The sequence below is a fragment of the Dipodomys merriami genome, unplaced genomic scaffold (assembly GCF_024711535.1).
Source record: "Dipodomys merriami isolate MVZ:Mamm:240054 unplaced genomic scaffold, mDipMer1.0.p SCAF_287, whole genome shotgun sequence".
Classification (NCBI taxonomy): domain Eukaryota; kingdom Metazoa; phylum Chordata; class Mammalia; order Rodentia; family Heteromyidae; genus Dipodomys; species Dipodomys merriami.
Window position 1 is genome coordinate 802,591 of NW_027204348.1, and position 72,089 is coordinate 874,679.

The following is a 72,089-nucleotide window of genomic DNA, read 5'->3' on the forward strand; positions in this document are numbered from 1 at the left end:
ACATTGATGCAAAACTTCTCAACAAAATTTTGGCCAATCAACACAACGATAAAACAGGATTCATTTCAGGGATGCATAGCTGTTTCAATATACGCAAATCAATTAATATTATTCATCACATCAACAGGAGCAAAGATAAGAACCACATGGTTATCTCAATAGATGCAGAAAAAGTATTCGACAACATCCAACGCCCCTTTATGACGAAGGTTTTGGAAAAATTAGGAATCCATGGAACATTCCTCAATACAATAATGGCTGAATATGACAAACCTACAGCCAACATTATATTTAATGATGAAAAACTGAAGCCATTTCCTGTTAACTCAGGAACAAGACAAGGATGTCCATTCTTTACACTTCTCTTCAATCTAGTAAAAGAATGCATAGCTACGGCAATAAGACAAGATGCAAACATAAAGGGGATCCAAATAGGGAAAGAAGAAATAAACTCTCCCTGTTTGCAGATGACATGATCTTGTATTTAAAGAATCCCATAGACTCCACTCCCAAATTACTCAAGCTGATTCAAAACTTTGGCAGAGTAGCAGGTTATAAAATTAACCCCCAAAAATCAATGGCTTTTCTATATGCCAACAATGAGAAAAGTGTGTCTGAAATTAGGAAAGCAACTCCATTTGTAATAGCCCCACAAAAAATAAAATACCTAGGAATTAACTTAACCAAAGAAGTGAAGGACCTCTATGATGAAAACTTTAAAATCTTGAAAAAGGAAATCAACACAGAACTTAAAAAATGGCAAAACCTCCCATGCTCCTGGATTGGCAAGATTAACATTGTGAAAATGGCAATACTTCCCAAGGCTATCTACAAATTCAATGAGATACCTATCAAAATTCCAACGTCATTCTTCAAGGAAATAGAAGAGGCAACCCAAAAATTCATATGGAACAATAAAAGACCCCGAATAGCAAAAACGCTCATCAACAGAAAGAACGCTGCTGGAGGAATATCAATACCAAATTGGAGACTCTACTATAAAGCCATAGTAAACAAAACAGCTTGGTACTGGCACAAGAACAGACCTCAGGACCAATGGAATAGAATTGAAAACCCAGAAATGAACCTAGAGACCTATAGCCATCTAATCTTTGATAAGGGATGTAAAAAAATAGAATGGAAGAAAGGCAGCCTCTTCAGTAAATGGTGCTGGAAAAAGTGGTTAACTACTTGTAGAAATCTAAAGCTAGACCCTTATATATCACCCTGCACCAGAATCAACACCAAATGGATCAAAGACCTCGGAGTCAAAGTACACACTCTGAAAACATTACAGGATGGAATAGGAGAAAACCTAGATCTCCTTGGCCCAGGCCCAAATTTTCTTAATAGAGTCATGGATACACAACAAATCAAAGAAAGGTTGGACAAATAGGATTGCATGAACTTGCAGAGCTTCTGCATGGCAAAGGTCATAGCTAGCTAGATCAATATAAAGTCCACGGATTGGGAGAAGATCTACACTAGCCATAAAACGGAAAAGGGTCTCATATCTAAAATATACTTAGAACTCAAAAAATTAAATCTGCCAACAACAAATCCTCAAAGAAACAACTACCCTATAAATAAGTGGGCTAATGACTTAAAGAGAAACTTCTCTGAAGAAAAAGAAGGATGGCCAATAGACACATGAAGAAATGCTCAACCTCCCTAGCCATAAAAGAAATGCAAATCAAAACAATATTAAGATACTACTTCACCCCAGTTAGAATGGCAAAAATCAAGAACTATAATAACAACAGATGCTGGAGGAGATGTGGACAGATGGGAACCGTACTTCATTGTTGCTGGGAGTGTAAACTTGTTCAACCACTTTGGAAAGTAGTATGGAGGTTCCTCAAAAGACTCCACATAAAGCTCCCCTATGACCTAGCAATCCCACTTTTGGACATGTACCCAAATGTTTACAAACAAGACCACACTAAAGCTACTAGCACAACTATGTTTATTGCAGCATTATTTACCATAGCTAAGATATGGAACCAACCCAGATGCCCCTAAGTAGATGAATGGATCAAGAAAATGTGGTATATGTGGAATTCTATGCCTCCATCAGAAAGAATGACATTGCCCCATTTGTTAGGAAATGGAAAGACTTGGAAACAATTGTATTAAGTGAAAAAAGCCAAGCTCAAAGAAACATAGGTCCGATGGTTTCCCTTATTTCCAATATCTAGTATATGTATGAGTCAAGCAGAACAGGTCAGATAAGGTGATGTTAGGAAAATGAACCCTAAGATATGTATTTAAAAGTTTTTTTTTCTTTCATGCATTTGTTCCTAACGCATTTGTAAGATTATTTCTCTGTTGCTTTTTATGTTCCTCCCCCACATTATAAATCCTACTTTCACTGTATTTGATGTCGGTATAAATTGTGGAGGGGAAAGGGAAAAAATAGTCCTTTAAATAAAGATACAGAAGATGGTAGAGGAGAAGATGGAATCTGAACAAGCTCTCAAATAGAAAGCAGTTTTAGAGTTCCAGTGAACAGTCCGAAGCCAGAGAATCACACCAAGTGTGTGCCATTACAGGACAGAGAGTTAGACAAGAGAGGGGAAGCCAAGACAAGGAGACACATCTGAGCGCCTGCCAGTAGCCACCGCGGCGGTGGCAGGGTCGCCACGGCGACTGCGGCCATACCTGAGCCCTCACACCGAGAGTTCGGGACGAAGGAGCTAGACACAGCGGGCGAGCGGATTCTACTCAACACCAGCAAGAACCGACAAGGAGCAGACATCTTCATCCTGCAGTTTGAAGACCAGAGACGACCCAGGATCCAAGACTCGGCCTGAGTACAAGCCCGACATCCTCACTCCTTCTCAGCGAGCAGAGGAGGGAATGCCACCCCTCCCCCCCCTAGCACCGGTGATCTCCAATACCGACAAAGCTCGGAGGAGCTGCCAGCTCCAACTCAGGCCTTGGAATAAAACGAGTCATTTAGCAGGTCACAAGAACTTAACGTGAAGTGACCTGCCAGACTCAACTCCACCCAGGGAAAAGTCACCCAGCTTAGGCACCAGCCATTGGAGTGTCTTTCCTCACTGAGTAATCAGAGACAGAGGCTGCCCCTCCCTCTAGCAGCCTCCACAATCAATTGAAAAACAGAAACCCTGAGAATGGCTCCAGGCTGGGCTCTGTGAGTTTTTCACAAAATAGCCCCAGGGAAAAGCTACTGTTTGTTGAAAGGCCTCAACTCTACCAGAACCTAGCCTCATCACACCTCTTTTGTGATTCTCAAAGCAGATCACCCTCCCATTAAACTAACCTGGGAGGGGGATCTCAAAATCTTGGGTAAAGCAGAGCATTTTTCTGAATGTTTGAACAAACTGATTTAAGAAACCAATCAAGCCACAGGACTTCAAGCTGACCAGAGACTCCAACAAGAGGCTGGTTACAGACAAAAGGGAGATACAGGATTCTTCCCATCCTTCCCAAAAAAATCAAAAAAAAAATCAATGAACTTTTTTTTTCTTCTTCTTCTTTTCTTTTTTTTTTTTTTTTTTTTTTTGGTACCATATATATATATATATATATATATATAAAATGTTTTTCCTTTTCTAAAACTTTCATTAATCTTTAATTTTTGCCTTTTTTGAAAAAATAATTGTTTTCCAGCAATTTTTTCCCTCTTATAATTTTTTAGGAATACGTGAATGTGCGTTTTCCTTTCTTTTCTTGTCTTCTTTCTCTTTTTATTTCTTTCTTAATTAACTTTTTGTTTTTTGTCTAGCTCTAATGAACTTCTGATCTTTTTTTTTCTCCCTTTCTTATCTTTTTCACCTTTTCCTCTCTTTTGTTCTTCTGTATGTGACTTAACTCTTGTCCTGCACATCCTCAGATAAACCCTTAGTTAATTAGTAGACCCTATCCCTAATTGTGTACACACTTAATCCACAAATTTATTACTCAATCCAAAACCTCTGAGACTTAAATTCCCTAATAGCAGTACTACCTATTTTTACCTATATAATATTTTAAGCATTTTTTTAAGTTTTTCACATCTCCTCTATCTCCCTCCTGTTTTCTCAATATATTCACATTCCTCTCTAAATAGATGGTCTTTCAATCTCCATAACTATATTAATTTTTACATTTCTAATTTTTTTCTGGTCTCTTTTCATTTCCCTTTCCCTTCCTTCTTTTTCTCTCTCTCTCTACTTGCATCCAACCCACCTATGTCCTGCATTGAGATTAGGATATAGTTAACTCTCCCTGTGCCTCCCCACACCAATCTATTCCTATTTTTTACCCACATCTCTCCCTAACCATAATAATTTCTGGTTTTCCAAATTCTTCTCTGCGGTTCGAAGCCAATTAACATATATTTGTTTGATGTTGAAAAGATGTATCGGTTGAACGAGATTGTATCTGTAAACTATTGACTGTATAAATGCAAACGTTGGTCGATGGTTGCCTTAAGATACTGTTCTAGCACAAAACTGGTGCTATTTTCATCTCAAATGGGCAGAGTATGCCGGAAAAACACAAGAAAAATGGCAAATCCGGGTATCTCAATTCCCAATCTTGATAATCAGGGGTCAAATCAGATAATGAACAATCCAGAGGAGAGTTCCCAAATAGCTCTACAAACACTGGTGGCAAACATGATAAATGAGAAGTTTGACAACTTACACAGGACTCTGTAAGAGCGTGATAGGGAGAGAGAGGAGGCATCCCAAAAGTTTATACAGGAATATCATAAGCGTGAAGAAGCCAGTCAAAAACTGATACAGGATTTGCGAGAACAACTTGAGAATACTCAAAGAGAAAGGGAGGAATGGCGTGAGCAGGCTGAGAACACTCAAAGAGAACTGCAGGAATCCCACAAACGGGAGGAAATAGAACGGCAGGAATCCCACAAACTTGAGAAAGCTAATCAAAGAGTAATTCAGGAATTCAGAGACCAGGTAGAAAATACACAAAGATCACTAAAGGCATTCATGGAATCCATTAACAAAGAGCTGAAGGAAGTCAGGGATGCCACAAAGGGAATGCTGAATGGAACCCAACAGAAGGAATGGGAGTCCAAAGAAACCATAACCAATCAACTAAGTGATTTGAGAACAAACACTGAACACCAAATTAAGGAAGTAAAGAAATTCATACAAGACCTAAAACAGAGCTTCAACAAAGAACTTGAAGCCATCAAAGCTGATCAATTAGAAAGAAAAGAGATAAAAAACAAAGTAGAGAGTCTTGACAGCAGGTTAAACCATGCAGAAGATCGAACCTCAGGGATTGAAGACAGCCTAGATATTATAGAGAAAGAACATACAACCATCCAAGACAAGTCCAAGAAATATGATAAATCTATCCAACACCTGGAAGACACCATCAGAAGGCCCAATCTAAGGATAATGGGTGTAGAGGAGCACCTAGAAACAGAAGTTAATGGTCTAGGAAATTGTTTAACTGGATCCTAGCAGAGAACTTCCCAAACATACAAAAAGATAGGCCTATTCAGATACAAGAAGCTTTTAGAACCCCAAATAGACCAGACCAGAATAGGACATCCCACCATCACATTATAATCCACACAGGATCAACCCAGACCAAGGAAAAGATCCTTAAAGCTGTCAGGGAGAAAAGGGTAATCACCTACAAAGGGAAACCAATTAGAATTACCTCAGATTTCTCAGCAGAGACAATCAAAGCAAGAAGAGCCTGGAATGACGTATGCCATGCCCTAAAAACAAACAATTATCAACCAAGAATACTGTACCCAGCTAAACTCTCCTTCATAACTGAAGGCAAAACAAAAACCTTCCATAACAAAGAAAAATTGAAACAATACATCTCCACCAAACCAGCCCTACAAAAGATTCTTAAAGATGTCCTACACATAGAAAACCAACAAGACCGCAACAAAGGCCAAGAAACTGCACGCAAACTGAGAATCCAAGAACCTTAGGAAGAACCCAGGTTTCGCAGCCCCCAAGAAGGTGGATAACATGGCAGGAACTCCCAAATACCTCTCAGTCCTATCTCTTAACGTTAACGGACTGAACTCTCCAATTAAACGACATAGACTGTCTACTTGGATTAAAAAACAAGACCCTTCTATATGCTGCCTGCAGGAGTCACATCTTGCCCGTAAAAACAAACACTTTTTCAATGTTAAAGGCTGGAACAAAATCTACCCAGCAAACGGCCCTCATAAACAGGCGGGAGTTGCAATCCTAATATCAGATAAAATAGACTTCAAACTAAAATTCGTGAGAAGAGATAAAGAAGGTCGCTACATACTAATTAAAGGATCTCTCCTTCAGGAGGATATTACAATTCTAAATATCTATTCGCCAAACAATGGAGCACCCAAATTTATCAAAGAAACACTACGTTCCCTCAAATCCCATATAGATCCAAAGACATTAATTGTTGGGGATTTTAACACACCACTCTCCCCACTAGATAGATCAACTCGGCAAAAACTCAACAGAGAAACCGCAGATCTAAACAGCTGCATAGATCAACTAGACTTAACAGACTTTTACCGAACATTTCACCCAGCAGCATCAGAATACACGTTTTTCTCAGCAGCACATGGAACGTTTTCTAAAATAGACCACATTTTAGGCCACAAAGCAAACTTTTCTAAATTCAGAAACATTGAAGAAGTTATACCTTGCATTCTCTCGGATCACAAGGGAATAAAATTAGAAATCAACACCAAAAGCCACCAAAGAAAGTCCGGTATCACATGGAGGCTGAACAACACACTGCTGAATCATGAGTGGGTCATGGAAGAGATTAGAAAGGAAATTCAAATGTTCATGCTATTCAACAAATATGAACACACAAATTACCAGCTCCTCTGGGACACAGCAAAGGCAGTACTCAGAGGCAAGTTTATAGCTCTGAGCTCCTACATCAACAAATTGGAGAGATCTGAAACCAACAATCTAATGACACATCTAAACCTCCTAGAAAAAGAGCAGCAAGATAAACACCAATCCAGTAGATGGAAAGAAATAATCAAAATTATATCAGAATTAAAGGAATTACAATCCAAAAAAACTATAGAAAGAATCAACAAAACAAAGAGTTGGTTCTTCGAAAAAATTAACAAAATTGACAGACCCTTAGCAAATCTTATCAGAAAAAGAAGAGAACACATCCAAATAAATAAACTCAGAGACGAGAATGGAAACATCACCACGGAAATAACCAAGATTCAAAACATTATAAGGGAATACTTCTAAAAACTTTATGCTAATAAGTTTGAGAACTTGACAGAAATGGACCTTTTCCTAGCAAATATTGACATGCCAAAACTAAACCAAGATGAGTTAAACCAGGTTAACAGGCCCATATCAAGCATTGAAATAGAAACAGCAATAAGAGACCTCCCAGCTAAGAAAAGTCCAGGACCAGATGGTTTTACATCGGAATTTTACAAGGCCTTCAAAGCAGAGCTCACACCAATACACCTCCAACTCTTCAATGAAATTGAAAGAGAAAGCTCACTACCGAACACATTCTATGAAGCCGTCATAACCCTCATCCCAAAAGAGGCAGGGACTCATCAAAGAAAGAGAACTATAGACCCATTTCTTTTATGAACATTGATGCAAAACTTCTCAACAAAATTTTGGCCAATCGACTTCAACAATTCATCCAAAAAATCATACACCATGATCAAACAGGATGCATTTCAGGGATGCAAAGTTGGTTCAATATATGCAAATTAATTAATATTATTCATCACATCAACAGGAGCAAGAATGAGAACCACATGGTTATCTCAATAGATGCAGAAAAAGCATTTGACAAGATCCAACACCCCTTTATGATGAAGGTTTTGGAAAAATTAGGAATCCATGGAACATTCTTCAATACAATATAGGCTGTATATGACAAACATACAGCCATCATTATGGTGAAAAACTAAAGCCATTTCCTCTTAAACTCAGGAACAAGACAAGGATGCCCACTCTCTCCACTTCTCTTCAATCTAGTATTAGAATGCCTAGATACAGCAATAAGACAAGATGCAGACATAAAGGGGATCCAAATAGGGAAAGAAGAAATAAAACTCTCCCTCTTTGCAGATGACATGATCTTGTATTTAAAGAATCCCATAGACTCCACTCCCAAATTACTCAAGCTGATTCAAAACTTTGGCAAAGTAGCAGGTGATAAAATTAACCCCCAAATATCAATGGCTTTTCTGTATGCCAACAATGAGAAAAGTGTGTCTGAAATTAGGAAAGCAACTCCATTTGTAATAGCCCCACAAAAAATAAAATACCTAGGAATTAACTTAACTAAAGGAGTGAAGGACCTCTATGATGAAAACTTTAAAATCTTAAAAAAGGAAATCAACACAGAACTTAAAAAATGGCAAAACCTCCCATGCTCCTGGATTGGAAAGTTTAACATCGTGAAAATGGCAATACTTACCAAGGCTATCTACAAATTCAACCCGATACCTATCAAAATTCCAACCTCATTCTTCAAGGAAATAGAAGAGGCAATCCAAAAATACATATGGAACAATAAAAGACCCCGAATAGCAAAAACGTTCCTCAATGGAAAGAACACTGCTGGAGGAATATCAATACCAATCTTCAAACTCTACTATAAAGCCATAGTAATCAAAACAGCTTGGTATTGGCTTAAGAACAGACCTCAAGACCAATGGAATAGAATTGAAAACCCAGAAATGAACCTACAGACTTATAGCCCTCTAATCTTCAATAAGGGTGCTAAAACAATAGAATGGAAGAAAGACAACCTCTTTAGTAAATGGTGCTGGCAAAATTGGTTAACTACATGTAGAAAACTAAAGCTAGATCCTTATATATCACCCTGCACCAGAAACAACTCCAAATGTATCAAAGACCTTGAACTCAAAGCAGACACTCTGAAAACATTACAGGATGGAATAGGAGAAATCCTAGGTCTCCTTGGCTCAGGCCTAAATTTTCTGAATAGAGACCCGGAAACACAACAAATCAAAGAAAGGTTGGACAAATGGAATTGCAAAAAGTTGCAGAGCTTCTGCCGGGCAAATGACATAGCTAGCAAGATCAATAGAAAGCCCACGGATTGGGAGAAAATCTTTACTAGCCATACAACTGAGAAGGGTCTCATATTTAAAATATACTTGGAACTCAAAAAATTAAACCCCCAACAACAAATCCTCAAAGAAACAATTGCCCAATAAATAAGTGGGCAAAAGACTTAAAGAGAAACTTCTCTGAAGAAAGAAGGATGGCCAATACACACATGAAGAAATGTTCAACATCCCTAGCCATAAAATAAATGCAAATCAAAACAACATTGAGATACCACCTCACTCCAGTTAGAACGGCAAAAATCAAGAACTCTAACGACAACAGATGCTGGAGGGGATGTGGACAGAAAGGAACCTTTCTTCATTGTTGGTGGGAGTGTAAACTTGTTCAACCAGTTTGGAAAGCAGTATGGAGGTTCCTCAAAATACTTCACATAGAACTGCCCTATGACCCAGCAATCCCATTTTTGGGCATTTACCCAAATGTTTACAAACAAGACCACACTAAAGCTACCAGCACAACTATGTTTATTGCAGCATTATTTACCATAGCTAAGATATGGAACCAACCTAGATGCCCCTCAGTAGATGAATGGATCAAGAAAATGTGGTATATATACACAATGGAATTCTATGCCTCCATCAGAAAGAATGACATTGCCCCATTTGTTAGGAAATGGAAAAACTTGGAAAAAATTATATTAAGTGAAGTAAGCCAGGCCCAAAGAAACATAGGTCCCATGGTTTCCCTTATTTGTAATATCTAGTATATGAGTCAAGCGGAAAAGGTCTGATAATGTGATGTCAGGAAAATGAACCCTTAGATGTGTGTTTTAATTTTTTTTTCTTTCATGCATGCTAAAGCATTTATAAGATTATCTCTTTGTTGCTTTGTATGTCCCTCCCCCACAGTATAACCCCTGCTTTCACTATATTTGATGTCAGTATAACTTGTGGAGGAGATGGGGAAAAACCAATTGTTTAAGGATACAGGTGGACCTGTTTCAACAATGAGAAGTACCAGTTGTCATGTCCAAAACTAGCTTTACAACGTCTCTGCGGGGGGGGGGGGGGGAAGTAGAAGGATTGTGATTGGACTAAAAGTTGGGAATAAGCCATCTAAATTGATGACTGTGCCTGTTGCTACATGTCTACCATCCCAACTACAGAGGACCAGGCCTGGAGGAGCATACCTGTGACATCTAGGAGGACCTCGATCCAGCCCATCCAGAGCATATATTGAGTCTCTGTTTCAGAAATGCCCAAGACAGAAAGTTGGCTCCTCAGAGCCAGAGAGAGGAAACAAGGAGGGGTCATGGTGCCCCCAGGGGGGAGGTCTGACCTCGGTAGGGATGATTTGGGGGTGGCCACTCACCTGTGCTGCTGGGAGAAGCTGCTGGAGGCTGCTCCAGGTGGGTCCAGCAGTGATGGCAGTGGTATTGTGGACAAATGGGCCCAAAGTAGATAACCAGGTCCAGGGATCAGGTTGGGGCTTTAATTGGGCTGGCAGCACGACATTGCCTGATATTTGAAATCTCGAAACTTAGGAAAGGGGGAAAGCTGCTGGGGCGAATGCAGGCTTCTCAATTTCCTACTTGTCGCCTTGAGTCTCTTCCTCACTACTCAAAAACCTCACCTACTCAACTGCTGTTAGTGGTGTAAACTAACAGTGGGAATCCTGGTGCTACTAGGCAACATGGAAGGTGGGCGTGGCTATCATTCTTGTATCCCATTGGTGAGAAAGAACCATGAAAGAATGGGGGTGTGGCCGGAATCCTGTGATGCAAGCAGCATGGGCAGAGTCAAGAAGTTAGCATCTCCCCAGCCCTTTTCCCAGGGAACAATGTCAATTCAGTTGGAGACCAGAAGGTGACCAGCTTTAACCGGATGTCTGTTTGTTGCCAGTCCTGGACCTTGAACTCAGGATCTGGGCACAGTCTGTGAGCTACTTTTGCTCAAGCCTGGCCCTCCAAACTAGAGCCACAGCACTTCTGGCTTTGTTGTCACTGAAGTTGGAAAGGGGTCTCAAGGACTTTCCTGCCTAGGATGACTTCAACCATGATCCTCCAATCACAGCCTTGTAAGTATCAAGGACTATGAGAGCCACTGGTGCCTGCTTAATCACTGGTATTGCTGATGTTCTTGGACAAACAGGTTAGTTCCCTATCCTTGGTATTAAGTGTTGGGAGCTGTAGCCCACAGTTCGAATCCTGGTCCTGCCACCTCCAAATGGCAGAAGATCCAAAAAACTTACTCCTATCCATATGATTAACAACAGAATGTGATGTGTGTCATCATTGAATGAGCAGTTCTTGAATGATTCCAATATAAAATTATACACAATTATATTATAGGACACTGATTTATGTTAGTTAATATTTTATTGAGCATTTAAACATTCACATTAATAAAATGGAGGCATAATGAAATAACTAAGAATTGGGTCTCACATACTATAAAGGAGCCATTTTTCTGCCAGGACTGGTTTTGGAACTCATGGTCTTGGTAACTCTGATGCACTTTGTGGGAAGGGAAAGCTGGTTTCCTTGAAGTCAAGAAATTCAAGTCTGTTCCTTAGGCATGAAATAGATCCCCACCACTAGAAAACATCCTATTCATGTACAATTTATATATATGATTTATATTTATAAACATATGTTGACTATATTTCATTCAGTGCAGTTATTTAATTTTTTGTTTTATTCATGCATTGCATTGAACATTTATTTTATTGACTATTATGTCACATAAAACATTGATTACATGGCCCTGGGAAGGTAGCTCAGTGGTAGAACTTTTGCCTTGCATGCATGAGGCCCTGGGTTCGATTCCTCATAAGCAAAAAGAAAAAAGGCAGAAGTGGCACTCTGGCTCAAGTGGTAGAGTGCTAGCCTTGAGCTGAAGAGCTGAAGGACAGCGCCCAGGCCCAGAATTCAAGCCCCAGGACAAGACCCCCCCACACATAAAAAGCATTTATTACATTAATTACATAGCATATATGTCTGCATATGTATTCCACTTCATACCTGACACCCAGGACTTTCACAGAAAGGGAAAACATGTTTCACCATCAGCTTCTTACTCCACAATTCATTTTTTGGCAGTGCTGGCATCTGAACTCATGGCCTACAAGCCTACAAGGCCCAATTCACGAATGGGTGAGTGTCAGCACTCCATCCTGGGGCAAATTGAGCTGACAGGCTTTTCCCAGGACCTGATATCAAGCCCCAGGGGTTAACAAAATAATAACATTGATATGAAGATGGCAGTACATTAATATATATATATCTTTATCGAGTGTAAGAGATATCTATATATTATTGTTATATAGATTACATTCCTACCAATTCTTGGGTTTTAATTATGCATCCATGTAATTAATATTATTGTTTTCATCCTTAATGAAATGAGTGTCCTGAAATTATTGTGTTCCTGTAAGTAATAATATTCTTTTAATGCTTCATAAATATTAAATAAAGTCTATCAGCCTCCTGAAATGGTGCTGTCTATTTTTATAGGAGCATCATTCACGATCAACTCATTCAACCGTGACATTGAAAACATTCCATTGTTATTCCTATGGATGGGGGACCATTTTCTTAGTATCTCCTGCCATTGGTTGGAGTAAGGACGGGTACTCGAAATCAGGGACGATGTTGCCACATGGGCCTATGGCCTCCCCAATAGTCTGGCAGCCTTCACCAATGCAAGATGAAGTACCATTTGCAACAGTGTCATTCAGACCCACATTTTTTCTGTGCATTGCTTTCCCTGCAAGGCCTGGGGGTCTAGGATCCCAGGAGCAGCTATAGGTCTAGTGGCTGCACCCCAGCCTAGGGTGATCAAAGCTGAGCAGAGTTGCTACAACCTGAGGTCAAGCCCCATATTGAGAAAAGTAAAATTTAAAAAAAAGCTCCTTGGCTTACAATTCATGCCGTTTACTCTTCTAGGCTTTGTATTTGAACTCAGGATGTGGGTAAATCTGCAGCAATGTGGATGAAGGGGAAGATCACCGTACTTGAAGATGAGAAATTCAGGCCTGTTCACTAGTCCTGAATTCAAGCCCAAGCTCTGGAAAACATACTAATTATATACATTGTAAAGATAGGATTTATAATTACCTGTAGATGTTCAGTCCATAGATGTTTGGTGTGGTTGTTCTTTGTAATTTTTGTTTTATTCATTTATTTACCATTGATTGTACTGTGATGAAACCCATTCTGTTTATTTCATTGATGACATCCTATCACAGAGCATCTAGATTTGTAGAAATGTTCTCCACCATGACAGGATTCTCAGGATCACACAGGATATTCAGAAAAAAGGAAAACAAGTTTCACGCTTGTCTTCTTACTCCATGATCCACTTGTTGGTAGTGGTGGGATCTGAACTCAGGGCCTAGTAGGACCAATTGGCCAATAAGTCAAGGTTAACACACCAACCTGTGAGCAACTTAGGAGCTAAACCAGTCCCAGGATCTGACATTGATCCCCAAGGTGGTAGACTATAGTCATAAATTCATAATTTAAACATACAATCTATATTGACATACATCTGTCAACAGCATATTGTGTTTAGTGAACTTCTCCTTATTTTGTATCTACATCATGGAGGTATTGTGTATTTTACTAATTATGGTGACAGGTATAACTGTGCTGACATGAATGACAAAAGGTTCCCATGGTTATAGGGTTGCCTATGAATTCCCCTTCTTAGTTGATACTCAGGACTTTCACAGGAGAAGAAAACATGTGCAACAACTGGCTTCTGACATCAGGATGACTCTTTTGTCAGTGCTAGGATTTGAACTCAGGTGTGGGTAGCTCTGTTGCACTGTGGGGGAAGGGGAAGCTCATCATCCTTGAAGACTAGAATGTCAGACCTAGTCCAGGGCCTGATTTGAAGCCCAGCACTGGACAAAATAACAAGCCCACCTTTTTTAAACATAGGTCCTCTCTTTACCTACAGGTGTGGTATGCATCTTGCATTCAGTGTAGTTATTCTTTTTATTTTGTGTCTTATTCATTGATGAATTGTGCATTTTATTGCGTATGGTGACAGATATAACTGTGCTGACATGGATGACAACCTATTCCCATGGCTATAGCATTCTCCATCCTCAATGACATCCAGGACATGCACAGAACATGAAAACATGTGTAACCCTAGGCTTTTCACATCAGAATGAATCTTTTGGCAATGCTGGAATTTGAACTCAAAGCCTAGCAGGCACAATTGGTGAATGGGTCATGGTAAGCACACCACCCTGTGAGCCTCTAAGGAGCTAGATCATTCCCGGGACCTGAGATTGATCCCTGGTGGGGGCCAATATAGTCATAAATTCATAATTAAACAGAGGATCTATGTCGCTACCGCCTCGACCAGCAAGGAAGATGCGACACCGGACTCTTCTCTCTGCAGTTTATTCAGGACCTTTGAGTAATCTTCTGACCCCAACCCCGGGGAGAATTCCCCACAGCCTTAAGTACCCGCTGGGTAGCCAACCCTGATACGCCACGTGGGAACCACCAATAGGTTCAGGTGCGCGGAAGCAAGCCAGATTCTTATATGCCTTAGCCATATAAGGAGTTGTTTACCACGAGAGCACTTGCCATCGGGAAGGCGGAGGGCGGAAGCCGGCGCCATCTTCCAGGTGCGGCCTCTTGCAGCTCTCTACAGTTCCCCCTTTTTTGTTTAAAGAACACAGATGAGAACAGAGGTCTGATCCCTGTTGTGCAATGCAAGGACTGCATACAAGTCTTCTCCCAGAGGGTACCTTCTCTAGGGATGACTCAGCCTGTCCATTGATTCGTTTTCACAAAGACGGGAAAAGGCGAATCGAACCCGTGTGCAATCAAACATGCTCTCCTTGAGGGCAAAACTCATGCCTCTCGACTGCAGTACTTTGGCTTTGCAATCTGTGTTCATTGTTTTAGGGTGGCAAGCCACGCTTAGGGGGACTGACCTGCTCCAATGGCTGTAAAGGCTTGGATAATCCTGGCTGCACTGCGACGCTGAGAACCTCTAATTTGGCAAATGCACCACAGACATACCAAGGAGGCTAACACCAGAAGGCCTGTCAGGGCTCCTAAACCCGCCCATTCCTTAAGATGATTCATAGCAGCGGAGATCCATGAAGATAACCCCTCCGCCAATCGGGCATCCACTCGGGTCGAGTTCACCATGACAATGGCAACCCTGAACTGTTCCATCAGGCTGTCGAACTCCCCAGTTCAATTACCTAAAAGATAACTAGACAACTGTTTAGACAAATTTGCAGCATTTTTTAAATAGGTTTTTTCCTGGGCCTGAACTCTGGGCCTGGGCGCTGTCCTTCTGCTCTTCAGCTCAAGACTAGGGCTCTACCACTTGAGCTACAGCACCACTTCCGGCTTTTTTCTCTTCTTTTTGCTTATATGGTACTGGGGAATCAAACCCAGGGCCTCATGAATGTAGAGGAAGTGCTCTACCACTGAGCCACCTTTCCAGCCTCTCTCCTTAAGATGATTGGGTCATAGCATTAGGAGCATCCTCAGGCACAGGCACCCAACGAGGCATGAGGGTAATTAAAGCATATTTAAACTTTGAGGCATTCCAGCATTGGGTTACTGCACGAGGTAAATTCTTCCATACTCACAATGAACAAAAATGGGGGATAAACGCACACAGAGGTAGGCCTGTGAGTAATAGAAGATTTAGGTTTAACACTTTGGCCGCCGCAACCCGTAGCAGTTGCCACAACACCAGTCACGGTACCAGAACCCGAAGAGGCTGTAATCAAGGAAACAGTTATGCATCATGTCGTACGGGCATCGGTCTCAGGAACACAGACAGGGTTCCCCATCTCGGTACTCGTCTTCCCGGTTGCACCATCGCAAGGATGAGCAGGAGGACCATCACCCCCCGCATCTCGTGCCTCTTCACACTGGGCTTTTCTAGTGAGGCGTTCAGGCACCCACACCGGATCTTGTTGGTCCTGAGGAAAAACACAAACAGAGCCTCGTGACCATGTCAGTATGGGATCGGGCCCACGCTAGAGCCCTGTCAGGACATCCTTCCATTTTACCATCCCTTTTGCTGGGCCATGAGGTTCATTATGTCTATCTGCTGCGGATTGACTCTGAGCATCCAAATTTAAAAAATTAATAGTAAATAAAGCAAGAGAAAGTCTTTCCTTTGGGGTACGGCCATGGCCAATTCCCCCCTTTTGTTTTTGTAGGCACTCTTTTATCGTGCGGTGAGCACGTTCCACAATGCCTTGGCCTTGGGGATTGTAGGGCAAACCATGTATAAGTTGCACCTCCATTTGATGACAAAAGGAGGCAAACTGTTGTCCTGTGTACGCAGGTCCATTGTCAGTCTTAAGTTGATAAGGTTTTCCCCAGGCTGCCCAGGCCTGCAAACAATGGGCAATAACATTGCGTGCCTTTTCTCCAGCCGAGGGCGTGGCATGTATAACACCTGAACAGGTGTCCACAGACACATGTACATATTTTTGGTGTCCAAACTCAGAGATGTGAGTCACATCCATCTGCCAAACTTTTAGGGGGAGCAAACCCCGGGGATTAACCCCAACACTAGGTGGACCTGTCTCGATCGGCTCGAGAAATTTGAAATTTTTGTTGTAGTGCTTTTGCATTAACATGAAATGTTTTATGAAAGGTTTTGGCTCTGTCTAAGACAGAGCTAATAAATACCCATTCTTGTCTGGTCCATTGATCCACTACATCATTTCCTTTGCCCAGGGGTCCTGGCAGGCCTGTATGAGCCCGAATATGCATGATTTTCTCTGCCAAATCAACTGTTGTAATTGTTGAAACAATGGACCAACCGGACTGGAACTCTTAATAGGTCCGGCAACCTCTAAAACCTTGAGAGCATTAATAACATAAGCAGAATCAGATATTAAATTAAAAGAAAACGGGCATGCTTCAAAAACTTTTATAACAATTTTTAACTCTACCATCTGAGGAGCACCGGGCTGAAACTGGTGTTGTACCGGTCGTTGTGCCTCAACCATGTATACACCACATCCCGTTTTTGAGCCATCAGTAAATACATTAGGGGCACTTACAATAGGTTGAGAAGTCGTTACCTTAGGAAAGATAATTGGGTGTTCCTTGAAAAACCCCAAAAGGGGATGTTTTGGAAAGTGGTTGTCTATTTGTCCAGTAAAGCTACATTGTAAAATAGCCCAATCATCTATAGTAGCACACAAAGTTTGAACTTGATGGCTGGTGTAAGGAACTATAATGGTAGACGGGGCAATTCCAAAATACTGTAAGCATTGTTGAATTCCAGAGAGTGCAACACCAGCCACAGCAGTAGGGTAATATTCAATGGACTTGGCCGGTGATATTTTTGGGTGAATCCAAAACAACGGGCCTTCTTGCCACAACAACCCAGTAGGTTGAGACAAGGTAGGGAGTATCCACAGGGTAATACTCTTGTCTTCCTGTATTCTCTGTAAGCAGGCATTTTGTAATCTCTCTTCTATCTTATGTAAAGTCTCTCTTGCCTCTTTGGTTAACTGTCTAGGAGAATCCAAAGCAGAGTCTCCTTGTAATATAGCATAAAGGGGTCTCAAATCATAATTAGGTAGCTTTAAATAGCTTCTAACCCAATTAATATCTCCTAACAATTTTTGAAAATCATTTAAGGTTTTTAGATTATCTTTTCTCAACTCTACCTTTTGTGGAGTAACGCAATTTTTACATATTTTCGCTCCTAAGTAATCTATAACCTGGTCCTGCTGTACCTTTTCAGGAGCTATAAACAGTCCTCTGTACTTTAGCATCTCAATCAAATCCACATACGCCTTTTCCAGCATGTTTACTCTTTGCTGTTAGTAAAATATCATCCATATAATGAATGCATCTTAATTTGGGATATTTTTGTCTAAGAGGGGCAAGAGTTTCATCCACATAAAGTTGGCACATAGTAGGACTATTGGCCATCCCCTGAGGCAAAACTACCCACTCATATCTTTTATCTGGCTCCTCATGATTGCAGGAGGGAATAGTAAAAGCAAACCTCACACTGTCTTGATCATGTAGGGGAATGGAAAAAAAAAACAATCCTTTATATCAATCACAATAATGGGCCAAAAGGCCGGCAGGGAAGAAAGCAAAGGTAGGCCTCGTTGTACGGGGCCCATAATTTGCATCTGGTTATTGATGGCTCGTAAATCGTGTAACAAACGCCATTTTCCAGACTTCTTTTTAGTAACAAAAATGGGTGTATTCCACAGGGATACTGATGGTTTAATGTGTCCTTGGGTTAACTGTTCCTGTACTAATGTCCTGGCAGCAGTTAATTTTTCAGAGGAAAGTGGCCACCGAGGCACCCACACCGGCTCCTCCGTTTTCCAGGATATGGGGATCCCTCCCCCAGTGGCCCCTAGGAAAAACCCAAGCCCTGCCTGTGGTTTCTCTGGTACACTTTAATAGGCTCCTTGTTCCCTCATAGAAATTTACCTAGTCCAAAATTCGGGTGATAACCCATACGTACCATCATGTCCTGTGATGCAGGGGAATAGTTATTACTTAATTTAAATCCCATTTCTTTCATAAGGTCTCTGCCCCATAAGGAAACCGGGAGCTCTAACACATATGGCTGTATTATACCGGAATGTCCTTCTTCATCACTCCAGTGCAGCTGTCTCGCACTCATGTCAGGGGCCTTAGCATATCCCAGACCTTGTAAGGTTTGGGAGGATGCTTGTACAGGCCATCCTGATGGCCAATCTTTTCTGGCAATAATGCTCCTGTCTGCCCCAGTATCCAAAAGGCCCAAAATTTTCTTATTATCAACATTGAGTTCAAGGACTGGTCTTTGGTCCAAATCAAGAGACAGGAATGTTAAGTCTGTTCCCGTGGATCCAAAACCCCCTTTTCCTCTTAGCTTGGGCTGAGCCGCAAAATGGTCATGTAAACTGGGTAAAATCAAAAGCTGAGCAATTCTATCTCCTGGGGAGATGGCTAAAATTCCTTTAGGAGATTCAACCATAATCTTTACAATTCCAGTATAGTCTGGGTCAATCACACCAGGATGCACCTTAAGGCCCCGCAGAATTGTGGATGACCTCCCTATCAACAATCCCACCGTGCCAGGCTCAAGGGGTCCTTGGAAGTCTGTGTCAACTAACTGGACCCCCATTCGGGGAGTTAATACGAGTCTGGTGGTGGCACGGAGGTCCAGACCTGCTGAGCCCGCAGTGGCTCTCCGCGGTCTTTGGGGTGCCGGAAGGTCGGCCACTGTTCTGTGTAGTAGCTCCTGTCCTGGTTCTCGACTGCCCCATATATTTGCGGGCCCTGAGGGCGAGGGACCTGCTGCCCGTTTTTTGAATGGGCCTGCGTTAAGGTTCGACCGTTGATGTCTTTCACAGATCGGCATTCAACTGCCCAGTGCTTCCCCCTTTTACATCTAGGGCACAGCCCAGGCTGCTTAGGCTGCTGTCCCTTTCCTGTTTCTATCACACTTCCTCTTTCAGGGCAATTACGCTTTATGTGTCCCATCTTGCTGCATCTAAAGCACGCACCTGAGCCTCCCCCTTTCTTCTGGGTTAATTGCACCACAGCAGCAGCTAATCCAGCATTAGTTAGTGGTCCGCCCAGCTCTCTGCAAACTTTCATCCATGCTTCTAGTCCCCTATTCTTATATGGGGTTATGGCGGCTCTGCATTCCTTAGTGCACTGCTCGTAAACAAGCTGTTTAATTAATGGCATGGCTGCGTCTGGGTCATCAAAAATTCTGCCAGCGGCCTCGACCATACGGGCAACAAAGTCCGAAAACGGCTCCATAGAGCCCTGCAGGATTTTGGTGAGATTGCCACTCACCTCGCCTTTATTTGGTAAGGCCTTCCATGCCTTTATGCCAATTTTATTGATTTGTTCATAAACTTGAACCGGGTAGCCTATCTGCTTATTGGCGAATCTCCCCTGTCCAAGCAGCATATCTCTGTCCCAAGCTGGGTTTCCCCCAGCCTGATTGGCCGCAGCCTCTTCACTAGCAAATTCAATCAAAAAGGCCTTCCAATCTAAATACTGACCTGGGCTCAAACAAGCTCGTGCGAGCCCACTCCAATCACCGGGTGTCATGCAGAGTCTGTTTAGGGCCTCCACCTGGGCTACAGTAAAGGAGGCTGTGATTCCGTATGTCCGCACAGACTCAGCTAAAGATTTTATAACCTTAAAATCTAAGGGTTCATGATACCACTGTCCCTGTGGATCCTGAAATATTGGACAGGCTAGATGTAACTCGGTTCTTACCGCTTTCCACACACCTGGGCTGAAAGAACAACCGGGGCTGCCACTTCCGGGGTCCTCCGCATAGAGCAGAGGGGCTGAAGGTGTGGGGCGGTGCACGGAGGGCGTGCATTCGTCTTTATCTGGGTACTCTCTCTCCTTCCCTTTCCTCCTCTTTCTTATCTTTGTTTTTTCTATTTGTTCTATGAGTGATTGTAGTTCCTCTGAGTCTGTAGACTCAGAGGTCTCTAGTTCGGCAAAATTGGGGTATAACCCCCCCTGCTCTCCTCCTTTTCGCTGTCTGCCCTTTCCGATCTTTCTTCCTGCAGCATTTCTAGCGCGGGCCTGATCATTCTCTACCGCCTCACTGCAACGCTGGTCCTCGATACAGCCTCTTATCAGTTTCCATATTGGTCTCACTCTGCTCTTAAGCGTTCCTTGTTCAGAGGCAAAATCTAGGTCCCTCCCTAGTTTCTCCCAAGAGGCCACTGTGAGGCTTCCGGAGACAGCGAACCACGGGGCAACGATGTCACATTCATTCAAAAATCTCTCTAAAGTACTCTTTTTTATTTTTAACTTTTTTGAGTGCAGTAGCTCATTGAGAGCCAAAAAAATTGGGTGCGAAGAAGAAGCGCCCATGTTTTAAACATTTAAAGCTGGTAAACAAACTTTTACTTTCACTTTTGGCTACTCTATTGACTAGCCCCGGGTTCTCGCTCTCTCTTTATCTACCAAGAAGAGCAAAAATTCCCCCCACTCTTGTCGTGGATTCCCCTTTTACCTGGGAACTTACTCCCCGCTCTTGTCGCGGATTCCCCTTTTACCTGGGGACTTACCCCCGCTTTTGTCGCGGATTCCCCTTTTACCTGGGGACTTACCCCCACTTTTGTCGCGGATTCCCCTTTTACCTGGGGACTTACCCCCGCTTTTGTCGCGGATTCCCCTTTTACCTGGGAACTTACCGGTGCACCACCCTGACCGCAGAGAGTTCTGAGTCCTCATTGGGGTTATGGCTGAGTTCCCCGTACGGGCCACCACATGTCGCTACCGCCTCGACCAGCAAGGAAGACGCGACACCGGACTCTTCTCTCTGCAGTTTATTCAGGACCTTTGAGTAATCTTCTGACCCCAACCCCAGGGAGAATTCCCCACAGCCTTAAGTACCCGCTGGGTAGCCAACCCTGATACGCCACGTGGGAACCACCAATAGGTTCAGGTGCGCGGAAGCAAGCCAGATTCTTTGCCTTAGCCATATAAGGAGTTGTTTACCAAGAGAGCCCTCGCTTATCGGGAAGGCGGATGGCGGAAGCCGGCACCATCTTCCAGGTGCGGCCTCTCACAGCTCTCTACAGATCTATATTTCCAAACATGGGTGGGCGGCATCTTGCATTTGTTATAGTCATTCTCTTTATTTTGTGTCTTGTTCATTGATGTATTGTGTATGTTCTTAAATATAGGTTGAGAGATATAATTGTGGTGAACTGGATGACACCCTGTTCCCATGAGTATAGAATTGCCTATACATTCTCCATCTAGCAGAGACCCAGAATTTGTGCAGCACAGGAAAACAGGTGCAACAACTGTCTTCTCACATCAGGGTGAATTTTTGGCAGTGCTGGGACTCGAACTCAGGGCTTAAGAGGCCCAACTGCACAGTGGGTCCACGTGATCACACCAGACTGTGAGCCAGTAAGGAGCTGGGTTGTTCCCAGGAACTGAGATCGAGCTCTAGTGAGGCCAAAATAGTCCTCAATGCATCATTGAAACATGGGATGTATATTCACATCCGTGTGTGGACTGCATCATGCATTGAGTGTACTTATTGTCTTTATTTTGTATGCCATTTATGAATGTATTGTGTAATTTCTTGAGTATATGATGACAGGTATAACTGGGCTAACATGTATAACAACTTATTCCCATGACCACAGGGTGACCCATGCATTCGCCATCCTAGCTGTGACCCAGTACTTGCACAGGAAATTAACCAGGTTCAACGATTGGCTTCTGGCATCAAGATGAATCTTTTGGCAGGGCTGGGATCTGAACTCAGGCCTAGCAGGCACCATTGGTGAATGGTAACAGCTGATCAGACCAGCCTGTTAGCAACGAAGGATCTAGGCCTTCCCAGTACCTGAATTTGAGCCCCCGTGGGGGGAGAGTGGTGAGCACAATAGTCACCCATCCATAAGCTGAAGGTAGTATGCAAATAAGTATATATTTGTATAGAGTAGGATTGATGGTGACCTGTGATGGAATCCAATCTGTGTGACTACTGATTCTTGGATCTTTCCTGATGCCTCCATTTCATGACTGTGATTATTATTGTCACGCTTCATCAACTCTCCTTTACAAATAATCTATACCCCATGAGTCTTGCTTATCATTTCCTACTTGCATCATGCACGAATTACTCATTAAAGGATGAGATCGATTGCATTCCATGACTCTGCCTAGGTCCAGAAATGAGTATCTCAGGATCTCCCTCTATTCCCTCTTCATAGGAGGGCTGAATTCAAGCCTCATGCCTGGAAAAGATACTCCTTATATACATTTTATCGATGGGATTTATAATTCCATACAGATGTTCAGTCCATATTGTGTTTGGTGTGGTTATTCATTTTATTTCTAGTTTTATTCATTTATTTACCATTTATTTTATTGACTCTGATGACACCTCTACCATTTATTACATTGCTTACATCCTATCACAGAAAATCTAGATTTTAGATATGTTCTCCATCATGTCTGGCAGTGTGAGGATCTGAGAGCTCGGTGTCTAGCAGACCCAATTCATGAATGGGTGAGTTTCAGCATGGCAGCCTCTAGACAATGAAGCTGTCAGGTGTTTGCCCAGCACTGAGATCAACCCCCAGGTTTGGCCAAAACAGCAATACATGGATAGGCAGACGGTGGTATACAAATATATATATATATATATATATATATATATATATATATATATATATTGGTAAAGAGTGCCAGAGCCATCAATCTATGATTGAATGACAACTACTACGTTCCTACCAATTGTTAGGTATTTATTATCCCACCATTGAAGGAATATTATCCTTTTCATGCTTAATAACATTAAGACCAATCAGCATTTTAGGATTATTGATTCCAATTTTAGACAAGACCGATGCATGAACTACTCTTTTAATCACTATTCCTATGCATAGGAATGAGTCTCTTGTGATCTCCTGCCATTGGTATCAGGACTGGGATTTGAACCCAGGGCATATGTTGACAGGTTGGCCTATGGCTTCACTGATAACCCACCAGTCATCAGCAAGGGAAGGTCAGGTCCACCTTGCAGCCATGTCATTCAGACCCAGCCCTCTACAGCATGCCACTTTTTGTGCTTTCCAGGTTTTTTTTTTTTCTACCTGCAAGAACTCTGAGTCTAGGATCTCAGGGTCGGCTATGGGAGATCCAAGCTAAGGCAGAGTTGAAACGAACTGAGTTCAAGCCCTATGGTTGTAAAAAAAATAAAGAAAGAAAGAAAGAAAAAACATTATTTAAGTAAATTAAACAAAATAAAGCTCCCTGGTTTGGAATTTCTGCCAGTTTTCTTTCCTAGCCTGGGATTTGAGCTCAGGGTCTTGGTAAACTTGTAACAATGTGAGGGAAGAGTTGCTACAGCTTGAGTTCAAAACCACACAAAAATGAAAAACTAAATCACTGACCTCGGCAGGGTGAAGTAGTTGGGGAGATGGGAGGCAAGGGATGGTAGGGGGAAAACAAAGGAGGAGTCAACAATGCTCAATTGGAAACGTACTCATTACTTTGCTCCTATAACTGTAACCCCTCTGTAAAACATTTTTGCAATAAAAAAGTACAAAAAAGAGAAACAATATAGTTCTCAGAGAAGCACTTTAGAGGTAAGGAAAGTATGTCTGAATAGCTGTACAAAATTCTACACTGCTTTTTTTTAATGTTCAGTATGGAACTGAGTAAACATGATTGCTTCCATTAAAAAAAGTAAGTCACTATCAAAACTTGGGCCAGTATTTCTGCCATTGCTAGCATTTGAGCTCACCATTCAGGTAACTCTTACACCATGGGTGAAGGCGAAGAAATTCAGGCTAGAGTTCCCAGGGCCTGAATGAAGGCCCTGCAATTGAAAAAATATTTCTATACATGTGTAATATATGATATACACTTATACATGTTAATTTCATATTATGATTTTATTGATTTTGTATTTTATTTTTCTTTGATTCATTAATTGATTGATTATTGTATTTAACGTATTATACACATAATATTTATTACATTTTGCACACCTATAATAAAATTCTATGCAACAATTTAGGACATTGACTCATTTTTCATTAATATTTTATTAAGTATTGAAACATAATACATAATTAAATGGATGCATTTGTCACAGTTTTCACATGTTTAGAGTTTCTTCCAAGTATGAGCTTTGTCCAATCGTTGGACTTCTTCCTATTGGGATTTCTTTAGATGATTTATAGTCAGAAACCTTTCCTGAGGATAGGCAAGTGAGGGGTAAAATTTAAAGGATGGAGCTAGAAATGTGGCTTATTGGTAAAGAGCTCGCTTAGCATGCATGAATGCCAGGGTTTGAATCCTCAGTGCCACATACTCAGAAAACAGTAGAAACTGTGGAGTGGCTCAAGTGGCTAGCCTTGAGATAAAGGAGCTCAGAGACAGTACCTAGGCCCTAAGATCAAGCCCCAGTACTGTCAAAAACAATAGACCAGATGCCAGTGTCTCACACATGGAAATCTAGCTTCTCAGGAGGCTGAGAGCTGAAGACCACAGTTCAAAGACAGCTTAGCCAAGGAAAGCCTGTTAGACTCTTATCTCCAGTGAACCACCCAAAGACCCCATGTGGTGCTATTACTCAAGTGGTAGAGTGTTTGACTTGACCTGAGGGGCTAAGGGACAGTGCCCAGTCTTGAGCTCAAGAAACACTATTGGGAAAAAAAGTGAGTGTTAATCCAGGCACTTTTCCTATTTGTTAATTATGAGAACATTCTTTGGAAAATGAACACTGATGTATACCAGAATTGGAGTCAGAGCTTAAAGTTCAAGTGTAATATATCCATATGTCCATCCTCTCAGACTCTAGCATTGTAATCTTGTGTCCTACAGGGTTCTGAAAGGTCCAATGTTGAAAGGCTTAATATGCTCCCCAAGCCCATTGTGATAGCAGTTGATTTGTACTGTCAAGGTCATTACAGCTCTGAGCCTAGCAGAGCACCAGTAGTTCAGGCCTGTCACCCTAGCTCAGGAGACTGAGGTTTGAGGATTACAAGATGAAGCCAGCCAGGGCAGGAAAGTCTATGAGACTCTGACTTCCACTTCTGAAAGGTCAGATGTTCAAGAGCTTCCTTTGTTTCCCTTGGTGATGAGAAGAACTTGCACTCTAAATGTTCTTAGAATTCTTGAGCTATAGAAGGAGGAAAGAAACATTGACCCATCTTGGGTTCACATGAAGTTCTTAGCTCCAAACCCTAGCCCCGTTAGCAGAAAGAACTCCAGTGTAACACTGTATTTGAAGGACAGGAAACAGTTTCAAAACCAGGCTAGGTGCAGAGACCAGGCCTACAGGATTCGGAGGCAGAATGTACACATTCAACAGATAAGTGAGCAGTAAAACCACTTCATATATTCCAGGCCATTCCAGCAATGGGAGGAAACCTAAAACACTCGTTAGAGTTACACCAGGGTCAGGCTTTTCTCAGCCTCTTCAAACAATGACTAATTAACATTCTTCCCACAAGTGAAGGGAGAATCAGGCTATCTTAGGTTACCAATAGAGCCAGTTTAGTCGGGGAAAGGGGAGGAACAGAGTAGAAAATCCCTGACCTCTGGTTTTAGGGAGTGGGTTTTTGACTCTCCATCTTTCAGATTTGAAAGCCCTTCTTCTACCTCTGCCAGTCCTTTCTCCTTCCTTCATTCTCCACATAATTAATTCAAATCCCCAGACCAACTAGAGTCAGGGTTCTTTCTCTTCTTTCTCCAAGCATCTGAGTTAGAACCTGGCTCTGCCCAATTGGCTCTGGTGCCCTTGGCTGCCTGAGAAGTGGGAAAGAGAGAGTCTTCTTGCTCTCTGGTTGTGTGAAGGCAATGCTGGTGTCCTGGCACACTGCAGAAGGCCTAATGACTGGGATTTGTTCCCTTCTTTCCTCCTGAAATCCAAGACCAGATTCATCTATCATCTTCCTATCTATCTATCTATCTATCTATCTATCTATCTATCTATCTATCTATCTATCTATCTATCTATCATCTATCTATCTATCTATCTATCTATCTATCTATCTATCTATCTATCTATCTATCTATCTATCTATCTATCTAACTATCTTTCTATCTATCCTAAGTCTGTCTATCTATCTATCTACCTACCTACCATTCTACCTAGGTATCTCTTTGCCAGTTCTTGGGTTGAACTCAAGGCCTGGGCACAGTCTGTAGCACTCTACTACTTGAGCCACAGCCCCAATTGTGGATTATTCTATGTATGTGCTACCGGGGAATCATACCCAGGGCTTCTTGCATGCTAGACAAGCACTCTCTCAGTAATCCACATTCCCAACTCCCTCATCTTTTCCTTAATGGTAGTTTTTTAGAAAAGTATGTTGCCATTTTACCTCCCCAAGTTTAATTTTCTGAATACTGGATACTTCTATGAAACCTGGTATACTTTTCCCCTGCCTAGTTTGTTATGGTTCCTGCATTGGCCTCATAACAAAATGTAAATAAAGGCTCCTGAGAGCATCAGTGTATCATATAAGGACACAGGCCTGGAACCCTGGAAGAGAAAAGCCATGGGCCTGAAATGAAGAGAATGATGCAGTATATGAAAGGAGCATATCTGAAATATAAATGAGTAAATAAAAGGAGAAGCACTGCATAAGGTCTGTTTGCATTCATGGAGGTAATATACAGACAAAAGTAGGTAGGGCACTGATACACAAAATTGGCCTTCTCTTTTTGAAATTTTTTTTTTGTGAACATCCCAGGGCTTAACCTCAGGGCCCAATGCATTCCTCTGCTGTTTTTCCCAAAGCTGAGGCTTTATCACTGCCACAGCTCCACTTTCAGCCATCTGGTCATTAATTGGACATAAGCACCTCCCAGGCTTTCCTGCCTGGTCTGGCCTGTGTCTCCTCTTGGCTTTCTCTCTCAAAGCTGGAACTCTGCCCTCTGGACCACTGTTCCCCTTATGGTTTTCTGGTGGTTTATTGGAGATAAGAGTTTCACAGAATTCTTGCTCAGGCTGAATTTGAACAGCGATCTCCCAAACAAGATTCAAGCGGCTTTCCTCAGGGATACACCAAGTAGTCCCTCCACACAAACCCTTAGTCTAAATCTCGAGAGGCACTAGAGAAAAAGAGATACATGAAGATGCTTCTAGTGGGTTCTAGATACTTAAGGTTGTAGACACACAACACTAATAATTACTAGATCATTTTATAGACAAAAGGAGTCATGCAGACAGTATGAGGATCGCTCCAGCTTTTGGTCTTCTCATCTTGAGACAGCAAATTCACTGCAGCTCAATGCTAAGTGACAGAATTGACAAGTCCCATGGACATTTGCTCCCAAATCCTGTGACACTCATTTCTCACTTTTGGCTTCAAACATGTGTCCCAGAGGAGAAGATGAGGAGAGAAAATCTTTCTCAGGTAAAGCAGTTCTAAAGAATATTGGGTACTTAATTTATAAATTCAAACCATTGGAATGACCCTGCTAAGAAGTCAGATTGTCCAGATTAAAAATGAAGAAGAAAAGAAAGAAGGTGCTAGTGGCTTTTCACTGTAATCCCAGCTCCTCAGAGGGTGAGATGTAGATAATCTGAATTTGATTCCAGCCAGATTAGGAAAGTCCATAACACTTATTTCTAAGAGATCACAGAATAACCGAGAAGTGGGGTTGTGACTCAAGCTTAATGCACTACCCTTGAGCAAAATGAGCTCAGGGACAAGTTCTAGGCTCATAGTTCCACTGCAAGACCTGCCCCTTCAAAAAAAGCCTGTACTTCCATGTCTTTGGGTATGTATGGATATATTCCTATAGGTGAAGCTCCAGAGTAGCTATGATGAATGGCACCAAACTAGGTAATGTATATTCAATAAAATGATTTCACAACAGAGACTGCTTTCATGATAGTGCATGTTCCGGGGCTCCCCTCACTGTTCCCAGTGTAACCTGAGGGTTTCTCTGTATCCCAGGTCTGCTGGAAGAAGTCTCTCTCGTTGTCTGGACAGGCAGACAAAAGACCTCAGTCCTGTACAACTGTGTAGCAAACAACTCCGTCCGGGTCAGATAGTGAGGATGAGTGTGGGTGGGCTCTGAAGTTCAGGAGAAATAGGTCTCTTTGTAACCCAAACTATTTCCCCAGTGCTCTTGTTTGACAGGAAACCTTCATATGTGCCACCTTCTGTGACAGGCCATGTCCTGTGCACTTATCCTGGTTTTGTGAGACTATATTGCAGTGTTCAGATACAGTGCTCAATATAATTCAAGAGTCCTTCTGGCGGACAAGTAGGGCATTGAACCTAATGAAATGTTTCATTGCCTGTGATGATGGGCCTATGATGCCTCTCCTAGATTTCAGGAAGCTTGGGAAATCCAAGCATATATCTGGTATCACAAAGCTTCCTGTCATCTAGGGCTGGTGAACCTCATCAGGTTTTGAAACATTTGACCTCTCCTAGTTGGGCCCTGGGTGGCCAGGTTTTGGGGTTAAACACAGGGCCTGGGTGCTGACCATGAGCTCAGTGCAGAAGCCTGGTGCTTTACCATTTTGTGTAACAGCATTACTTCTTGTCTGTGTATGTGTGAGTGTGTGTGTGTGTGCGCACACACATGGGAGAGGGTGCATAGGCACATACACGATTCTTGGAGGTTGAACTCAGGACCTGAGCATTGTACCTAGTTTCTCTTTTTAAGTATAGCCCTCTCCTACTTGAGCCACAGAGCCACTTCAGGCTTTTTTTAGGGTTGTGGTCCTGAGAGATCAAACTCAGGGTTTCATATTTGCAAAGCACTCTAACCCTAAGACACATTCCCAGCCCTCTACTTCAGGTTTGTTTGTTTGTTTCTGTCTTTTTTTTATTGTTGTAGAAGATTATGTCTGGGCCTGGGTGCTGTCCTTGAGCTCTTCAGCTCAAGTCTTGTGCTTTACCACTTGAGCCAAATGCCTCTTCAGCTTTTCTGGTGGTCCATTGGAGCTAAGTGTCTCAAGGACTTTCCTGTCCATACTGGCTTTAAACCATGATCCTCAGATCTCATCCTCCTGAATAGCTTGGATGACAGACATAAGTGACAAGCACCTAGCTTCCACTTCAGGTTTCTTAGTGGTGAATTGGAGATAATAGGCTCATGAGACCTTTTGTGTCTGGGATAGTTTGGAACCCATGTCCTCAGATCTAAGCTTCCTGAGAAAGCAGGATGAGAGACCTCAGCTATAGACCCCTAGGGCTGTTGCCTCTCCATGCATTTAATATTATTGTTTTCATCCTTAATGAATTATTAATGAAATCAACCACTGTTCCAAAACTATTGCGTCCATGTAATTAATACTATTCTTTGAATATGTCAAAAATATTCATTAAAATCCATTTGCTTCCTAAAATCACTCTATTTATATAGTAGTATTCAGAAACAACGTATTCAACCTTGCCATTCATAATCTTCCATCGGTATTCCTATGAATAGGAAGGAGATTCTTAGGATTTCCCACCTTTGGTAGGGGTCACGACCGGGCTTCAAACACAGGGCCTATGTTGCCATGTTGGCCTATGGCTTCCTTGGTAGCCCGCCAGCCTTCAGCAATGCCAGGTTACCAACATTTTTCAACAGTGTCATTCAGACAGAATGGTCACCTTGCAAAGAAAACAAATGTAAAACTAGCAGCCAACTGCAAGTTGCCAGTTTTTTTTTTTTTTCCTGTGTCGCATTAACTTTTTTTTTTTTTTCTTGTCAGACTTTAGTGCCCAGGAACCCAGGTTCGGCTGTGGGTCCAGTGGCTACACCCCAGCCTAGAGTGATCAAAGCTGAGGCAGAATTGCCACAACATGAGTTCAAGCCCTATGCTTGACAAAATAAAAATACATACATACATACATTAAAAATATTTTAAAAATTATGAGGCTCCTTGGCTTGGAATTCACACAATTTTTTCTGCCAGGCCTGGGAATTGAACTCAGGGTCTGGGTAAATCTGCAGCATTGTGAGGGATGGGGAAGATCACCTTTCTGGAAGACAAGAAATTCAGGCCTGTTCCTAGGGCCTGAATTCAAGTCCTAGCACTCGAAAAATTAGTATTCACATATATTTTAAATACATGATTTATATTTACCTACACATGTTTACTGCATATTACGGTTAGTGTATTCATTTTATTTTGTGTTTTATTTGTTTCTTATGCACTTTCGTGAGTATGACTACACTTATAACATTTTTTGCATCCTATTACATAAGAAGTAGATGAGCCTATGTATTCTACATCATTCCTGAGTCCCAGAAGTTTCACTGATAAGGAAAACAAGTGGGACAATTGGCTCTCCACCAGGATTAAGTTTTTGGAAGTTTTGTGACTTAAACTCAGGGACTAGCAGGCCCACTTCATGAATGGGTAAATGTTAGCACACCAGTCTGATGCAAGAGAGGTTGGCGGGCAAATTTGAGGACCTGAGATCAAGCCCTAGGAATGGCCAATATTAAAACAGATAGATGTTTAGATTGCAGTGTGTGTGTGTGTGTGTGTGTGTGTGTGTGTGTGTGTGTGTGTGTGTATTTACAAATGTGTATGCATCTATAAATGTATACAGAGAGAGACAGATAGACATTTATGTAGACTCTAGTGTATAACCCTATATAAAGGGTGATCTCTATATCTTATTTCTATATATTACTACCAATTATTTAGTATAAAATTATGCCTCCATTAATCAATTATAGAAGAAGACTTATAAAGTATTAATCAATGACCTATATTTATTGAATACAATCTTAAACTGGAATGACTAGCTAATTAGTAATTCAGTTAGTACATTTCAAACATTCTATTAGTGTTCCTATAAATAGGAATAAGTTTCGTAGGATCTTCAGCCATGTGTAGGTGGCAGTCCCAGGATTGAACTCCCAGGATTGAACTCAGGGCCTAGGTGTCTAGGTTGGGCTCAGGCTTCACTGAGAGCCCTAAGCCTTCATCAATGCAAGCTCACGTACAATTTTCAAGCTGAGTCATTGAGACCCAGGAGGGTCACAGTGCTAAGGAAACAAAGGTAAAACTGTTGTGTAAAACTTCCTGATTTTTCCTCCTCCATTTTTGTTGGTTTGTTGTATTTTTGCCAGCGCTGGGAGTTGAACTCAGGTATTAGTATCCCTGGATTATCTGTGGGTGTAAAAGCTGCACCCCAGCCTAGGGTAATCATGGTTTAAGACACAATAAAATGCTTCCTTGAGCAAAAGGAGCTCAATGAAAATGTCTAGGCTCACAGTTCAAGTCTCAGAACATGCCACAAAAAAAGAGCCAGTAACTCCATGTGTCGGTGTATGTATGCATGTATTTATATCAGTGAACATCAGAGTCTCTATGAAGAAATGTACCCAGCTAGGAAATTTGCTTTGAATAGAATGATTTCATAGCACAGCGAGTGCTTTCTAGACTGTGCATGTTCTGGGGCTCCCCTTATTGTTCCCAGTGTAGCCTGAGGGTTCTGAGTAAGTCTGACTCATTGTTGGAACAGGCAGACAAAAAGCCTCACTCCTGTATTGCTGTGTAACAAACAATTGATCCGGGCCAATTATTGAGGATGTGTGCAGGCAGGCTCTGAAGGTCAGGAGAAAAAGGCTTCTTTGTACCCCAAACTATCTCTCTCCCCAGTGCTCTGGGTTTTTTTGTTTTTGTTTTTGTTTTTTGGTTGGTCATGGGGCTTGAACTCTGGGCTTAGGCGCTGTCCCTGCACTCTTCAGCTCAAGGCGAGCGCTCTACCACTTGAGCTACAGAGCCACTTCTGGTTTTCTAGTGGTTTATTGGAGATAGGAATCTCATAGTCTTTCCTGCCCAAACTGGCTTTGAACCATGATCCTCAGATCTCAGCCTCCTGAGTAGCTAGGATTAGAAGTGTGAGCCACCAGCGCCAAGCCCAGTGCTCTGTTTTGACAGGAAGCATTCATTTGTGCAAAATCAATGGCAGGCCATGTTCCTGCACTCATCCTGTCATTGTAAGATTGTGTTTCAGTATTGAACCAAACTGCTAACATTAATTCAAGAGTCCTTCTGGCAGATAATTAGGGAGCTGAACGTAATAAAATGATTCATTATTGGTAATGGTGCCTCCGTGTGTGTGTGTGTGTGTGTGTGTGTATGTGTGTGTGTGTGTGTGCTTGAACTCAGGACCTAACCACTGTACCTGAGTTTCTCTTGTCCAAGGACAGCACTCTACCACTTGAGTAACACAGCCACTTCAGCCTTTTTTTCTAGGGATGTGGATCAAACCCAGTGTTTCACACATGTAAAGCAGTCTACCCTAAATCCACTTCAGATTTCTTTCTTTTCTTGTAAGTTGGAGGAGTTCAAATCGGGGCCTGGGTGTTGTCTCTGAGCTCTTTAGCTCAAGTCTAGTGCACTGCAACTTGAGCTACAGCACCTCTTTAGGATTTCTAATAGTTTATTGGATATAACCATCTCAAGGAATTTCCTGCCCAGGCTGACTTTTGCCCGTGATCTGGGATAATTTTTTTTTAACTCCATAATTTAGTGACTTTAATTTCAAGAGCAGAAATTAACAAACTTTTTGAAAATTTCATTAGAATATTTTAAAATCACTTTCAAAAGTATTTTTAAATAGTACTTTAAAAGTCCTTGGATAGAGATGTGCTCATTTCCAGATACAAACATCTCTCTGGCATCATTACATCAAGACTAAAGGAGCATCAGAGCCACTCAACCACCAAAGTGAAAAGGTACAAAGATCCTCAGTTTCCTGAGCAGGCAGGATGATAGATCTCAGCTAAAGAGACCTAAGCCGTGACACTTTGCTGCAAGGGGGTCCTTGGCTCCACATAGTAGAACGTTAGCCATGAACCCAAGAAGAAAGTCAACACCTAGGCTCTGAGTTCAAGCTTCATGATATAGAAAACTAAACCAAAACAATTGTCTACAGGAGACAAGTCACTAGAGCTCAGTATATACATTAATTTGGCTCTGCCTTGGGGACATATCTGAGCCTCGACTTTCTCATCTGCAAAATCATCTTACTTGTGTAGATCTTATAAGGACCAGATGAAAGAATACAACTCGTGAAGGACTCAGCACATAGTACCCTGTGAATGAGTCAGCACACAATACCCCATGAACAACCCAGTACCCCGTGAAGGACTCAACACCCAACACCCCAGGAAAGACTCATAACATGGCTGTATCCCACAAACTGTCATTAGAATTAGGTTGTTTATCACCATTCTTTCAGATACAGGTCACAAACTGCACAAGTTTACATCTAACAGTTTAGAGGGGTGTTTTTTTTGTAGGGAGGGCCATCAGCCTAGGAGATTTCGCTCATAGGTTGGACGTACTGTCCTAAGACCTTTTCCTCAAGGGTATAGCTCTACCACTTTGATGCACAGCTCAGAGTCTAGCAGATTCCCTGGCAGGGCTGAGTTTTCAACCCACCAGTGTCTGATCTCACCCTCTGAGCAGCTAGGGGTGAGCCAGCAGTGTCTGGTTCCATGATGCTGGGTTTCAGCTGTTGACCTCTGGCTAAGTCAATTCAGATGACAGCCATCAACTTCAGACTACCAGCTTGATCTGTGAGGAGGTATTTGAAATCTTGGCCTTCTATTCTTGCAATTAGAACATTCTAACTTGTTTTTGGTGCCAGTCCTGGGGCTTGAGTATGGGCCTAGACACAGTCTCTAAGCTTTCATGTTCAAAGCCAGTGCCCAACTGGTTGAGTAACAGCACTACTTCTGGCTTTTTCTGTGCATGTGATAGTGTGGAATCGAACTCGGGGCTTCATACATACTAGGCGTGCACTCTACTACTGAGCCCCAGGAATGACAAGTGTAGAAATATATATATATATAGATAGATAGATATAGATTGTTACATACATATATATATATATAAAAGTATATATGTAGGTATGTATATATGTATGTATGTATGTATGTATGTATATAAAAACAAGACAGAGATGTCTGTATATTATTTAATTATATATACGATATTACTACCAATTATTGATAAATTATCCCTTAATTTATTTAAGTATTATGGTTGAATACATAACAAAGTATTAATTGTAAATTAGTCAATGTACTATAATTATTTTGTATAATTTTATAATGTAATCATACACTACTAATGTAATTGTTACTTTACAACATTCCATTCATATGGATGTATATCAGAATGCTTTTCTTTGGATCTCCCGCCCTTGATAGGTGGCAGTCCTGGGATTCTCATGCCCTGCCTAGGTTGCTGGTTTTGGGTATGGCTTCCCTGATAACCCACCAAAGTTCAACAGTGCAAGGTCATGTACACTTTACGGTCCCTGATATTTAGACCCAGGATGGTTGTAAAGGAAAAAATGTAAAACTGCCTTCTGGAACTTCCCAGTTTTATCCTTCTCCGTTTTTTTCCTGGCAATATTTTTTTCTTTCTTTTTTTTCGGATTGGGGCCAGAAGTCAGGGTCTGGGTGCTGTCCCCCAACTCTTCAGCTCAAGGCTATCTCTCTATCACTTGAGCCATAACACTACTTCCTGCTTTTTTCTGCTTATGTTGTGCTGAGGAATGGAACCCAGGGTCTTATGCATGCAAGGCAAGCATTCTATAACTGAGCCACCTTCCCAGTGCTTCTCCTTTTTTTTTTTTTTTGCCAGTCCCAAGATTTGAACTCGGGTTCTAGGATCTCAGGATGGACTGTGGGTCCAGATGCTGCACCCCAGCCTAGGATGATCGAAGCTGAGGCAGAGTTGCCACGAACTGAGTTCAAGCCCTAATCCTGGCCAAAAGAAATTAAGGGTCTTGCTTGGAATTTTGATCATTTTTCTGGCAGATCTGGGATTTGAATTCAGGGTCTAGGTAACTCTGTGGCACTGTGGGGCAGAGGAAGCTCACCGTCATTGAAGACAAGAATTTCAGCCCAGTTTCCAGGGACCAAATTCAGCCCCAGCACTGATAAAAATAATATTCATATATGAGATCTATTTACATACATGGGGTTACTCCATATGACATTTATTAACCTTATGTTTTATTTTAGTTTATTATATATAAACCATTTATTATATTTATTACATATTATCACATGGATATATTTGCATGTGGATTATACATCATACTAAGACCCAGGACTTTCACAGAGAAGGAAAAAGTATGTGTCAAAATTGGCTTCTGACTCCACATATAAAATTTTGGCCATGCTGGGATTTGAACTCACAGCCCACAATGCCGAACTTATGAATGGGTCAGTTGTAGAACAAAAGCCTTTGGCAAACTGAGCTACCAGCCAGTTCTGAGAACCTGGGAACAAGCCATAATTGTGACTGATATATATAGATATAGATGTAGATGTAGGTATAGATATAGATGGTTAGATAAATAGATAGATGTGTAGTTTGCAATATATATAAGAGAGAGACAATGTGAGGATATTAAATTATATATATTGTGAATTATTATTAAATTATGCCTCCATTTAATGAAGTATAATGGTTGAATATTTATTAAAGCATTAATGTAAAAGTAGTCAGTATTCTTTAATTGGGATAATCATACCATGGTGCTAGAATGGAAGACATAATCCACTACATTTTTATATATCAATATGAATGGAATGTTGTAAAGTAACAATTACATTAGTAATGTATGACTACATTATAAAATTTTACACAATAATTATAGTACAATGACTAATTTGCAATTAATATTTGTTATGTATTCAACCATAATACTTAAATAAAGTAAGGGATAATTTATCAAAATTGATAGTAGTGTATATATAATTAAATAATATACATGAACTAACTGCAAATTTAATTGTTATTTTTATAACATTCCATTAAGCATTCACATGAATAAGAAAGCTTTCCTCAAGATCTCCCTCCATGTGTAGGTGGGAGTCCTGGCACTTGAACTCAAGGCCTGGGTAGTTTACTTCGAAATGCAAACCATTAGAATGACACTGTGAAGATTTCATTTTGTCACAATGAACAAAAAAGAACAAGAAGAAAAGAAAACCAGGGGTCAGAGGTTCCTGCCTATAATCCTAGTTCTTCAGGAGTCTGAGCAGTAGAGAATGCCAGTTTGAATTCAGCCAGGACAGGAAAGTCTACAGCACTCTTACTTCTGAGGGATCACAGGAATAAAAGATCGCCATGAATGGGGTTGTGACTAAAGGGCAGAGGGCTACACTTGAGCAAAATGAGCTCAAAGACAGTGCTTAGGCTCATAATACAACCCCCGGACCTGCCAAAAAAAACAAAACAAAACACAAGTAACTCCATGTCTCCCCTTGTATGTATGCATGCATTTCTATCTGTGAATGTCCAGAGTCCCTATGATGAAAGGAACCCAGCTAGGAAATTTGCTTTAAATAGAATGATTTCATAGCACAGAGAGTGTTTACAAGACAGTGCATGTTCTGAGGCTCTCCTCACTGTTCTCAGAGGAGCCTAAGGTTTTCTCCACACCCCAGGCTGCTGGAGAAAAACTGCTTCATTGTTGGAACAGGCAGACAAAAAGCCTCACTCCTGTACAGCTGTGTAACAAAAAACTCCATCTAGGACAATTAGTGAGGAGGAGTGTGGGCAGGCTCTGAAGGCTAGGAGAAAAATTCCTCTTTGTACCCCAAGCTATCACTCTCCCCAGTGCTTTGTTTTGACAGGAAGCCTTCATTTGTGCCACCTCCCGTGGCAGGCCAACTTCCTTGTACTTATCCTGTCTTTGTTATACGATGTTCCAGTGTTGAAATAACCTACTACAATTAATTCAACGGTCCTTCTGGCAGACAATAAGGGAGCTGAACCTAATACAATGATTCATTATTGGCAACAGTGCCTTCCTAGATTTCTGGAAGCTTGCTAAATCCAAGCATATGTCTAATATCACAATGCTTCCTGTTATTTAGGGCTGTTGAAACATCAGGTTTTGAAACCTTTTACCTCTTCTAAATGGGCCCTGGGTGGCTAGGTTTTGGGGTTGAACACGGGGCCTTGGTGCTGACCATGAGCTCAGAATTTTACCATTTGGTATCACAGCTTCAATTCTGGTATCTGTGTGTGTGTGTGTGTGTGTGTGTGTGTGTGTGTGTGTGTGTGTGTGTGTGTGTGTGTGTGTGTGTGCGTGTGTGTGTGTGTGTGTGTTTGTGTGTGTGTGTGCATACACTTGTCCTGGAGTTTGAACTCAGGACCTGAACACTGTACCTGAGTTTCTCCTGTGCAAGGATAGCACTCTACCACTTGAGCCACACAACTACTTCAGGCTTTTTTCTAGTGATGTTTTACTAAGGAATCAAACCCAGGGATTCATACCTGCAAAACACTCTACCCCTAAGACACAGTCCCAGCACTGCACTTCAAGTTTCTTTCTTTCTTTTCTTGAAAGTTGGAGGAATTGAAGTCTAGGCCTGGGAGCTATCCTTGAGCTCTTCAGTTAAAGCCAAGCACCCTACCACTTGAGCTACAGCACCCCTGCAGGATTTTGGTAGTTCACTGGAGAGAAGCCTCTCAAGGAATTTCCTCCCAGCCTGGCTTTGGACTGTGATCCTCAGCTCTCAGGCTCTTGAGTGGCTAGGATGACAGGTGCAAGTCACCAGCGCCCAGCTTCTACTTCAAATTTCGAAGTGGTGAATAGGAGACAATAGACTTATGGGACCTTTGTGTCTGGGAGAGTTTGGAACGGAGGTCATCATATCTAAGCTTCTTGAGTAGGAAGGATGACAAACCTGAGCTACAGATACCTAGACTGTAACACTCTGTTGCAAGGCAGTTCTTGGCTCCACGTGGTAAGGTGCTAGCCATGAGCCCAACAGGGAGTGGTCAGTGGCTAAGCCCTAAGTTCTAGGTTAATGACTGAGAAAAAATAAACCAAAACAATTATCTGCAGGAGACAACTCACTAGAGTTAGGTACATACATAATTTTGACCCTGACATGGGGACATATCTGAGCCCCAAGTTTCTCATCTACACAATCATCTTACTTGTGGAGCTCTTATAAGAAACAGATGAAAAAATGCACCCTGTGAAGGACTCAGCACACAACACCTCCTGAAGGACTCATCACATAGCTGTATTCCACACACTGTCATTAGAATTAGGGTGTTTTCATCAGTATTATCATTCTTTCAGAAACACATCCCAAGCCACACAAAGTTCACATCTAATGATTTAGAGGGGTGGCTTTTTTGTGGGGCGGTGGAGTGAGACACGGGGATTGCACTGAAAGGTTGGGGGTACTGTCCTAAGATAGTTTGCTCAAGGTTAGAGCTCTACCACTTTGAGCCACAGCTCAGAGTTTCAGAGACTTCCTGCCAGAGCGGGTTTTAAACCCACCAGTGTCAGATCTTAACTTCCAAGTATATTGGATGCCAGGGGTGAGCAAGCCAGCAGCATCTGGTTCTGTGGAGCTGGGTTGCAGCAGTTTACCTCTGGCTAAGTCAGGTTAGATGGCAGCTGTCAGCACCAGACTCAAGGCTTGCTCTGTGATGAGGTATTTGGAGTGCTATTCTTATATAGTTGCAGTCAGAACATTCCATCTTTTTTTCATACCATTCCTGGGTCTTGAGTAAGAGACTAGACACAGTACCTAAGCTTTCATACTCAAAGCTAGTGCTCAGCTGCTTGAGCAACAGCACAACTTCTGGATTTCTGTGTGCACATGGTAGTGAGGAATCCAGGGCTTTGTACATACTAGGCGAGCACTCTACAACTGAGCCCCAGGAGTGACAAGTGTATAAACAGATAAATGTGTAGATTCGTAGATAATCAGACAGACAGACAGACAGACAAACAGACAAGATAGATAGATAGATAGATAGATAGATAGATAGAGAGAGAGAGAGAGAGAGATAGATAGATAGATAGATAGATAGATAGATAGATAGATAGATAGATGTAGTTGCATAAAACAAGAGAGAGAGATGTCTGTATACTATGAAATTGCATATACCATATTACTCACCATTATTGGCAATTAAATTATTCCTTCCTTTTCAAAGTATCATGATTGAATACATAATAAAGTACTAATTGAAAATTAGTCAATGTAGTATAATTGTTGTCTATAATTTTATAATATAATCATGCACTACTAATTTAATTGTTACAATTATACTATTCCATTTGTATGGATTTATATGGGAATGAGTTTCTTAGAATCTCGCCATTCATTAGAGGCAATCCCGGGATTCAACCTCCATACCTAAGTTGCCAGTTTTGGCTATGGTTTCCTTAATAGCCCACCAAACATCAGCAATGTTAGGTTATATTCACTTTCTGGGCCTTGTCATTTGCACTCAGGAAGGCCACAATACAAAGGAAAATAAAAGTAAAACCACCTTCTTGAACTTCTCAGTTTTATGCTTCTACTTTTTATTTTTTTCCCAGGCCCAAGAATTGAACTCGGGTCCTGGGATATAAGGGTCGGCTGTGGCAAAGATCCCAAGACCTGAGTGCAAGACCTGTGCTCGGCTAATAATAATAATAATAATAATAATAATAATAAGGCCCTGGTTTGGAATGTGCACCATTTTTCTGGAAGCCTTGTATTTGAAATCAGGGCCTGGATAACTCTGTGACACTGCGGGTGAAGGGGAAAGGATCACCGTCCTTGACTACAAGAAATTAAGATCGGTTCCCAGGGCTTGAATTGAAGCCCCAGCTCTGGAAAAAGTAATATTCATATATAAGATCTATTTACATACATAGGTATACTGCATATGTTGTTTATTACTCTTATATATTTAATATTATTACATATATATGTTTCTTTTATTACATCATATCACATAGGATATATTTGCATATGGATTATACATCATATTGAGACCCAGGACTTTCACAGAGAAGGAAAAAAATGTGTCAAGATTGGCTTCTGACTCCAGGAATAAATTTTTGGCCATGCTGGGATTTCAACTCATGGCCTACAATTGCCAATCCAAAAATGGGGTCACAATCTTAGCACACCAACCTCCGGCAAACTGAGCTGCCAGAAAGTTCTGAGTACCTGTGATCAATCCACAGGTGTTCCCAATAGTATATACATGCATAGAGAAACAGGGAACGTGCAGATATTAAATTGTATATATATACCAATCATTAGTTACTAAATTATGCCTCCATATAATACTTAGGAAAGCATTAATTAAAAATTAGTCAATATCTTTCCATTAGGGGAATCATACCATGGAGCTAGAATGGAAGATATAAATCCAATAATTTTTGTGTGACATTCTAAAATAGAATCATGAATTAACTGAAAATTTATTTATTACTTGTATAACATTCCATTAGCATTCACATGAATAGGAATGAGTTTGTCAGAATCTCCTTCCATTTTTGGGTGGCAGTCCTGGCATTCGAACTCCAGGCCTGGGTAGTTTACTTCGGATGCAAACCATTGGATCGCACCATGAAGATTTCAGATTGTTACAATTACAAAAAAGAACAACAAGAAGAAACGAAACCCAGGAGCCAGGGACTCTTGCCTGTAATCCTAGCTCCTCAGGAGGCTGAGATGTAGAGAATGCCAATTTGAACTGAGCCAGGGCAGGAAAGTCTGTGACACTCTAATTTCTAAGAGATCACAGGAAAGGAAAACATGAATGGGGCTGTGGCTCAAGGGCAGAGCACTACACTTGAGAAAAAGGAGCTCAGGGACAGGGCCTAAGCTCATAGTACAAACCCAGAACTGCCCCCTCTCCCCCCAAAAGGAGGCAATAACTCCATGTTTCTGTGTATGGATGATGATGTATGGATGATGGATATTCAGCAGGTTGCCCATGCCCAGCCCCCCAAAGTGGGCAAGCAGGGAAAAGCCCTCAGAGAGAACTAAGTCTGAGCCAGCAGCTTGAACAAAGCATCTTTCTCTGCCATTTAATAACTGAAGTCTTATGTTCTGGCTGAGGTGTCCCATCGGGACACATAGCAGACAGTCACTGCCTCCAAGGAGACTACAGTTCCTAGATTGTAGTTGTCGAAGGTTCTGGCTCCATATTCTCTATCCCTCTGTAGGAAGTGAGCCTAGATCTCTGGGGCCTGGTGGCTATCACTAATTAATCATTCCTCATTGCTAAGTCATAGGCTGGTCCCAAATCTTGGCAAAGATAGGAAATAATAAGCTATTTCTATGCCAAAAGAGGTATGCCAATAAATCCCACTCTCATAGAAGTGGGATTTGGGCTGCGAATGTGGCTTAGTGGTAGAGTGCTTACCTAGTATGCACTAAGTCCTGGGTTCAATTCCTCAGTACCACCGAAAGAGAAAAAGCCAAAAGTGGCACTGTGGCTTAATTGATAGAGTGCTAGCCTTGAGTAAATAAGCTCAGGGACATGCACAGCCCCAAGACTGTCAAAAAAATGAGCCTGGTGAGACATATTTTTCTGGGACTCAGAGGAGGGCCGAGGATATAGGTAAGCAGTAGGGTAGAGGGCTGGTGCTGGTGGCTCACCCCTGTTAGCTACTCAGGAGGCTGAGATCTGAGGATCCCCATTGCAAGCAGGAAAGTCTATATGAGACACTATTCTCCAATTAAAAACCCAAGAAGCCAGAAATAGAGCTGTGGTTCAAGTAGTAGAAGACTAGACTTGATTATAAAAGCTCAGGGATAGGATAGCATCCAGGCCATGAATTCAAACCCCAGGACTGGTACTCACACACACACACACACACACACACACACACACAAACACACACACACACACACCATGATAGAGCATTTGCCAGTCAGCCTGCACAAGTTCCATTTCCATTTCTAGCAACTCAATATTTAAAAAGAGGGAGAAGGGAAGGAAAGACTTGCTCCAGGAGGTGATATAACCAGGGCCAAAATTCCACAGGACTTTTAAGATGTGCATACAGGACAGAAAGCCTCAGGCAGAAGTTACAGCATGGGAAAAGGTCCTGATGTATGCTGTAGAGCAGGTGGTATGCGTGGAATGAAGGTTCTGTGTCTACTGAAAAATCTGGCAGGACGTTCAATACTGGGTCAACGTTTGTACTTGAGTCACAGGGCAGAGGGTAGGGTCCCAGAATTAGGCCCAGGGGAAAGATCAACTTGACTTTTCATCATGGACCCTAGCCATTTCCTGTGGCTGGAAGCCTATTTTTTACAGCTCCTGTCCCTTAGACCTCCTTTGCATGGAGGATTCAGGGCAAACACAGGGAAGGACCATTGCTTAAGCAAAGCTTCTAGCCCAATGCCAGCAGTGGCTCAACCCCTGTAAATCCTAGCTACTCAGGAAACTGAAATCAGAGATCATGGGTCAAGCCAGCTCAGGGGAGGAAAGTTAGTGAAACTCTTCTTACTTATTAACTACCAAAAGCCAGAAGTGGAGCTGTGGGTCAGTGGCAGAGTGCTAACTTTGAGGGAAAAAGTTGAGACCAGAGCCTGGACTCTGAGTTCAAGCCCCAGTACTGGCAAGAAAAAATAAAGAAAAGCTTTCAGGAGCTCCTATTACACTGTAGTGAAAGGCCTGATCAGCTGGGCACTGGTGGCTTATGCCTGTCTTCCTAGCTCCTCAGGAAGCTGAGATGTGAGAATTGCGGTTCCAAGCCAGCCTGGGGAGGAAGTCTTGGAGCCTCTGACCTCCAAGCAACCTCCAGAAAACCAGAAGGGCTCTGTAGTTCAAGTGGTAAGCTGAAGAGCTGGGGGACAGCGTCCAGGCCCAGAGTTCAAGCCCCATGACCAACCCTTGGCCTGCTTGGACCTCGCTCTGTGGCTCTAGGCAGAGTACTTTCCAGTGGTCCCCTGAGGGTCTCCCAAAGTCTAGGTGTCGTACAAGTCTTGTAGTCTGTTTGGAGGCCATTGCTTACAGAGACGGCCACACTACCAGAGAAGGGTAGAGTCTGGGGCATGGAGAACATCAGAATGGCATGTCATGGGTACAATATGGATCTGAGCAGTAGTAAATCGACGTCTCAGACCATGGTTCTGGGCCAGGAGGGGCAAGAGCTGCAACATGTCACACCAGGTAATGCCTGCTCTTGGCCTAGATTGGAACAGATCTGCTCTGGCATCAGCACTCAGGGTGAGCAAGAGTCAGCTTAGCCATGGTCACTTCCCCCAATTGAACTCTAGAGGATTATGGTAAGGGCCCGCATGTCCCCCATCTGGCCACCAGGGAGCAGGAATCTCCCTCCATAGGGATTTTCCCTGCGAGTTTTGTTTACTCTTGCTTCCCTGGGGCCACCATCATACTTCAAAGCCACCCTAGACAGGAAAGTCCTTGACACTCTTACCTACAATTAACTCTCAAAAAGCAAGTGGGGCTGTGGCTCAAGTGGCAGAGCACTTGCCTTCAGCAAGAAAACTCAGGGATAGAGCCTAGGCCCTGAGTTCTCACACACACACACACAGACACACACAGACACACACCACATGCATGCAAAATCAGAGATTTTGACACTGCTATCTTTGGATATTCTCTACCTTTTCCCCACTAAGCCTGATGGCTGTTGGCCTAGGTGTTTGATGCATCCAACACCATCTGGCATCTTTAATTTTGGGGAACAGGATGGCTAGAAGGTCAGTTTTCCCCCATCCCAGCTCCTTGATTGGGTCATGGTCTATTCAGGCCCTTTTTGGCTGCTTTTACAGACTTGCCAAGATGCCTTCAAAAGGCATCACATGCTGGGCACTGGTGGCTCCTACCTGTCATCTGAGATACTCAGGAAGCTGAGATCTAGAGGATCATGGTGCCAAGACAGCCTGGGAAGGAAAGTGTGTGAGACTCTTATCCTCGATGAATCATCAGAAAACAAGAAGAGTCCCTGTGGCTCAAGTGATAAAGTGCCAAACTTGAGAAAAAGAGCTCAGGGACAGCACTCAGGGACAACAACAACAAGGAGAGGCATTGCATGTTGCCAATCCCAATTGGCATGGTCCAAATATAATTGGAATTTTCAAGTGCTCCAAGACAAAGCAGTACCTCCTTTAGTACCATGCTCCTCCATCTTTTCTCACACTCTGGCCTTGGCTTTGCTTTGGGTCAGCATGGCTTTGGCTTGATGGGAGGGCTCCAAGGAGGAAGATCTCAGAACAATTGCCCCAGCTCCTTCCCCCTGCTCACCCTGCTGCTTTTGCCCTTTGCCATAGACCTTCTTCCTGGAATCTATGCATGAGGTCATCACCGCCACCATTGTGGCCGGGCAGTCAGAGGTGGAAGTTGGTCTGGGACTAGGAGCTTCTTCCATGTGTGTGGGCTAAGGACAAAGCTGACCTTTATTTCATCCTGAGCATTGAAGTGATAGAGAGACAGTGTAGACTCCACATTGAATCAGGTAATATTGAAGTCTAGAGGACCACTTGTGTGGGGTAGGCTCTGTGGCTCAGGGGCCTATTCTTCTTAGTACTCCTCTCTCGGGACTCCCTCTCCCTCTCTCATCCCTAAATGGTAGAAGCAACTAAGGGGGTCAAAGAGGGGGCAGGGGAGTATTTCTCTGTGAACCATACTTGTGCTTCATATTCATCCTAGCCTCTACTTCCTATTTATCTGAGGAATGGCCATATGGGTTTGGGAGGGGAGAGAATCATCCTAGCTGAGAATGTGGCTCAGTGGTAGAGTGGTCGCCTAGCATGCCTGACACCCTGGGTTCAATTCCACACAGAAAAAGCTGGAAGGGGAGGTGGGGCTCAACGGGTAGAGTGCCAGCTTTGATCAAAAAGAGCTCAGGGAGAGTAGCCAGGCCCTGAGTTCAAGCCCCAGGACTGGAAGAACAAATCTTTGTTGTAGGCTTTTCTTCCCCTTGAAAACAATTTATTGTTTGGGATAAGTATAACATGGGTCTCTTCCCTGGCCACCAATGGGCCATTAGATGTCCCTTGAATTTGGGCCGCTTCCCGGTAGCCTCTGCCCTACCTGACCTGAAGTTTAACCTTCCCATCTCACAGCAGATGGAGGCCTGAGAGAAGGCCACCAGGCCACCCACTTCTGGTGGCTGCCTTGGTTTTTGAGAGTCAGTATTTCACATAGAGAGTCATCATCCACATCAGTCTACAGAAGAATGGGAGGGAGTGCTCCTAGACCAAGTCCACAAGCTCTAGGCTGCTCTGGGTGTGGGTTATCTGTTGTAGAACGTGCTCTGTGGGGGAGTCATCTACGAGGTAGTGAACCCCGACCACTACTCTGGCAGTGTCCAAGTTGTCTTAAAGTTGCAATTCTTCAAAACCTTTGTGCTGCTCACTCATTTTGCCCACCCTGGAGCCTGAGGCATCTGGAGCAGTGGGAGGGAGGGCTCAGCCTGTGCTGGGATCTGGAGCCCGCTGTCCACTCCTTCCCCTGCGAGGAGTAACAGCAGCTCCTGAAGCTCTCTCTTATTCTCCATCTTCACACATGCTTGGCTTTTTCTTGACACAGCTCATCCAGGACAAACATTTGCTCCTTACATACCACAAAGGACTCCTTGACATTTGTGGATGTGTTACAACAACTGGCTGCATCGATTGTGGAGCTCATCCGTTGGACTATGGATGTCCACTTCATCATACAAGTCGTGGATGAGGCAGATTTTCTTCTCGGACACCCACGTGTCCCAATTACCATCCCCAAGCCTGCTGTGGTGGCAGCTCACGGGGCGGGGGTGCCTGTGCCTCCAGGTCTGTCTGACACTGAGCTGCCGGGTTGGCCATGCAACTGCACTGGGGTCACTGCTACTGCAGCAGGAGTTTCCCCCTGTGGATCTCAGCCTCTGAGAGCACTTGAAGAGCCACATCCTTGTAGGTCTGGGGCAGGTATCCATCCTCTGCAATGCTCACTTTGTGGAGGAGTCACCTCCTCAACTTTTGCTTCTCCAGGGCTCACAACTTCCCCTCCCAGGTGAAAGCCAGGCTCAGCTGGGCCTGCAGGTGCTCCTCCTGTGGTCTGGTCACTTCTAGGAACTTTGGAGTATCCTTCCAGTTTGGGGGCACCACCTGCTCCCCCCAGTTGGTCGGCCCTGCACTTGCTTCAGCTGCTCTAGCAGCTGGGCCTGCCTCTTCAAGTGCTGCTGCAAGGCCTCCTTCTTAGAGTTCAGCTGCTCATTGGAGGCAATGTGTTGCTCACAGGTGGCTCTGAGCTCCAGAATGCTGGTGAGCAATTCCTTCTCATAGCTCACCTTGTGGAGAGCATCCCACAGCAGGGCCAGCTCTATCTATGGGTCACACACGCATGCGCATTGTGGGGTCTCAGGGATCTACTGCCAATCCTTGGCCTTCTCATCCAGTCTCCATAGTTGCTCCCACTGCTCCACATTCTGGAGACCGAGCCTCAGGTTTTCCTGGACCTGGATGTGAAGTTGTTCCTCCAGGTTTTCCAACTCCATCTGCATGCAGTACGCCTGGGCCTGCAACTGCCACTTGGCCTGAGATGGTCCTGCGGTGGGCCAAGGCTCTGCCAGCGTCCTTCTCATTTCCTCCAGCTCATTCTCTAGGGCCAGGACCTGCCTCGCCCTTTGCTCCTTCTCCTCTGTCAGTTGGTTCACCTGCTTGTTCAGCCACTGAGCCTCCTCTTCCATGTGGACCTCTCAATGCTCAGGCTCTCCATCAAGGGTCTCTTTCCAGAATTGCTGAGGTCACTATCCAGCTCAGGTTTTCCAGTAGTCTCTTTACCTCATGCCCCACCAGCACTTGTTGAAACTTGCAGATTCTGTTTTTCCTGTTGCTCTTCTTTGACCAGATCACTTCCAGCTTCTCCTGCAACTCTGTGTTCACTTGCTCCAGGTCATTGAAGCTTCTGGTCTTTTCCTTGAGCTGAAGTGTCACATCATTCAGCTGTTCGAAGAACATTTCGGTCTCCTTCTGTGCAGCAGCGACTGCCATCTCCAGCTCCAACACGTTACACCCTGTGGCCTGGAGGTGGCAGGTGAGAGCTTCTTGCTCCATTTCTCTGTCATTGGCCTCCTGTTTCACTAGCCCAGTGCAAATTGTAAATTGCTTTCTGCCGAAACCAGCCTCTGTATGGGTGGCTTGTGGATGTCTAGCTCTGTTTTTGGTGCTTCGTGCACCTGGGCTATCTTCTCCCTCTCTTTCTCCCATCGATCCTGCAGGTCTGTCTTTTCCAGCTTCAGTTGGATCTTGGCACAGCGTACCTGGTTTCTTCTTTTGCTGTGGTCCAGGGCAGGCACCATGTGTCGGTAGCAACTCTAAAGATCCTTGGTGCTATAGGGACCCTTGACACTCTGGACCCTGGTGACTGTGACCGTGTCCAAAGGTAAGGGAGGCCCAAGGTCAGCATCATCTTTGGCTGGACCCTCTGGTGAATCACCTTCCCCACTGGTGTTTGTCTTGAAGACCCCTCCTTTTTTTGTTCTTTGTTTTCTTGAATGTTGCGGGTCTGATGGGAGAATTCTTCTGCCGGTGTTCTGGCAGTAGTTTCTTGCCCACAGCTCTCACGAAGTCTTGTTGTTTCAGACATCTGAGTTCTGGGATGGGAAAGATGGGCTGGCCAGGTTCCCAGGGCCTGGGAAATCCTCTATTCTCCCACTCACTGACTAGGACGTCAATTTCGACTCTACTCCAAAGTGGACTAGAGCTCTTGTTCACCACTCAGTCACCTCTACCTTCCTCAACTGCTGGTGGTGGTGTCAACCAACAGAGGGAATCCTGGTGCTAGACATCATGGAATGTGGGCGTGGCCACAATTGTTGTATCCCCTTGCTCAGAAAGAACAATGAAAGCATGGGGGTGTGGTGGGAATCTGTGATGCAGGCAAATGGGTGGAGTCAAGATGACAGAGGCTCCCCCAGCCCTTTTCCCAGGGAAATCTGTCCAATTCAACTGAGGACAAGAGGGTGATCTGGGGACAAGAGGGTGGCTGCACAGATTGTTGTGTATGTCTGTTTGTTGCCAGTCCCAGATCTTGAACTCAGGATCTGTGCAGTCTGTGAACTGCTTTTGATCAAGGCTAGCCCTCTACCACTGGAGCCACATGGCTCTACTTCTGGCTTTGTTGGCACTGAAGTTGGGCAGGGGTCTCAAGGACTTTCCTGCCTAAAGTGACTTTGACCATGATCCTCCTATCACAGCCTTCTTAGCATCAATGAGGACTGCTGAGAGCCACTGGTGCCTGCCTAATCATTGGTCATTCTGTTCTTGGACAGACCAGTGAGTTCCCTATCCTTGGGATTAAATGGTGGGAGCAAAAGCCCACAGTTGGAATCCTGGTCCTGCCACCTGCAAATGGAAAGACATCCTTAGAAACTCATTCCTATCTATATGAATACCAGTGGAATGTGATGTACGTTATGACTGAATGGACAGTTCTTAAATAATTCTAGGATAAATTTATACACAATTATATTAGAGAACACTGATAGATTTTAATCAATATTTTATGAAGCATTTAAACAATCACATTCATTAACTGGAGGCATAATGAAATACCTAAGAATTGGGTGTCACATAGTATAAAGGTGCCATTTTTTCTGCCAAGACTGGGATCGGAACTCATGGTCTGGGTAACTTTGTTGCACTGTGTGGAAAGGGGAAGCTAGCCTTCTTGAAGTCAAGAAATTCATGTCTGTTCCTTAGGTCTGAAATAGATACCCAGCACTAGAATACATCATATTTGTGTACATTTTAAATATATAATTTATATTTACATTCATAAGTTGACTCCATATTGTGTTCAGTGTAGTTATTCATTTTAATTTTTGTTTGATTCATGTATTTGTGGGGCACATGGGCAGAAAAGATGGCGGTGAGAGGAAGTTGAGTGGTCACAGCCCAAGTTGTTTACCTTAAAATCTGATTGGATAAAGCTTAGGCACATGATAGGGTGTGACCTTTTCAGTGATTGGTTGGTTCCTTTCCCTCCCCTTCCATGCCACGCAGTTTTTCCCTTTAAAAGATGCTTTCTGAGTGCTAATATATGAGTTGTTGCATGACTTGACTCCCAGCTTTGTCTGAATGTCTCCCGGGCTAAGGGGGGGGGGTAACAAGCTAGCAAGTGCACTTATGTTTCCTTGGACCCCATCCATCTTTATTAGGGTGGACAAAGATCCAACCTGTATTGACTATTTAATTGACTAATATGGCACATAGAACATTGATTACATTGATTAAATAGGATATAGGTCTGCATATGTATTCCACTTATACCTGACTCCCCGGACTTTCACAGAAAAGGAAAACGTGTCACCATCAGTTTCTTACTCCATGATTCATTGTTTGGGTGTGCTGGCATCTGAACTCATGGCCTACAGGGACAAATTCATGAAAGGGTGTGTGTCAGCATGCCATCCTGGGGCAAATTTAGCTGATAGGCAGTTCCCAAGATCTGAGATCGAGAACAAGGGGTTGACAAAACAAGTACAGATTGACTTGCAGATTGTAGTATGTTAATATATATATATGGAGTGCCAGAGATGTCTATCCATTGTTCATTTATATAGACTACATTCCTACAAATTCTTGGGTATTTATTATGCCTCCAGGTAATTTATGTTATTATTTTCATCTTTAATAAACTATTAAGTAAATCAGTGTCCTGAAATTATTGTATCCTTGTGAGAAATAATTTTCTTTTAATGCTTCATAAGATATTAAATAAAATCAATCAACCGACTGAAATCATGATGTCTAATTGTATACAAATATCATTCATGAGCATCTCATTCAACTGTGACATTGATAATATTCCATCGTTATTCCTGTGGATAGGAACGAGCCTCTTAGTATCTCCCACCATCCAGAAGTGGCATGACTAGTATTCGAAATGTAGGCCCATGTTGCTGGGAGGGACTATGGCTTCTCCAATGGCCTGCAATTAAAAAAAAACATATTTAGCTCCCTAGTTTGCAATTCATGCCATTTTTTTTTCTGCCAGGCCTGGGATTTGAACTCAAGGTCTGCATAAATATGCAACACCGTGAGGGAAGGGAAACTGACCATGCTTGAAGACAAGAAAGGCAGGCCTGTTCCCTAGGCCTGAATTCAAGCCTCAGGCCTGGAAAACATACTCCTTATATCCATTTTAAAGAGAGGATTTATACTTCCATACAGATATTCCATATTTTGTTGGGTGTGGTTATTCATTTTATTTCTTGTTTTATTCATTTATTTTCCATTTATTTTATTGACTCTGATGACCCCTCTAACATTTATTACATTGTTTACATCTTATATCACAGCATCCAGATTTGTCTATACGTTCTCCATCATGCCTGACACCGAGGACTTTCCCAGAAAAGGAAAACATGTGTCATACTTGGATTCTTACTCCAAGATTAAATTTTTGGCAATGCTGGGATATGATCTCAGGGATTAGCAAGCCCAATTCATGAATGGATGAGTGTGAGCACGGCAGCCTCTAATCAATGAAGCTGTCAGGTGCTTAGAACCAGTCCCAGGTTTGGCCAAAACAGTGATACATGGATAGGTAGAGGGTGGTATACAAATAAATATGTATTGGTAAACAGCACCACAGCCATCTATCTATGATTGAAGGACACTTACTATGTTCCTACCAACTCTTAGGCATTTATTATACCACCATTGAAGGAATATTATTCTTTCCATGAATAATAATCTATTAATTAAGATCAATCAGCATCCTAGGATTATTGCTTCCAATTTTAGACTAGACAAAAGCATGAACTACTCTCAACTGGTATTCCTATGCATAGGAATGAGTCTTTTGTGGTCCCTGCCATTGGTAGGTTTCAGGACCGGGATTTGAACCCAGGGCCTATGTTGACAAGTTGGCCTATGGATTCCCTGATAGCACGCCAGCATTCAGATATGGCAGGTCAGGTTCACTTTGTAGCCATGTCATTCAGACCCAGGATGGTCACCCTGCAAATAAAAAAAGGTAAAACACCCAGCACTCTGCAGCTCGCCACTTTTAATGCTATGTTACTTATTTTTCTTTATGCAAGCCCTCTGGACCTAGGATCCCTGGATTGTCTATGGGTCCAAGGGTGTACCCCACCCTAGGGCAATTGAAGCTGAGGCAGAGTCGCCAGTACCTGAGCTCAAGCCCCATGTCGGCAAAATAAAGAATAAATAAATAAAAATAATCATTTAAATTAAAAAAGAAACAAAGCTCCCTGGTTTGGAATTTCTACCAGTTTTCTTTCCTAGCCTGGGATTTGAAATCAGGGTCTTGGTAAATATGTAGCAATGTGAGGGAAAGTGCAGAGTTGCCACTACTTGAGTTCAAACCCCATACAAATCCAAAAATAAAAATTAAGTCACTGAGGTTGGCAGAGGGAGTAGTTGTGAGATGGGAGGGAAGGGATGGTAGGGGGAAAACAAAGGAGGAGACAACAATGCTCAATAGGAAACGTACTCATTACCATGCTCATTTAACTGTAATCTGTCTGTACAACATTTTTACAACAAAAACAATGAAGAAAAGTAGTGCTCAAAAGAAGCATTTTCGGGGTAAGAGAAAGATGTCTGAATAGATGTACAAAATGTTACACTGCTTTTTAAAAAATGTTCAGTATGTCACTGAATAAACATAACTGCTTCCATTAAAAAATTTGTCACTATCTTGGAAGTTGAGCCAGTATTTCCATCATTGCTGGGATTTGATCTCACCATCCAGGTAACTCTTTTGCACCATGGGTGAAGACATAGCTTACTGTCCTTGAGGAAAAGAAATTCAGGCTAGAATTACAAGGGTCTGAATGAAGGCCCTGAAATGGAAAATAATATTTCTATATATGGGTAATATATGATATATATATATATATATATACATATGTATGTGTATTACATATTATGATTTTTATTATTGATTTTTGTATTTATTATATTTTTACTTGATTCATTTATTTATTGTATACATTGTATTTAGTATTATTATACACATAATATTTAGTACATGTTGTGCATCTATTATAAATTTATACACAACAATTTAGGTCATTGACTCGTTTTTCATTAATATTTTAAGTGCTGAAACATGATACATAAATAATGGAAGCATTTGTCACAGTCTTCATATGTTTAGAGTCTCTCCCAAGTATGAGCTTTGTGTTCTTTATCTTTGGAACCTTGCTATAGGAATTTTTTTAGATGACTTTTACTCAGAAGCCTTTTCTTGTGGATAGGCAAGTTGAGGGATAAAATTGTAAGAGTGGGGCTAGAAATGTGGCTTAGTGGTAGAGAGCTGGCTCAGGATGCATGAATGCTAGGGTTTGAATCCTCAGTGCAACGTAATCAGAGTGGCTCAAGTAGCACAGCCTTAGGCTTGAGAAAAAGGAGCTCAGAAACCGTACCCAGGGCCTAAGATCAAGCGCCTGGACTGTCAAAAACAATAGGCCAGATGCCTGTGGCTCACAACTGGAACCATAACTTCTTAGGAGACTGAGATCTAAAGACCACAGTTCAAAGACAGCCTAGGCAAGGAAAACCTGTTAGGCTCTTATCTCCAATGAACCACAAAAAGACCACATTTGGTGCTTTGGGGCAAATGGTAGAGAGTTTGCCTTGAGCTGAAGGCCTCAGGGACAGTGCCCAGCCTTGAGCTTGAGACACAAAAGTGGAAAAAGTGAGGGTTAAGCGAAATACTTTTTTTTATTTGCTAATTAGGATATCATTCTATGGTAAATGAATGCTCATGTACACCAGAATTGGAGTCAGAGCTCAAGGTTCAAGTGTAGCCCATCCATATACACAGCCTCTCAGACTCTAGCATTATAACCTTGTGTCCTACAGGGTTCTGAAAGGTCCATTGTTGAAAGGCTTAATATGCTGCCCAAGCCCATTGTGATAAGCAGTTTACTTGTAAAGCCAATGTAATTACAGTTCTGAACCTAGCAGAGCACCAGTAGCTAACGCCTGTCACCCTAGCTCAGGAGGCTGAAGTCTGAGGATCACAGGGTGAAGCCAGTCAGGGTAGGAAAGTCTGAAACTCTGAATTCCAATTCTGAAAGGTCAGATGTTCAAGAGCTTCCTGTGTTTCCATTGGTGATGAGACGTTACTCATACGCTAAAGGTTCTTAGAGTTCTTGAGCTATAGAAGCAGGAAAGAAACATCATTGACCCATCCTGGGTTCAAATGAAGTTCTCAGCATCCAAGCACTAGTCCTGTTTGCAGGAAGTACTCCAATGTAACAATATTTGAATGCAGAAATCAGTTACAAAAGCCAGGCTAGGTGAAGAGAAAAAGGCATGCAGGGTTAGGAGGCAGAATGTACACACTCAACATTCCAGGCATGGCCAGCAATGAGGGGAAACATGAAACATTTGTCAGAGTTACACAAGGATCAGGCTTTTCTCAGCCTCTTCAAACAATGACTAACCTTCCTCCCTCAGGTGAAGGGAGCCTCAGGCTATCTTTAAGTTGACAATAGAGAGCCATTTTATTGGGAGAGAGGGCAGGAACAGAGTAGAAAGCCTTGCTCTTTAGTCTTAGGGAGTGGGTCTTTGACTCTCCATCTGTCAGATTTGAAGGCACTTTTTCTGCCTCTGCCAGTCCATTCTCCTTCCTTCATTCTCCACTAAATTAATGCAAATCCCCCATCCAAGGAGAGGCAAGGCCTTTTCTCTTCTGTCTCCAAGCACCTCAGTTAGAACTTGGCTCTGCCCTCTTGACTCTGGGGCCCTTGCCTACCTGAGAAGTGGAAAGAGACAGTCTTCCTGTTCTCTGGTTGTGTGAAGGCCATGTTGGTGTCCTGGCACACTGCAGAAGGCCTAATCACTGGGAAGTCTTTCTTAATTTCCTCCTGACATCCAAGTCCAGATTCATCTATCATATTTCTATCTATCTATCTATCTATCTATCTATCTATCTATCTATCTATCTATCTATCTATCTATCTATCTATCTATCTATCTATCTATCTATCTATCTATCTATCTATCTATCTATCTATCTATCTATCTATCTATCTATCTATCTATCTAATCTATCTACTTACCTACCTACCTACCTAAGTAGCTATTTCTTTGCCAGTTCTTGGGTTGAACGCAAGGCCTGGCACTGTCTCTAGCAAGCTACCACTAGAGCTACAACACCAATTCTGGTTTTTTTCTTGGATGTGCTACTGAGGAATTGAATGCAGGGCTTCTTGCAAGCTAGGCAAGCATTCTCCCACTAATCCACATTCGCAGCACCTTCATCTTTTTCTTAATATTAGTTTTTACATTACTATGCTACCATTTTAAGTCCCCAAGTTTAATTTTCAGAATACCAGTTACGTGTAAGAAACCTGATCTTCTCTTCCCCTGCCTGGTTTGTGATTCATCCTGCGTTGGCCTCAAAATAAAATGTAAATAAAGGCTGTTGAGGGGGACCTGCTTTAAGTGGATGGCTGCACAGATTGTTGTGTATGTCTGTTTGTTGCCAATCCTGGACCTTGAACTCAGGATCTGGGCACAGTCTGTGAGCTGCTTTTACTTAAGGATAGCCCTCTAACTCTGGAGCCATACGGCTATACTTCTGGCGTTGTTGGCCTTGAAGTTGGACAGGGCTCTCAAGGACTTTCCTCCCTAGGGTGACTTCAACCATGATCCTCCTATCACAGTCTTTTAAGTATCAAGGAGGACTGCTGAGAGCCACTGGTGCCTGCCTAATCATTGGTCTTGCTGATGTTCTTGGACAGACAAGTGAGTTCCCAATCCTAGGTTTGAAGTTGTGGGAGCTGAAGCCCACAGTTCAAATCCTGGTCCTGCCACCTCCAAATTGCAGGAGGTCCTAAGAAACTCATTACTATGCATATGAATACCAAATGAATTTGATGTATGTGTTGATTGAATGGGCAGTTCATGAATGATTCTAGGATAAAATTATCCACAATTATAGTACAATGATGGATTTTAATTAAAACTTTATGAAGCATTTAAACAATCACATTCATTAACTGGAGACATAATACCTAAGAATTGGGCATCACATAATAAAGAGATGCCATTTTTTCTGCCAAGACATTTTTTTAGTTAATTGTTGTATTGCATTTTCTGAATGTAGTTTGGTATATGAAAGTAAAATATATTAAAGCTGACCAGAAAATCAATTATTCAGTTTTTATCAGAAATGTTTATAGAGAAATTTAGAGATAAATCAAATTATATATATTTGAAGAAAATGCTTGGTTAGTCCTCTTCTCAAATTCCCCATTCCCTTCATGAGAATAATACACATTGTAAGGTAATGCTTAGAATGTTTTTGTGAAAGAGGTTGACTTTAAACCAGTGAGTTACTCTATGCTGCATTTGTTTACTTTATATCCAGAAAAGCTAAACTCTTACTTTATCGTTTTCCTTAGGCTTTATACTCAGATTTAATCTCTGATGGGTGACAAATGAAGATATAAACATTTTTTAACAGTGGCTAAATTTAGGCTTAGGAGTCTCAGTACAACGATACTCATGCAGATAGGCCTTATAAGTCATGGGACCCTGATATCAAAATGATAACCAATTCTTACTGGTATCATGCTTATGAGATTTTGTGTATTATATACAGTGGTTATTTGAATGTTTTTGGAATCAACATAATTTCATGGGTTAGGAACTGAAGTGAGACATTTTACTCAGAACAAAATTTAAGGAGGCATCCAAAATTATTTACCAAGATATACAGCATGTAACACAATGGTTTGAAAATGCAAACTAAAGGAAATAATTAATGAAAAACATCAACATGTACAATAAATACAGAATCACTATGACAGATTTTTCTTTTACCCCAGTTGCAATATGGCTTACATGATGACTTTTCTGGTGATATGTTTAGTTAGGTCTTGATATTTAGTTAGAGAATTTATGTTCTTTCATATATTCATTTGTCAGATCAAAGAGGAAATGAATTCCATGCCAGAGTCAACATCCATAATAATGTTACAGATGTATCCTGCTACTTTGCCAAAGTTTCAAATCCGCTCAAAAAACTTGGTTCCTTTTTTGGATCTAAATGAATAGGTATGCAATTTTGTCAGTACTAGAAATATTTTAACTTCCATTTGTTAAACTATTATTTTCCAGAAACTCCTTCTCTCTTTTCATGAGACTTTTAATTTCATTTATGTCATGTGTTGATGTTTTCCCTTAGATAAGCCACATTCTGTCTTCTACAAAGTGTAATTTGGAGTAGTTTAAAATTATGGACACTCATGTACACTGCTCAGATTCTATTATTTGCATATTTTTTCTTGTTATACCAGTAGGCATTAGTTCTCAGTATAGATGCTATTGGACTTATTCATTAAATTTCTGATTTTTTAAATGTACATTATGATTCTGTTATTTTATTCTTTTAAATATGTGCATATCTCACTCCGCATACAGTCACATTTGTTTTAAACAATTTGATCCCTTCAAGGGATTTGCTATGTTAGGTTAATCTAGAAGAATTTTATTACAAATTAACACAACTGTATTTATGAGACACAGTTATATTTACGGCTCTACTCCAAGTTAATATGTATTTGAGGTTTTTGTGCTTAAAAAATTGGGCAAAACATGTTTTTGTTCCTGGGGTGCTACTAAGTTGGTTGTTTTACCAGTTGTAGTGACTTCAACATATGTGCGCATTTTATTTCAATTGTTTTGTGTCAATGATTGTTTCATATAACAGAAACTGCGAAAAGAATCAGTGATTTAGAACTTTTCCAAATAGAATTTTAAGAGAGACACTTGAAATTTTGTGACATCTGGGAATAGGCAGGTCTTCAAAATGGAGGTGGTAGCAGAAAAACAGACTTGTTTGATGTGATTTTAATTCTTCCTCCTATTGCCTCACTATTTAAATGGTATTATATTACTTCAAAGTCTTTAGTGGAAAGAAAGTATTTTTGTCTGCATAAACTAAGAATTTTTGGTTTAGTTGGGACACATTACACATTCATATTTCATTTTAACTCGAAAATCTTCTTTCCTTCATTTAAAATCACAGATGTGAATTTATAAAGCTAAAGTAGCAACTACTAATTTATACGAAATGGTCCAAATTATTTTCATTTCACATTATATGTAATATAGAGTGTAATAATAATAATGAGTAATACAGTATGTAACAATTGACTTTGGGGAAAGTAAATTACAGTGGATTTTTGTGAGATACTGAGTAATAATAAAACTTATTTGATTCTATTAAAAATTCCAAGTTACATCTAAAAATAACATATTTATAAATTAATGCTGAAAATGTAATATTCTTTATTAGAAAAAGCCGGAAGTTTCCAGGAGTTTGCTTTTTTTTAAAATTTATTTTATTTTATTTGTGAACATACTGTACAGAGGGGTTACAATTACATGGGCAGGATAATGCGTACATTTCTTACCAAGCATTGCAGACTCCTCCTTTGTTTATCCTTCACATCCCTTCCCAGCCGCCCCCCTCCCCCCCCAGTCCCAATCCTTCTCTACCCCAAGCCCCCCCTCGCCCCCGCACAGACATTGTAAAGCTCGTTTTGGACATGACAACTTGTACTTCTCACATTGTTGCAACAGGTCCACCTGTATCCTTAAACGATTTGTTTTCCCCCATCTCCTCCACAAGTTATACTGACATCAAATATAGTGAAAGCAAGGGTTATACTGTGGGGGAGGGATATAAAAAGCAACAAAGAAATAATCTTATAAATGCGTTACAGACACATGCATGAAAGAAAAAAGCATTAAAATACATATCTAAGGGTTCATTTTCCTAACATCACATTATCTGACCTTTTCCGATAGACTCATACATATACTACATATTGCAAATAAGGGAAACCATGGGGCCTCTGTTTCTTTAGGCCTGGCTTACTTCGCTTAATATAATTTTTTTCCAAGTTTTTCCATTTCCTAAAAAATGGGGCAATGTCATTCTTTCTGATGGAGGCATAGAATTCCATTGTGTATATATACCACATTTTCTTGATCCATTCATCTACTTAGGGGCATCTGTGTTGGTTCCAGATATTAGCTATGGTGAATAATGCTGCACTAAACATAGTTGTGCTGGTAGCTTTAGTGTGGTCTTGTTTGTAAACATTTGGGTAAATGCCCAAAAATGGGATTGCTGGGTCATAGGGGAGTTCTATGTGGAGTCTTTTGAGGAACCTCCATACTGCTTTCCAAAGTGGTTGAACAAGATTACATTCCCACCAACAATGAAGTAAGTTTCCCTTCTGTCCACATGCCCTCCAGCATCTGTTGTTGTTAGAGTTCTTGATTTTTGCCATTCTAACTGGAGTGAGGTGGTATCTCAATGTTGTTTTGATTTGCATTTCTTTTATGGCTAGGGAGGTTGAGCATTTCTTCATGTGTCTATTTGCCATCCTTCTTTCTTCTTCAGAAAAGTTTCTTTTTAAGTCTTTCACCCACTTATTTATTGGGCCGTTGTTTCTTTGAGGATTTGTTGTTGGGGGGTTTAATTTTTTGAGTTCCAAGTATATTTTAGATATGAGACCCTTGTCCGTTGTATGGCTAGTAAAGATCTTTTCACAATCCGTGGGCTTTCTATTGACCTTGCTAGCTATGTCTTTTGCCATGCAGAAGCTCTGCAACTTTATGCGATGCCATTTGTCCAACCTTTTTTGATTTGTTGTGTTTCCGGGTCTCTATGCAGAAAATTTCAGCCTGAGCCAAGGACAACTAGGGTTACTCCTATTCCATCCTGTAATGTTTTCAGAGTGTCTGTTTTGACTTCAAGGTCGTTGATCCATTTGCAGTTGATTCTGGTGCAGGGTGATATATAAGGATCTACCTTTAGTTCTGTAAAAGTAGTTAACCAATTTTGCCAGCACCATTTACTGAAGAGGCTGTCTTTGTTCCATTCTATAGTTTTAGTTCCCTTATCGAAAATTAGATGGCTATAGGTCTGTAGGTTAATTTCTGGGTTTTCAATTCTATTCCATTGGTCCTGAGGTCTGTTCTTATGCCATTACCAAGCTGTTTTGATTACTATGGCTTTGTAGTAGAATTTGAAATTTGGTATTGCTATTCCTCCAGCAGTGTTCATTCCATTGATGAGCGTTTTTGCTATTTGGGGTCTTTTATTGTTCCATATGAATTTTTAGAATGCCTCTTCTATTTCCTTGAAGAATGAGCTTGGAATTTTGATAGATATCGGGTTGAATTTGTAGATAGCCATTGAAAGCATTGCCATTTTCACGATGTTAATCTTTCCAATCCAGGAGCATGAGAGGTTTTGCCATTTTTTAAGTTCTGTGTTGATTTCCTTTTTCAAGATTTTAAAGTTTTCATCATAGAGGTCCTTCACTTCTTTCGTTAAGTTAATTCTTAGTTTTTTATTTATTGTGGGGATATTACACATGGAGTTGCTTTCCTAATTTCAGTCACACTATTGTCATTGATGGTATACAGAAAGGCCATTGATTTTTGGGGGTTAATTTTATACCCTGCTACTTTGCCAAAGTTTTGAATCAGCTTGAGTAATTTGGGAGTGGAGTCTATGGGATTCTTTAAATACAAGATCATGTCGTCTGCAAAGAGGGAGAGTTTTATTTCTTCTTTCCCTATTTGGATCCCCTTTATGTCTGCATCTTGTCTTATTGCTGTAGCTAGGCATTCTAACATTGATTGAAGAGAAGTGGAGAGAGTGGACATCCTTGTCTTGTTCCTGAGCTAAGAGGAAATGGCTTTAGTTTTTTACCATTAAGTATAATGCTGGCTGTAGGTTTGTCATATCCAGCCTTTATTGTATTGAGGAATGTTCCATGGATTCCTAATTTTTCCAAAACCTTCATCATAAAGGGGTGTTGGAACTTGTCGAATGCTTTTTCTCTATCTATTGAGATAACCATGTGATTCTTATTCTTGCTGCTGTTGATGTGATGAATAATATGATTTGATTTGCGTATATTAAACCAGCTTTGCATCCCTGAAATGAATACTGTGTGATCATGGTGTATGATTTTTTTGGATTTATTGTTGAAGTCGGTTGGCCAATATTTTGTTGAGAAGTTTTGCATCAATGTTCATCAAAGAAATGGGTCTATAGTTCTCTTTCTTTGATGAGTCGCTGCCTGGGTTTGGGATGAGGGTTATGATGGTTTCATAGAATGTGTTCGGTAGTGAACTTCCTCTTTCAATTTGATTGAAGAGTTGGAGGAGTATTGGTGTGAGCTCTGCTTTGAAGGCCTTGTAAAATTCCGCTGTAAAACCATCTGGTCCTAGACTTTTCTTAGCTGGAAGGTCTCGTATTGCTGTTTCTATTTCAACGTTTGATATGGGCCTGTTAAGCTGGTTTAACTCATCTTAGTTTAGTTTTGGCAAGTCAATATTTGCTAGTTAAAGGTCCATTTCTGTCAAGTTCTCAAACTTATTAGCATAAAATTTTAGAAGTATTCCCTTATAATGTTTTGAATCTTGGTTATTTCCTTGGTGATGGTTCCATTCTCGTCTCTGAGTTTATTTATTTGGATGTGTTCTCTTCTTTTTCTGATAAGATTTGCTAAGGGTCTGTCAATTTTGTTAATTTTTTCGAAGAACCAATTCTTTGTTTTGTTGATTTTTTCTATAGTTTTTTTTGGATTGTAATTCCTTTAATTCTGATTTAATTTTGATTATTTCTTTCCGTCTACTGGATTGGGGTTTATCTTGCTGCTCTTTTTCTAGGAGGTTTAGATGTGTCATTAGATTGTTAGTTTCAGATCTCTCCAATTTGTTGATGTAGAAGCTCAGAGCTATAAACTTGCCTCTGAGTACAGCTTTTGCTGTTTCCCAGAGGAGCTGGTAATTTGTGTGTTCATTTTTGTTGAGTAGCATGAACATTTGAATTTCCTTTCTAATCTCTTCCATGACCCACTCATGATTCAGCAGTGTGTTGTTCAGCCTCCATGTGATACCAGACTTTCTTAGGTGGCTTTTGGTGTTGAGTTCTAATTTTATTCCCTTGTGGTCAGAGAGAATGCAAGGTATAATTTCAATGTTTCTGAATTTGGACAAGTTTGCTTTGTGGTCTAAAATGTGGTCTATTTTAGAAAATGTACCATGTGCTGCTGAGAAAAACATGTATTCTGATGCTGCTGGTTGAAATGTTCGGTAGATATCTGTTAAATCTAGTTGATCTATGCAGCTGTTTAGAACTGTAGTTTCTCTGTTGAGTTTTTGCCAAGTTGATCTATTTAGTCGGGAGAGTGGTGTGTTAAAATCCCCAACAATTAATGTCTTTGGAGTTATATGGGATTTAAGGGAAAGTAGTGTTTCTTGGATAAATTTGGGTGCTCCATTGTTTGGCAAGTAGATATTTAGATTTGTAATATCCTCCTGAAAGTGAGATCCCTTAATTAGTATGTAGCGACCTTCTTTATCTCTTCTCACGAGTTTTAATTTGAAGTCTATTTTATCTGATATTAGGATTGCAACTCCCATCTGTTTATGGGGGCCGTTTGCTTGGTAGATTTTGTTCCAACCTTTAACATTGAAAATGTGTTTGTTTTTATGGGCAAGATGTGACTCCTGAAGGCAGCAGATAGAAGGGTCTTGTTTTTTATTCCAAGTAGACATTCTATGTCGCTTAATTTTAGAATTCAGTCCGTTTACGTTAAGAGAAAGGACTGAGAGGTATTTGGGAGTTCCTGCCATGTTATCCACCTTCTTGGGTGTTGCGAAAACTGGGTTCTTCCTATGGTTCTTGGATTCAGTTTGGGTGCAGTTTCTTGACATTTATTGTGGTCTTGTAGGTTTTCTATGTGTAGGACATCTTTAAGAATCTTTTGTAGGGCTGGTTTGGTGGAGATGTATTTTTTCAATTTTTATTTGCTATGGAAGGTTTTTATTTGGCCTTCAGTTATGAAGGAGAGTTTAGATGGGTACAGTATTCTTGGTTGATAGTTGTTTGTTTTTAGGGAATGGCATATATCGTTCCAGGCTCTTCTTGCTTTGATTGTCTCTGCTGAGAAATCTGAGGAGATTCTAATCAGTTTTCCTTTATAGGTGATTATTCTTTTCTCCTTGACAGCTTTAAGGATCTTTTCCTTGGTCTGAGTTGATCCTGTGTTGATTATAATGTGATGCAGGGATATCCTATTCTTGTCTCGTCTGTTTGGAGTTCTAAAAGCTTCTTGTATCTGAATAGGCCTGTCTTTTAGCGTGTTTGGGAAGTTCTCTGCTAGGAGCCTGTTAAAAAAATTTCCTAGGCCATTGACTTTTGTTTCTAGGTGCTCCTCTACACCCATTATCCTTAGATTAGGCCTTATGATGGTGTCTTCCAGGTGTTGGATAGATCTATCATATTTCTTGGACTTGTCTTGGATGGTTGTGTGTTCTTTCTCTATAATATCTAGGCTGTCTTCAATCCCTGAGATTCGATCTTCTGCATGTTCTAACCTGCTGTCAAGACTTTCTACTTTGTTTTTTATCTCTTTTCCTTCTAATTGGTCAGCTTTGATGCCTTCAAGTTATTTGTTGAAGCTTTGTTTTAGATCTTGTATGAAATTCTTTACTTCCTTAAATTGATGTTCAGTGTTTAATCTCAGATCACTTGCTTCATTGGTTATGGTTTCCTTGGACTTCCATTCCTTCTCTTGGGTTCCATTCAGCATTCCCTTTGTGGTCTCCCTGACTTCCTTCAGCTCTTTGTTACTGGATTCCATTAATGCCTTTAGTGATCTTTGTGTATTCTCTTCCTTCTCTCTCAATTCCTGTATTAATCTTTGATAAGCTTCCTCCTGTTTGTGGTATTACTGTAGTTCTCTTTGAGTGTTCTCAGCCTGTTCATGCCATTCCTGTCTTTCTCTTTGAGTATTCTCAAGCTGCTCATGCAAATCCTGTATCAGCTTTTGAGTAGCTTCCTTATGCTTATGATATTTCTGTATAAACTTTTGAAATGCCTCCTCTCTCTCCTTATCACGCTCATACAGAGACCTTTGTATGCTTTCAATCTTTTGATTTATCATGTTTGCCAGCAGTGTTTGTAAAGCTGTTTGGGAATTCTCCTCTGGATTATTCATTATCTGTTCTGTCCCCTGATTATCGGGATTGGGAATTGAGATACAAGGATTTTCCATTTTTCTTGTGTTTTTCTGGCTTACTCTGCCCATTTGAGATGAAAATAGCACCAGTTTTTTGCTAGAACACTATCTTAAGCGAAGCATCAACCCAAGTCTGAATTTGCACAGTCAATATTCTACAGATACAATCTAGTTCAACAGATACATCTATTCAACATCAAACAACTATATGTTAATGGGCTACGGACTGCAAAGAAGAATTACGAAGACCAGAATTTATTAGGGTTAGGGAGAGATGTGGGTAAAAAAATAGGAATAGATTGATGTGGGGAGGCTCTGGGGGAGTTAACTAAGTCTTAATCTCAAAGCAGGAAATAGGTTGGGTAGGATGAAAGTAGAGAGAGAGAAAAAACAGGAAAAAAAAAGAAAGGGAACCAGTAAAGAAAAGAGACCAGGAAAAATAGAAAGGTAGAAATTAATAAAAATTATGTAGATTCGATAACAATCTATTTAGATAAGAACGTGAATTTATTCAGAGAAGGGGAGGGATATAAAGTAGATGTGAAAAATTTAAAAATAAAAATGCTTAAAATATTATATAGGTATAAAGAGGTAGTACTGCTATTAGGGAATTTATGTCTTAGAGGTTTTAACTTGTGTAATAAATTTGTGGATTAAGTGTGTACACAATGGGGGATAGGGTCTAATAGTCAACTACAAGTTTATCTGAGGGTGTGCAGGACAAGGATTAAGTCACATAAAGAAGAACGAAAGAGAGGAGAAGGTGAAAAAGATAAGGAAGGAAGAAGAAAAAGATGAGAAATTCAGTAGAGCTAAACAAAAAACAAAAAGATAATTTAAAAAGAGAAAAAAGAAAGAGAAGACCAAAGAAGAAAGCAAGAACGCACACTAAAGTACCCAAAATAAAAATTATAAGAGGAACAGAAACTTTCTCGAAAACATTTTTTTATCAAAAAAGGCAAAGATTAAAGATTGAAAAAAGTTTTAGAAAAGAAAAAAAATTTTTTTGTATAAGGTACCAAAAATAAAAACTAAAAAAAAAGAAAAAAAAAACAAAAAACAACAACAACAACAAAAACAAAAAACAAAGAAAACCCAAAAATTTCTTTGATTTTTTTTTGGGGGGAGAAGTGGGAAAAATCCTGTATCTCCCTTGTGTCCGTAACCAGCCTCTTATTAGAGTCTCTGGTCTGCTTGTGGTCCTGTCACTTGGTTGGTTTCTTAAGTCAGTTTGTTCTAACAGGCAGTAAAATGCTCTGTTTTACTTAGGATTTGGTGATCCTCCTCCCAGGCTAGTTCATTGGGAGACAGATCTGCTTTGAGTATCACCAAAGAGGGGGATGCAGTGATGAGGCTAGGGTCTGGTAGCTTTTCCGGGGCTGGTTTGTGAAAACCTCACAGAGCCCATCCTGGAGCAATTCACAGGTTTTCTGTTTACTGATTTTCAATTGCTTGTGGAGGCTGCTAGAGCGAGGGGCAGCCTCTGGCTCTGATTACCCAGTGAAGAAACCCACTCCTCGGGCTGGTGCCCGAGCTGGGTGACTTTTCCCTGGGTGGAGCTGAGTCTGGCACGTCATGCCGCCGTTATGTTCTTGTGACCTGCTAAATGACTCTTTTTATTCCAAGGCCTGAGTTGGAGCTAGCAGCTCCCCGAGCTTTGTCAGTATCCAGGATGGAGATCACCGGTGCTGGGGGGGGATGTGTGGCCTTCCCTCCTCTGCTCCCTGAGAAGGAGTGAGGATGTCGGGCTTCTACTCATGCCGAGTCTTGGTTCCTGGGTCGTCTCTGGTCTGTGAAATGCAGGATGAAGATGTCTGCTGCTTGTGGGTTCTTGCTGGTGTTGAGTAGAATCCGCTCGCCTGCTGCGTCTGACTCCTTCGTCCCCGACTCTCTCCATAAGTTTGCTTTTTAAAAATTGTCTTGAATCTGTGCTTTGGTGGCTCATGCCTGTAGTCCTAGCTACCCAAAAGTCTGATGGGGAAAAACAAATCGATTAAGGATTCAGGTAGACCTGTTGCAACAATGAGAAGTACAAATTGTCATGTCAAAAATGAGCTTAACAATGTCGGTGGGGGGGAGGGGAGGGAAGGACTGGGTGGGGGGAAGGGGGAGGCTGGGAAGGGAGGTGAAGGGTAAACAAAGGAGGAGGCTGCAATGCTTGGTAAGAAATGTATGCATTATCCTGCCCATGTAATTGTAAACCCTCTGTACAGTATGTTCACAAATAAAATAAAATAAATTTTAAAAAAAGTCTGAGATCTGAGGATAGTTGTTCAAAGCCAGACTGAGCAGAAAAGTCTGTGAGACTTTTATCTCCAATATATCTCTTGAAAACTAGAAACAGCACTGTAACTCAAGTGGTAAAGTGCTATCTCTAAGCTGAAGAGCTGAGGGACAGTGCCCAGACCCAGTATTCAAGCCCCACAACAGACAAAAAAATTGGCATGGATTTTTACTTTGTTATTTCTTGATTTTTTAATGTGAACATACAGAGGGTTCTAAAATTACATGAAGAAAGTAATGAGTACATTTCTTTTTTTCATTTCATTTTATTTTATTTTATTTCTGTGAACATACTGTACATAGGGGTTACAATTACATGGGCAGGATAATGCGTACATTTCTTATCAAGCATTACAACCTCCTCCTTTGTTTACCCTTCACATCCCTTCCCAGCCTCCCCCCACACCCAATACTACCCCTTCCCCCCTCCCACCAACGTTGTAAAGCTCATTTTCGACATGACAACTTGTACTTCTCATTGTTGCAGCAGGTCCACCTGTATCCTTAAACGACTTGTTTTCCCCATCTCCTCCACAAGTTATACTGACATCAAATATAGTGAAAGCAGGAGTTATACTGTGGGGGAGGGATATACAAAGCAACAAAGAAATAATCTTATAAATGTGTTAGAAACAAATGCATGAAAGAAAAAAACCTTAAAATACATATCTAAGAGTTCATTTTCCTAACATCACATTATCTGACCTTTTCCACTTGACTCATACATATACTAGATATTGCAAATAAGGGAAACCATGGGACCTGTTTCTTTGGGCCTGGCTTACTTCACTTAATATGATTTTTTCCAAGTTTTTCCATTACCTAAAAATGGGGCAATGTCATTCTTTCTGATGGAGGCATAGAATTCCATTGTGTGTATATACCACATTTTTTTGGATCCATTCATCTACTGAAGGGCATCTGGATTGGTTCCATATCTTAGCCATGGTATATAATGCTGCAATAAACATAGTTGTGATGGTAGATTTAGTGTGCATTGTTTGATCAAGCATTATTACCTCCTCCCTTGTTTCCCCTTTCCATCCCATCCCATCTCCCTTTATGCCCCCCACAAACCACGCCCCCACGCCATGTACATGTCATTGTTGCAATGAGTCCACCTGTATCCCAAGTTGTTTTTCTGTTCCCCTCACCAAATTATACCAACATCAATACAGTGAAAATAGAGGTTATAGCATAGGGGAGGAACAGACAAAGCAACAATGAAATCATCTTGTAAATATGCTAGAAACAATAGCAAGAAAGAAAAACCATTTGATTACTTATCTTGGTGTTCATTTCACCTAACATCAACTTGTCTGACAGTTTGTGTTTATCTCCGACATATACTAGTTATTGCAAATAAAGGAAACCATGGAACCTATGTTTCTTTGGGCATGGATTACTTCACTTAATATAATTTTTTCCATGGCTTTCCATTTCCTAACAAACGGTACAATGCCTGCCATTTTTTTCTGATGAAGGCATAGAATTCCTTTGTGTATATATACCATATTTTTTTGATCCATTCATCTACTGAGGGGCATCTGGCTTGGTTCCATATCTGAACTATGTTAAATAATGCTGCAATAAACATAGTTATGCTGGTAGATTTAGTATGGTCCTTTTTGTGATTATTTGGATAAAAGCTCAAAAGTGGGATTGCTGTGTCATAGGGGAACTCTATGTGGAGTCTTTTGGGGAAGCTCCACACTACTTTCCAACGTGGTTATACAAGATTATAGTACCACCAACATCCCGTCCAGCTTCTCTTATATTACATTATAGCCATTCTAACTGGGGTAAGGTAGTATTTCAGTGTAGTTTAGATTTGCATTTCTTTTATTGCTAGGGAGTTTGAGCACTTCTTCATGTGTCTATTGGCCATCCTTCTTTGCTCTTTAGAGAGGTTTCTTTTTAGTCTTTAGCCCACTTATTTATTGGGCACTTGTTTCTTTGAGGATTTGTTGTTGGGGGATTTAATTTTTTTGAGTTCTAGGTATATTTTAGATATGAGACCCTTGTCTGTTTTATGGCTAGTGAAGATCTTCTCCCAATCCATGGGCTTTCTATTGATTTTGCTAGTTTTGTCCTTTGCCATGCAGAAACTCTTCAATTTCATACAATTACATTTGTCCAACCTTTCTTTGATTTGTTGTGTTTCTGGTATCTATTAAGAAAATTTTGGCCTGTGCCAAGGAGACATAGGTTATCTCCTAGTTTGTCATGCAATGTTTTCAGGCTGTCTGCTTTGACTCCGAGGTCTTTCATCCATTTGGGGTTGATTCTTGTGCAGTGTGATATATATGGATCTAGCTTTAGTTTTCTACAAGTGATTAAGTAATTTTGTCAGCACCATATACTGAAAAGGCTGTCTTTCTTCCATTCTATTTTTTAGCTCCCTTATCGAAGATTAGGTGGCTATAGGTCTGTTGGTTCATTTCTGGCTTTTCAATTCTATTCCATTATTCCTGAGGTCTGTTCTTGTGCCAATACCTAGCTCTTTTGATTAATATGGCTTTGTAGTACAGTTTGAAATTTGGTATTAATATTCCTGCAGCACTGTTCTTTCTGTTAAGGATCATTTTTGCTATCTGGGGTCTTTTATTGTTCCATATGAATTATTAGATTGCCTCTTCTATTTTCTTGAGGAATGAGTTTGTAAGATTGATAAGTATTGAATTGAATTTTTAGATAGCCTAGGGAAGTATTGTCATTTTCACGATGTTGTTTCTTCCAATCCATGAGCATGGGAAGTTTTTCCACTTTGTAAGTTCCGTTTTGATTTCCTTTTTCAGGCTTTTAAAGTTTTCATCATAAAGATCATTCACTTCTTTTATTAATTCCAAGGTATTTTATTTTTTGTGGGGCTATAATGAATGGAATTGCTTTCCTGATTTCAGCCATGCTTTTCTCATTGTTGGCATACAGAAAAGCTATTGATTTTTGAGAGTTAATTTTTCCCCTGCTATTTGCCAACGTTCTGAATCAGCATGAATAATTTGAGAATTGAGTCGGTGGGATTATTTAAATATAACATCATGTCATCTGCAAATAGGGAGAGTTTTATATCATCTTTCCCTATTTTGATCCCTTTTATGTTTGCATCCTGTCTTATTGCTGTAGCTAGGCATTCTAAGAGTAAATTGAAGAGAAGTGGAGAGATTGGACATCCTTGTCTTGTTCCTGAGTTAAGAGGAAATGGCATTATTTTTTCACCATTAAGTATAATGATGTCTGTAGGTTTTTCATATACAGATTTTATTGTATTGAGGAATGTTCTCTGGATTCATACGTTTTCCAGAGCCTTCATCATAAAGGGATGTTGGATCTTGTCAAAGGCTTTTTCTGCATCTATTGAGATAACCATGTTCTTATTCTTGCTCTTGTTGATGAGATGAATTATATTAATTGATTTGCAAATATAGAACCAGATTGGCATCCTGGAAATAAATCCTGTATGATTATTTGGAGGAATTGTCAAAGGCGATTGGCCAAAATTTTGTTGAGAAGTTTTTCATCAATCTTCATCAAAGAAATGGGTCTATAATTCTTTCTTTGTTGAGTCCCCGCTTGCTTTTGGGATGATGGCTTCATAGAATGAATTTGGTAGTGAACTTTCCCTTTCAATTTCATTGAAGAGTTGGAGGAGTATTGGTGTGAGCTCTGCTTTGAAGGCCTTTGAAGTTCTGCTGTAAATCCATCTGGTCCTGGGCTTTTCTTAGATGGGAGGTCTCTTATTGCTGTTTCTATTGCTATGCTTGATACGGGCATGTTAAGTTGATTTAACTCATCTTGGTTGAGTTTTGTCATGGAAACTCAACGGTATGGAAACGGCTAGGAAAAGGTCCATTTCTGCCAGGGTCTTAAACTTATTAGCATAAATGTTTGACAAGTATTCCCTTATAATGTTCTGAATCTTGGTTGCTTCTCATTCCCATTCTCATCTCTGAGTTTGTTTATTTGGTATGTTCTCTTCTTTTTGAAACGATTTGCTAAGAGAATGTCAATTTTGTTATTTTTTTTCGAAGAACCAACTCTTTGTTTTGTTGATTCTTTTTATGGTGATTTTGGGTTCTAATTCATTTAATTCTGATGTAATTTTAATTATTTCTTTCCATTTACTTGATTGGGGTTTATCTTGCTGCTCTTTTTCAAGGAGGTTCAGATGTCTTATTAAATTGTTGGTTTCAGATCTCTCTAATTTGTTGTTGTAGGACCTCAGAGCTATAAACTTGCCTCTGAGTTCTGCCTTTGCTGTGTCCCAGAGAAGCTAGTAATTTGTGTGTTCATTATTTTTGAATATCATGAACATTTGCATTTCCTTTCTAATCTCTTCCATGACCCACTGGTGATTCAACAGTTGTTCTGCCTCCATGTTGTATAGGACTTTCTTTGTTGGCTTTCGGTGTTGAGTTCTAATTTTATTCCCTTGGATGCTGTTTCTTGGCTCTTACTGTGCTCTTGATGGTTTTCAATGTGGAGGATAACTTTAATGTCTTTTATAGCGCTGGATTGGTGGAGATATACTGTTTTAATTTTTCTTTGCTATGGACAGTTTTTATTTGACCTTCGGTTATGAAGGAGAGTTTAGCTGGGTTCGGTATTCTTGATTGATAATTGTTTGTCTTTACCGCATGGCATCTCCCATTCCAGGCTCTTCTTGCTTTAATTGTCTCTGCTAAAAATCTGGGGTGATTCTAATTGGTTTGTGTTTATAGGTGATTGTTCTTTTCTCCTTGAGAAATTTCAGGATCCTTTCCTTGGTCTGAATTGATCCTGTGCAGATTATAATGTGACTGGCGGGATATCCTGCTCTGGTCTGGTCGATGTGGGGTTCTATAAGCTTCTTATATATGAATAGGCCTACCTTTTTGCATGTTTGGGAAGTTATCTGCTAGCATTCTGTTAAATAAATTTCCTAGACCATTAACTTCTTTCTCTAGGTGCTCTTCTACACCCATTATCCTCAGATTATGATTTCTGACGTTGTCTTCCAAGTGTTGAATAGATCTACCATATTTCTTGATTTGTCTTGGATATTTGTATATTCTTTCTCTATAATATCTAGGCTGTCTGCAATCCCGAGATTCAATCTTCTGCATGGCCTAACCTACTGTCAAGACTTTCTACTTTTTTATTTATTTTCCTCATAATTGGTCAGCTTGGATGGCTTCAAATTCTTTGTTGGAGCTTTGTTTTAGATTTTGTATGAACTTTACTTCCTTAATTTGATGTCCAGTGTTTATTCTCAAATCACTTAGTTGACTGGTTATGGTTTCCCTGGACACCCATTCTTTCTGTCGGGCTACATTCAGCATTCCATTTGTGGTCTACCTGAATTGTTTCAGCTGTCTATTTATGGATTCCATGAATGCCTCTATTGATCTTTGTCTATTCTCATCCCGCTCTCTCAATCCCTGTATTACTCTTTGATTATCTTCGTCACGTTCATGCAATTCCTGTAATTCTCTAGATGGTGCTCAGCCTACTCACGCATTTCCTGTATTTCTCTTTTACTCTTCTCAACATGCTTATGCAATTCCTGCATCAATCTTTAAGTAGCTTCCTAAATTAAATCCCCCAACAACAAATCCTCAAAGAAACAACTGCCCAATTAATAAGTGGGCTAAAGACTTAAAGAGAAACTTCTCTGAAAAAGAAAGAAGCATGGCCAATAGACACATGAAGAAATGCTCAACCTCACTAGCCATAAGAGAAATGCAAATCAAAACAACATTGAGATATCACCTCACCCTAGTAAGAATGGCAAAAATCAAGAACTCTAATAACAACAGATGCTGGAGGGAATGTGGACAGAAGGGAACGTGACTGCATTGTTGGTGGGAATGTAAACTTGTTCAACCACTTTGGAAAGTAGTATGGAGGTTCCTCAAAAGACTCCACATAAAGCTCCCCTATGACCCAGCAGTCCCAGGTTTGGGCATTTACCCAAATGTTTACAAACAAGACCACACTAAAGCTACCAGCACAACTATGTTTATTGCAGCATTATTCACCATAGCTAAGATCTGGAACCAACCCAGATGAATGGATCAAGAAAATGTAGTATATATACACAATGGAATTCTATGCCTCCATCAGAAAGAATGGCATTGCCCCATTTGTCAGGAAATGAAAAGACTTGGAAAAAATTATATTAAGTGAAATAAGCCAAGCCCAAAGTAACATAGGTCCCATGATTTCCCTTATTTGCAATATCTATTACATGTATGAGTCAAGCAGAAAAGTTCAGATAAGGTGATGTTAGGAAAATGAACCCTAACATATGTATTTTAAATGTTTTTTCTTTCATGCATTTGTTTCTAACACAATTATAAGATTATTTCTTTGTTGCTTTGTATGTCCCTCCCCCATAGAATAACCCCTGATTGCACTCTATTTGATGTCGGTATAATTTGTGGAGGGGAAGGGGAAAAAATCATTTAA